General features: G+C 39.7%; 1 protein-coding gene across 3 annotated transcripts; it reads left to right on the forward strand.

Moving 5' to 3' along the window:
- Nucleotides 1–16,727: 16,727 nt before the first annotated feature.
- LOC309879727 (transient receptor potential cation channel subfamily V member 6-like) lies at nucleotides 16,728–49,781 on the forward strand. 3 transcript variants are annotated; one of them, XM_082763831.1, is made up of 16 exons: nucleotides 16,728–17,321; nucleotides 31,175–31,272; nucleotides 31,699–31,821; nucleotides 32,784–32,924; nucleotides 33,445–33,543; nucleotides 33,757–33,932; nucleotides 34,781–34,927; nucleotides 40,327–40,539; nucleotides 40,838–40,924; nucleotides 42,079–42,155; nucleotides 42,469–42,634; nucleotides 42,898–42,964; nucleotides 43,570–43,838; nucleotides 44,886–44,992; nucleotides 46,517–46,775; nucleotides 48,673–49,781. In XM_082763831.1, the coding sequence occupies exons 1-16, from the start codon at nucleotides 17,191–17,193 to the stop codon at nucleotides 48,673–48,675; spliced, it is 2,163 nt and encodes a 720-aa protein (XP_082619957.1). In that variant the 5' UTR covers nucleotides 16,728–17,190; the 3' UTR covers nucleotides 48,676–49,781. The 3 variants fall into 3 exon arrangements, with proteins under 3 accessions (XP_082619957.1, XP_082619956.1, XP_082619958.1); XM_082763830.1 differs by having other exon boundaries at nucleotides 46,517–49,781; XM_082763832.1 differs by having other exon boundaries at nucleotides 40,327–40,365; nucleotides 46,517–49,781.
- The last annotated feature ends 22,308 nt before the right edge of the window (nucleotides 49,782–72,089 follow it).

Here is a 72,089-nt window from a genome sequence, read left to right on the forward strand (position 1 = left end):
ACACACAGTGTTGTCTGTCTTAGTGGATCTCTGCTTGACATGCTCCAGATGACCATCCTCTCTTCTGTACTGGGAGCCCCAGCACTGGACATATGATGTGGTATGAAACCTAACCCAACTGAAATGGATGGGAATAACAGTTCTATTGATAGACTGGCTAAGGTCTTGCTAATGCAGCCTAGTATGTGGTTGACCTTCACTGTTGCAAGGGCACACTGCTGGCTTATGTTCAACTTTCTTCCCACATGAACTCTCAGGTTCTTTTCTGCAGAGATACTCTCCAAATAATCTTTCCTGTAGCCTGTACCAACAAGTAGAGCTTTTTTTTTTTTTTTTTTTTTTTTTTTTCCACCAGGTGTTAGTTGAACTCCATGAGTATCCTGTTGGCTTGTAACTTCATCTTACCAAGGACCCTCTGAGTGTCAGCCCTGTTATTCAGCATTTCAACCACTCTCCGTGATTTTGTAATCTGTAAAATTACTGAAGGTACCCTTTGTACTTTGAATGCATTCATAAGAAAACCATTAAATATTTGAGCAAACTTTCATCAATCCAGTAGAGAGCAGTCAGTCTCTGCGTATTAACACATGCAGGACAGAGGAATGTCAAAGCATACATACCACCTCTATGTCAGCTCTCATTATGTTGCAAAGATAAGTATTTTAAATACTAGTGCACCCACTACAGGGACTGTTGGGAATACCTAAAGTAAAACATGCACTTATGTTTGTTATTCAGTTGTTGGATGTTATGTTGAGCCTTGAGCTTGTGTTTAATGATAGTTGATGTACAGTAAACATAGCTCTGTACTGGGACAGATGGACTGAACAGGGAGAAATGAGGTGCCTACTGAGTCATCTCCTAATGTCATTTTATGGTATCAAATTTGTACTGCTTTGTTAAATTGCAATGTTTGAGTCATATCACCTATACTCTTCTCAGAGCAGGAGAGATATTTTTGTTGATCATTCAAGAAAAAATGTTATTTTGGATCATCTAAACAAAAAGTAAATCCTTAGTTAAGAGGAGTTTAAGGAAAATGTAAACACATTTAATTGTTTGGTCCATGACCACTGACAATAGGAAGCTTCACATGAGCCTCTGCCTGCAATGTGTCATGAATCATGCTTGTAAAGGGAAAAGTAACTTTTTATTTCAAGTTCTATTCACAGAAACCTTCAGAAAAACAGAATGTTTGTTCGAAATTTTTGTTTGTTTGTTTGTTTGTTTTTCTTTTCTAAAATTCTGTCCTATTCAGAGTTATATAAGTGAATGGAACTTCTTTCCTCTTAAGAGCTCAATTACTGATCACTACCAAGATATATTTCAAAGTGCTTCAGGACAATCTTCATAATAGAAAAATTCAACTGTTCCTGGTGGAAAAACAAACAAACAAACAAAAAATCCAGAGACAACAATTCAGCCCAGGCAGTGCCTAGAGTATGTGCATGTACCTGAAGATTTAACTTTTGAGAATAACTTCTGTTCTGTACTCATTTTTTAATCAGTGCAGACCTATTTCAGAGAACAGCTTTCTCATATTCTTCATTTTCTGGGGAGGAGAGCATAATGTTAAATTGTGGTGATTCATCTTGGTCTTAATTATGTGTCTGTAGTGACTATTTTTCTGTTATAGAGTAAAATTTTCAACTACATAGGAAAAGAAAAACAAACAAACAACAAAAACAACAACAAAAACAATGCAAATACAAGACTTTACAATACAATACTACAAACACAAGTTTTTTTGATGTCACGGTATATCAAGTTCAAAACTTGTTAGCTAATGAAGTCTAATTGGATAACATGAACATGAAGAAAACCTCAGTATATTACAAAAAGTGCAAAAGAATGACAATGAAATAAAACCTTCTGATCCAGCACAGTGCTAAAGAAGTTAAAAGATCTCAAGCTTTTCATTGTGACAAGGCACACAGAGAAACTGCAGCTAAAGACTCTGAAAGTTCTTGCTGTTATCATGCACTCATAGACCGTTTTCTTCATAAGACAAATTCTGCATTATTAAATAGGGTAAAACTGAGAGAATCCATGGAAAAACAAAATTAGAAACAAACAAACAAAAAATCTCAACCAGCAACTTTTTCAGTGGACGGGGGAAATAACTAGTTAATAGCTAATTTTAAAAATATGTTATCTTAGTTTTAGTAGCTACTTGAATGTATTAAATAGAAAATAACTAGTTCTGTTCTACAGGAGGCCTGTCACTTTTTTTCTCAGTGTTGTCAAAATTTCATTAAAAATTTATCTCATTGCCTTCTTGAATCAATTCTACTTTGTGTACAGCAGCCTTCATTATCTACTTTTTTTTTTTTTTTTTCTACTCTGACTGCTTGGAATCAAGCTCTGATATATTCACTTAATCAAAGGCCTTCCAATGATTAATGCAATAAACCACTGCTCCTTTGTCATTTCTCTACTATGCAAATTCTGTATTTGCTTAAATTCTATAAGCAGCCTTTCAGGTACTATAAGAGGACGCTACAATTTTTCAATTTCTTTTTTACTCTGTTGTTGAAAGCAACAAGTTCACATAGGCAGATATATTTATTTCTACTCTAAGAATCCTTCTGGAATAGTGAGTTGACCAAGATAATTTTGCAGAACAACCAGTCAGATCTGGCCTCTTCTGGTGGTCTCTTACTACTGCCAAAGTTTTCAGGAGAAGTCAAGACTTCACTGGGACAATGTTCAATACTACAATTTCAATACTAATAAGTGCAGTGGTTTTTTTATAGGACATCTCTCAAATTGTGAAGGAAATCTAAGGGAGCAGCAAGGGCTGGTCACACAGTAAGGGGCAGGGAGCTAAGCATTATCACACGCCAAGAAGTACAGGGGTCTCATGACTCAGGGTCCAGCCCCACAGTACCTTTGTGAAGTGAGCAGACCTGATGATAGTATCCAGGTTCAAGTCCAGATCATCAAGTAATTTTGTGGTGATGATGCACTTCTTAGATAAAGCTATAAAGTTAGTCCATTGATCAGAATGATGTCTAGTGATGGTAACCAAGGTCCACTTATCATTTGGAAGGCCCATGGTGACAAAGCAAGTTTGAGGTCAAGTTGGAAATCTGACTAATTGGTCCAGATAATTGGAACCCATGGTCAAACATTAACATAACTGTGACGGTGGGAATGATAAACTCCCAACCAACCCTGAATGTGTGTGGGATTTGCAATGCCACGTGGACCCATACAAGTCCATGGGTCTGGATGGGATTCATCCCAGGGTGCTTAGAGATCTGTCTGACTTAACTGCAGGGTCTCTCTCAATTATTTTTCAAAGTTCTTGGAAATCTGGAGATTCCAGATGACTGGAAGATGGAAAATGTTGCACCAATTTTCAAGTAGGGCAAGAAAGAAGACCCTGGCAATTACAAGCCTGTCAGTCTCATCTCAGTGCCAGGTAAAATTATGGAGAAGATTATCCTTGAAGTTATTGAAGCACACCTGGGGGACAATGCAGTCATTGGTCCCAGACAACATGAGTTCACGAGCGGTAGGTCTTGTTTGACTAACCTGATTTCCTTTTATGATAAGATCTCCCATCTAGTCAATCAAGGGAAATCAGCTGATGTGATCTTTTGGGATTTCAGTAAAGCTTTTGACACCATTTCCCATAGGATCCCCCATAGGATCCTACTGGACAAAATGTCCAGCATATAGCTAAACAAAAACTTAACATGATGGGTGAACAATTGTCTGAGGGGTAGAGCTCAAAGTGTTGTGGTAAATGGTTCAGCATCAGGCTGGTGGCCAGTCACCAGTGGGGTACCCCAAGGCTCCATTTTAGGGCCAGTTATCTTCAATGTTTTTATAAATGTATGGATGTAGGGCTAGATGGTGTTTTGAGCAAATTTGCTGATGATATTAAACTTGGAGGAATTGTTTACTCTGTTGAGGGTGGAAAGGCCTCTCAGAGAGATCTGGACAGATTGGAGAGCTGGGCAATCACCATCCGCATGAAGTTTAACAAGAGGAAGTGCTGGGTCCTGCATATGGGACAGGGCAGCCCTGGCTATATGTACAGACCGGGTAATAAGATGCTGGAATGCAGCCCTGCAGAGAGAGATCTGGGGGCTGTGGTTGATAGCAAGCTGAATATGAGCCAGCAGTGTGACCTGGCAACCAGGAGGGCCAACTGTATCCTGGGGTGCATCAAGCACAGCATTGCTAGTCGATCGAGGGAAGTGATTGTCCCACTCTACTCTGAGCTGGTGCAGCCTCACCTCGAGTACTGTATGCAGTTCTGGGCACCACAGTACAAAAAGGATGTGAAACTGTTGGAGAGTGTCCAGAAATTGGCTACAAAGATGGTGAAGGGCCTAGAGGGGAAGACGTATGAGGAGCGGCTGAGGTCACTTAATCTGTTCAGCCTGGAAAAGAGAAGGCTGAGGGGAGACCTCACTGTGGTCTACAGCTTCCTCACTAGGGAGAGTGGAGGGGCAGGCACTGATCTATTCTTTTTAGTGACCAGCGATAGGACCTGAGGGAAAGGTGTCAAGCTGTGATAGGGGAGGTTCAGGCTGGATATCAGGAAGAGGTTCTTCACTGAGAAGGTTGTCACACACCGGAACAGGATCCCCAGGGATGTAGTCACTGCACCAAGCCTGTTGGAGTTTAAGAAGCTTTTGCTCTTAAGCATATAGTCTGAATTTTTTGTGCTCTTAAGTCATATCATCTGAATTTTTGGGTAGACCTGTATGGTGTCAGGAGTTGGACTCGACGATCCTTATGGGCCCCTTCCAACTCAGGATATTCTATGATTCTGTGATAACTGTAGATAAACTAAAAATGTATACTTCTATAGCATAGCTCAGGCAGAAACTGAAGGCCTGAGACAGAGCTTAAATAGAGCTCTTCTGCCCATGGGCAGGGCATGTGTGTTCACCTGTGAAGTACCTGGGTAAGACAGGTTAAAGCCATCAAAGCCTATTAGGGCACTCAGGGACCTGACAGTAGCCTTCCATCCTAGCAATGTGTGTACTCTCACCTTATGGGGATCTGAAGTTAGAAAGAAAATTCTGTAGAGTGAAAGTAGAATAAAAATAAGCAAAATATTTTGACTCTGCCCTCAGATTTCACAAATCACAGGATGTTTGTACCATACAGTGTGACCTGTGATGTATAGATGAATGAGTCTACTAAGCCATCAGCAAGCATTGGTTCTTACTGACAAAATTTTAATAGGGCCCAGATTTCCCATGTTAGCTAGGACCAGAGCTGAACCCATGCCGTCAAGAGCTACCTTTAAAACTGTCATTTCTCTATCAAAAACTCATACTAGGGAGATTGCTAATGATGCTTTGGAACACAGAGTAACTCAGAGGTGTGTGTGCTCCAAGTATTGTGTCCTCTGCTGTCACCCAAAATAAAACACTCACCATTTCAGTTTAATTCTCTGTCTGCTATCCTGACAGAGTAGAAAAACTATTACAGGCTAATAAACAAAATGTGCAGGATGTATTCACATAGTGGGTTTATGTGACAAGGTTTTGGTAACAGGAACCATAGGGGTGTCTTCTGAGAGAAAAATTCAGAAGCTGCCCCTTGTTAGATAGGGGCCATCTCTGCTGGCCAGTGCTGTATCAATAAGTGAAGTTGTTTGTGTCTCTCTGAGAGCATATTTAAGAAAGAAAAAAAAAATGCTGTGAAAGAGCAGCTGGGAGAGAAAGGAGTGAGAAGCAGCCTTGCAGATGCGAAGACCAGTGAAGAAGGAGGGGGAGGAGGTGCTTCAGGCACTGGAGCCAAAGTTCCCCTGTGGCCTGTGGAGAGGACCATGGTGAAGCGGGTTGTCCCCCTGCAGCCCACAGTGTACCATGGTGGATCAGGTTTCCATGCTGCTGCCCGTGAAGGAGCCCATGTTGGAGCAGGTGGACCTGCACTGATGGAGGTTGCAGCCTGTGGAGGACCCCTGCCGGAGCAGATTCTGGGCTGGAGCTGCAGCCTGTTGAGAGGAGCCCACACATGAGCAGGTGACCTGGCAGGAGCTGCTGCCCGTGGGGGACCCATGTTGGAGCAGTTTGCCCCTGATGGATGGACCCCATGGTACGAACCCAGTTCTTGAAGAGCTGTTTCCTGTGGGAAGCCCATGCAGGATCAGTTCAGGAAGGACTGCATCCTGTGGGAGGGACCCCATGTTGGAGCAGGGGAAGAGAGTGACTGAGAAGGAGCAGTGGAAATAAAGTGCTATTGACTGACCGCAGCCCCCATTACCCATTCTCTTGCACCATTTGGGGGGAGGAGGTGGAAAAGAGTGTAAGGGGGGGAAGGTGTTTTTTGCTTTCTTTCATTTGTTTCTCACTTCTCTAGCTTGCTAGTAATAAGCAATACATTTTACTGTCTCCCTACTCTGAGTCTATTTTGCCTGTCACCATAATTGTTGAGCAATCTCCCCATCCTTATCTCAATTCTTGAGCTCTTTGTATCATATTTTCTCCCCCTTTCACTTTAAGGAGGGGGAGTGAGAGAGCAGCTGTGGTGGAGCTCAGCTGCCCACGTAAGTAAAACCACCATAATCCATTTATCAGACATCTCTGAGATTTTTCCAAGGCTGATATGAGCAATGAAATAAGGAGTCAGAGTATTTAGGCCATCTTAATTCAACATTGTAGAATTTGAACAGCAAACAGCTATCACGCTAGCTTCTTAGAATCATAGGAAGCCCAAGGTTGAAAGGCATCTTGAAAAATAGTCTTGTCCAAGCTTTTGTAGAAAAAGGGAGCCTAGTTGAGATAATCACATTCTGTACAACAGCATCTTGAAGACCTCCACTGACAGGGATTCTAACACATCCCTGGGGAGGCTGTTCTAGTGATTCATTGTTCTCACTGTAAAAAAATTTCTTTCTTATAACAAGATGAAGCCTATGCTACTGCAGCTTGTACACCCTGCCCCTTGTCTTCTCCATGTTGTGCCTTGTGAGGAGAGAACCTCTTTAAGTACTGCAATATTATAGCCAGGACCCCCGTGAGCCCTCTCCAGGGTGAAAAGACCTTCAGGCTATTCTCATAAAGCAAGTTCCCCAGCCATTTTTTTGTCTTTGAGGCCTTCTCTTGTACCCTTTTGAGTTTCTATGTGTCTTTTTTGAATTGTGGGGACTAGAACTGGACACAGTACTTCATGTGTGGCCTCACAAGCACTCAGTAGAGTGGGATGATCTTGTTTTTATTTCTGCTAGTAATGCCACTGTGGATGCAGTCCAGGATCTGATCTGCCTCGTTGCTGCAGTGGTGCACTGCTGACTCACATTCAGCTTGCTGTCCACCAGGACCTCCAGGTCTCTTTCAGCAAGTCTGCTCCCCATTCACACAGATCCTAACATGTATTGGGCTGTATGGCTGCATCTTCCTCTGTGCATGACCTTGCACTTGTCTTTGTTAAACATCTTACAGTTTTTGATTGCTCACTCCTCCAGCCTATATAGGTCTCTCTGTAAGATGGCTCTCCTTTCTGATGTAACCACCTCACCATTTGGTATTACCAGCAGACTTGCTGAGAGTGTCTTCAATCTCATCATCTAGATCATTCATGAAGATGTTAAACATCATAGGGCCCGGTATGATCCCTGGGGAAGCACACTTGTGAAAGGTTGCCAGCCTGAGTAAAAAACACAGATCACCACCCTTTGAGTGCAGCCTGTCAGCTGATTTCCCACCCATTTCACAGACCACCTATCTAATCTGTACCTTTTCAATTTTTCCAGGAAAAGGTTGTGGGAAACAGTGTTGAATGTTTTGCTATCTGCTGCTCTCTCTGTGTCAATAGAAAATACTGTATTGTCATAGAAGGTGATCAGGTTAGTAAGGTACGATATGACTTCGGTAGATCTGTGTTGGCTTTTTCTAATCTCCTGCTTCATTTGGCTTTTAATACTTTCTAGGAGGACTTGTTCCATTATTTTCCCACCGACTGAAGACCAATGTGCCTGTCGTTTTCTGGGTCTTTTTTTGGGGGCCCTTCTTGTAAATGTGTATGATCTTTGCCCTCCTCCAGTCATCAGAGATATCTGGGCCAATAGATTTATGTGTGTTAAGACCTTGCAAAAGGCTTCTGACCAGCCTTCCCTCTGCAACTGGTAGGTCAAAACATGTGTTGTCATTGCCACTAGATCGTGGTCTGGCATCCAGCTACTCTGGTAAAGACAGAGGTAAAGAAGGTAGTGAGACTTCTGCCTTGTCAACATTATTAGTAACAAGTTTCCCTGCCTTGTTCATCAATGGGCCTATATCTTCCCCATTCTCCTGCTTACTGCTCACATACACGAAGAACCCTTTTGTTCTTGATGTTTTTGATCAATTTCAGTGCTAGCTGAGCTTTAGCCTTCCTGACCACATCTCTGCATGCCCTAAGAAGTTTCTTATTTCTTCCAAACTGCAAAAATGTTGCTAGCCACAGAGCTGGGGTTAACATTCCTTTGGATACATCCCAGATACATGCTTTGAAGCTCCTGTGTATCTTTAGGAACAACAAGATCTTCTATTAAAAAATCAGGGTCTACCAATTCCAAAGTTTGCACAGGGAACTTCATAGTTACTGAATTAAAGACAGGTATTCCTGTGGCATGCATGACCACAAGGTAAAACTAATTAGTGAGGTCTTCTTTTAAGATAATGCTTTCTCCCACTCAGTTATGGGCTCCTACTGGCTGCTAATAAATGGTTTAAAGATTCCTAGCAACACCTTTGAGCTGTCTTAAAATCTTTGAGGAAATCCAGGTGAGAATACTTTCATGGCCTGATTTCCATATCTTATAACTTTAAAATCCTACTGTTTCAATTTTTGTTAGTATACAGTTGAGGCCAGATTCCATGTTCTTTCCTACTTTTTCTACATTTATTTTTTTTTTTAATGTTAGAACCCACTCCCAGTTTCCTACTTGTGGGACTAGGTTGTCTGCTTCATATTCACTAATTTCATATTTTCCTAAAGAACATACTTCTGCTTTTATTGAGTGCCTGACTCTCTGAGGCACTCCCCCTCTACAAGAGCCATGGGGATTTTTCTCTTACCTAAACTGACAGTAAGCTTCCCAACTCTCCAACAGAAAGTTTTTTATCTTGTTCAAAGCACAACAGTTAGAAAAACTTCCTGACCACTTACCAGAGCTTCCCCAGTGAGGTGGAATCCTACTTACCCACTCATTCAAGGTTACTTTTATCTCAGGTAGGAACTGAAGGCCCAAGACAGAAGTTAAATGGGACTCCTATGTCCATGGGCAGTGTGTGTGTGCTTGATTGTGAAGCAAGTTTCTTTGGTGACCCTATTTCAGCAAGAATTCTCCTATAACTGCCAATATAGCTGCACCAGAGGTCTTCAGTTCTTACTTTTTTCTCTTGTCTTTTTTTCTGGAAATCACAGAATCATAGAACAGTTTGGGTTGGAAAGGACCTTTAAAGATTATCTAGTCCAACCCTCAAGTACTATGGAGTGTTCTGTAAATGTTGGTGTGGTCCGTCTTACAGAATCTAGTGCCATTTTTGTGGCTGCACCAGGAGTTTCTATAACAGTAGAGAGAACTATTGATGATACTTTGTCCAACTCACCAAGACTTTTGGAATGTATCCTTCAAAGTAGTTTGTACCTCTGCTGCCATTCTCCACCACAAGTAGTTGGCCTTGCTTCCACTACCCCAAGTCAAGAAGTACAATTTAAGTCTCTTCTTAACCAGGCTTACTAACCACACATCTACACACAACACACACACACTATTCATTAAGATAATTCAGCTTACTGTTGAATTAAAAGCAAGCTTGCCTCCAGGATTTTTCAGTCTTTCAGGCCAGGAGAAAGATTACCAGAATTATACATCAAGGCTGGTTGTGTGATATATAGTAGATCCTTAAAGGACACCAATGCCCTGATATGGTTTATAATGCATTGTTAATTATTTCTATTTCTAACTTATCTGCAATTTGATGATGGTAAAGTAATTCATATTTACATAGTAGTTTAGATCTTGTGAAGATAAGAGTTTCTCAAGAAAGGAGATAACGGTACTACTATGTTTCTCCTGCAATATATAGTCATTTTCCTCTGTTGTTTAGCTTTGATTTACATAGATATGGATCAACATTCAGTTGCGTGATATGAAACTGTACATAATACTGTACATTTGCATACACTCCTCTAAAACTTTGTTTTGCTTTGCTACTCAAGTAAGATGCTGTAACTTGAATGACTGGAAATATCACAGTCCATCAGGATTCCCTAACATATCTGTAATACGCTAAGCAGTTGCTGGCTAGTTGTTATTACAGCCTTTTCAGATAGAAGATTATCCATGGTATACATGGAATACCTGCACTACTACTTACTGCTGGCCTCACGAGTTGCAGGATCACAGAATCACAGAATTGCAGCGGTTGGAAGTGACCTCGAGAGATCATTGGGTCCAACCCCTCTGCCAAAGCAGGTTCCCCAGAGCAGGTAGGCATCCAGTTGGGTCTTAAGTATCTCAAGAGAAGGAGACTCCACAGCCTCCCTGGACCACCTGTTCCAGTGTTCTCTGCCCCTCACTGTGAAGAAGTTCTTTCGCATGTTGGTGCAGAACATCCTGTGCTCCATTTCATGGCCATTGCCCCTTGTCCTGTCCCCACAGACCACTGAAAAGAGTTTGGCCAAAACCCTCTGTCTCCCACACCTCAGGTATTTATAAACATTTATAAGATCCCCTCTCAGTCTTCTTTTCTCCAGGCTGAACAGACCCAGGTCTCTCAGCCTTTCCTCATAGGAGAGATGTTACAAGCCCTGTATCATCTTTGTGGCCCTCTGCTGGACTCTTTCCAGGAGATCCCTGTCTTTTTTGTACTGGGGAGCCCAAAACTGGACATAGTACTCCAGGTGAGGCCTGACCAGGGCAGAATAGAGGGGGAGGAGGATCGCATTTCTTGACCTGCTGGCCATGTTCCTTTTAATGCACGCCAGAATCCCGTTGTCCTTTTTGGCCAGCAGGGCACACTACTGGCTCATGGCCAACCTGTCATCCACCAGGACCCCCAGGTCCTTCTCTGCAGAGCTCCTTTTCAGCAGGTCATCCCCCAGCCTGTACTGATACATGCAGTTGTTCCTTCTCAGGTGCAAGACTCTACACTTGCTTTTGTTAAACCTTATCTAGTTTCCTCCTGCCCAGCTCTCCAGCCTGTCCAGGTCTCACTGAATGGCAGCACAGCCTTCTGCCATTTTGGTCACTCCTCCCAGCTTTGTATCATCGGTGTACTTGCTGAGGGCAGACACTATTCCCTCATCAAGGTCATCGATGAAGTTGTGAACAAGACCAGACCCAACACTGGGAAACACCGCTAGTCACAGGTCTCCAGACAGACTCTGTGCTACCAATCACCATCCAGTGAACTCAGCCAGTCAGCCAGTTCTCAACCCACCTTGCTGTCCACTCATCTATCCCACACTTTCTCAGCTTTGCTAGTAGGATGTCATGGGAGACAGTATCGAAAGCCTTGCTAAAGTCAAGGTAGATGACATCCACCGCTCTCTCCCATCTACCCAGCTGGTGATGCCATCATAGAAGGCAACGAGATTGGTCAAGCGTGGCTTCCCCTTGGTGAATCCATGCTGACTACTCCTCATAACCTTCTTCTTTTCCAATTGCTTGGAGATGGCATCCAGAACAAGCTGTTCCAACACCTTTTCAGGGACAGGGGTGAGACTGACTGGCCTGTAGTTTCCTGGATCCTCCTTCTTGCCCTTCTTGAAGACCGGAGTGACATTGGCTATACTCCAGTCTTCATGCATCTCTCCTGTTCTCCAAGACCTTTCAAGAAGATAGAGAGTGGTTTGGCGATAACCTCTGCTAGCTCCCTCTGCACACGTGGATGCATCCCTTTGGGGCCCATGGATTTGTGTGTGTTGATACCACTCAGAAGCTCCCAAACCACGCCCTCCTCAAACAAAGGGGCTCTCCATTTCCCAGACTATTTCTCCTCCCTCCAGGGTCCAGAAGTCCAGTGGGAGGGAGGGGGTAGTCTTTGAAGCAAAGACTGAAGCAAAGAAGGCATTCAGTATCTCAACCTTCTCAGCGTCCCCCATTACCAGGATACCCACCTCATTCAGCAGGGGACCCACATTATCCTCAGTCTTCCTTTTTCTGTTTACATACTTAAACAAAACAAAACAACTTTTAATTATACTTTATCTCCTTTGCTAGCTTCATCTCCATGTGGGTTTTAGCCTTGTCACATCCCTGCAGGCCCTGACAATACTCCTCCCAAGGGGACAGGCCCTTTTTTCACATTTCATAGACCTTCCTCTCCCTTTTGATCTTGTTGATGAGCTCCTTGCTTATCCATACAGGTCTCCCGCCCCACTTCCCTGATTTCCTACTCAGGGATGCACCAATCCTGATTTAGTACACCCCCACAACAGTGTCTCCCATGCCAGCCCACCCTTTAATTCTCACCCACAAGCTTTCCACTCATCCTTCACCCTCCCCTAGGTGGAGCTGGGTATGCTGTAATTGCTCTCTCACATAAAGGGCAACTCCTCCCCCTTGCTTCCCCAGTTTGCCTTTCCTAAAGAGGACATAGACTTCCATGGCAGCATTCCAGTCATGCGAGCTGTCCCACCATGTCTCCGTGAGCAATGAGATCGTGGCCCTGTGACTGTACACAGATCTCCAGCTCAATTGTTGGAGTCCAATCCAGTTCTTGGCTTTGTGTCCTGGGTTCTGTGCTGTACACAGGAACTGTTACTTTTCATTGCTTTTTTATATATTTATGCTTCTGTCATTCTTTTCCCTTGCAACACATATCTGAGAGCTTTTCTTAGGTGCTACTGTTTCAGACAAAGAATTACAATACAAGCAGAAATGTACAGAGGGATGTTGAAAGACAATATAGCTGTAGGCTGCACTTCCACTCTTGGTCTTAAGAAGGTAGCCTAGATGTTATTATGCAGATACATGCACTTTGTTTTGCCAGTGTTGAAACAATAAATTTTCTCTTGTGATTTTTGAAGTGGGAATTTTTTTTTTAGAACAAACTTTTGTTAGAGGTAAGGTGAAAGATGTTTGTGAATTGGAACAAAAAATAGAACATTTTATTTTTAAGGTTTATGCATACTTATAAGTCAGAAAGAATATATGGAACAAGACAGAAAGAAATGTGCATTGGAAGAATAAGAGCATCTGAAATGACCTTGCACTTGTGGTTCTGAAGGTGTCCCTAAGACAGCAAACCAGACAAATATTTGTGCTGAAATTTGTCCAAGCAGAAAGTCTGGGACAAAGTTTATCTATAGACAACATGGGTTGGCTAGACCAGTCAAGACAACTTGGCTTCTCAATGTCTGTAATGTGCTCTAATCATGCTACTTAAGTTGTTTATCAGATGCTTAACATGGATTTGGGTGGCAAATATGGAAGGAAATTTCAGGTCATCATAAGCAATATAAAAGTTGATTTTTCTTTTCTTTTCTTTTCTTTTCTTTTCTTTTCTTTTCTTTTCTTTTCTTTCTTTTCTTTTCTTTTCTTTTCTTTTCTTTTCTTTTCTTTTCTTTTCTTTTCTTTTCTTTTCTTTTCTTTTCTTTTCTTTTCTTTTCTTTTTTCTCTTCTCTTCTCTTCTCTTCTCTTCTCTTCTCTTCTCTTCTCTTCTCTTCTCTTCTCTTCTCTTCTCTTCTCTTCTCTTCTCTTCTCTTCTCTTCTCTTCTCTTCTCTTCTCTTCTCTTCTCTTCCTTTCTCTTCTCTTCCTTTCTCTTCCTTTCTCTTTTCTGTCACTTTGTTTAAGTTTTCCTGATACTATGTATTAATTACATGCATTTCTGTGCTTAACAGAAACATTTAAAATCTTTCCAAAAGATATAAATGAAGGATTTTACCATGTGCAGCTAATATTGTTATTCCCTTAGGATGAACAGTGTTCTTTGTTTTTATGATGCCTTTTATAATCTCTGTTTCCTAATAGTCATGGTTCACATTCTTGTGGATTTTGTGAAAGATTAGGATTAGATATATATTTGTAGTAACTTTAAAATACCACACAACTCTTATAGTTTTCCCACTCTAAGGAAACTGTAAGTGAAAACCAGAGAAAGAGAAAAAAGAACACACACCTATCCTGATTTATCACCAGACAAACACATTGTATTAAATCCTACATATCTTCAGCACTCAAAATTTCCAGGAGGTTTAACAGGAGTTTTGTGAGAACATGGAATATAAGGGTCAAGGCCATTCTGAAGGAAAGGAATCCATGCCATGTACTCTGCAAATCATGCCAGTCTCTACATTAGTGCTGAAATTACTTTTATAATAGGCTAGGTAATAGACACTTTGATTTATATCTTAAACAAACAAGGAACTGAAGAGGTGTGCAGAACAGAGGAAAAAAATGGAGACTATGTAGAAATTATTCCTGTAGTCTTTTCAGGCATGCTGATAGAAAAGGCTAACTTTAGATCTATGGTCACCAGAAATCAGTTCATTCGTATTTGGCTATTCAGATTTATGCTGTCATTGTTGAAAATATAGTATGATCTAAAAACAAAAAAAGCATGAAGCGGTGCTTGTGGCAACATGACAATACCCAGTGGTCAAAGCAAGGTTCTTGTTTTCTTGTATTTGTAGCAAGTATGTTAGAAAATGGGAGTTCCCTGGATGTGGTAAAAGTATTTCCATGTATTGGCTTACTTAAACAGTCTATAGCTCTAGAAAAGATAACACATGCTAACCATGCCATATGTAATTCTGACATATCCCCTAGAACCACAGAGTGTCTGAACTGTACAGAACCAGCATTATTTCATTGTTGCTACTTTGTTCCTAATTTTGTGTGTTTAGAGTGTTTAGACACTGTGGTGTAAGAAACACATTTATTCAGATTGTGTTTGCATTTGTGTGTGTTTGCGTTTTTTCATGCTTAATTGCTACTCATGGCCTATAGAAAAGCAGAGAAAGTGTATATATGAGATTTTCACATCAACTCGCATATTCTTTTGGTAGGGCTAAGCTGAAATCAGGACATTCCAGTAATCAGAAGTATCAAACAGGAACAGTTCAAGTCAGAATCAAGAGAAGTCAAGACACTAGGAAAAGGCATGACAGACATCCAGGATAAAGACCCATTTTGCAGTTGGAGCTTGAAGCAAGGAACACCTATAGAACAATGTAGAGCTAGAATGATGTCAGGAGCTAAAGGGAGGCCTTGAGAATTAGAGTCACAGTATGACTCAGGAGCAATGGAAAGGAATACCAAGAGTTATAACCTAGCTCTTGGTTTGAGAAACCATGTAGACAAAAACTGTATAGGCTTATACAGACCCATACAGTGGTATGGGAAACCACATACACAAAAAATGTACAGACTTGTAATACACCCCTCAAATACTACACCTTATCAGGTCCCTAGTTTTTATTTATTAAAAAAGAATAATAAATAAAAAAAATTACAGCTTAGCAGTACTTAAGAGGTATGGCCATGACCTACTAGAAAGTCTTAGGCCCAGTATTCTTCCATATTTCAGCTATCTTCCAGCTCTGCATTCTCCTAACTTTGGAAATGACTTGTATCATGAATTATAAAAAGCACTATTTTGCGGTATTAAAATTTTGTATTCATATTGGTGGGTAAAAGAGAACTGTTGAGTCAGATTTACAACAGCCTGAAGCATGTGAGCTGTAATGAGCTCTGCCTCTCCCCTATCATGACAACTTAGGGAGTCCACCAGAGACACTGGTTTGCAATTGTTTGAATTACATTGACTGCTGCAACTGTTACCTTCATGACTAGTTGAGATCTGTGTTCTCTACTGGCTAGATGAACGTTATTTACATCTTTTATCTTAGAGAAGCTATCTAGGTGACAGCAGTACTGCTGGCCACAAGAGGGAATAATGTGTGACTGCTTGCCTGCCCTGCTCATAGCAGTCTTCCAGGGTTTTTACCCTGCAAGGAGAGACAATAGAAAATGTTCTGTGCTTGGGAGAACAACCCAGGAAAATAGAGATTGTGTTTGTTTTACCACAGCACTTAACTTAGTTATTCAGTATCTAAATATCTTGCTCAACTTTGAGTGGAGTTGCTCCCTGCCCACACCCCCCTCCTATAGTTTGCTCCCTCCCCCCCCCAATGCCAAGAATGCTAGAAGGGATGTATTAGTGATATTGTTTAAAAAACAAAGTAACAAAAAACATTTTGCTTACAACATCTGGCTGGTATTGTGCTTTGACCTCTTGATATAGCAAGGAATTCATTTTTCCCATAATGACAATTTAACCTGACACATTCTCCTAAAACTGGATAATTCAATGAATCTTACATTTTTGGATGAAATTCCTCAAGTTTGCATTGAAGCATTGTTCTTTTTCATTGTGGTGACTTCTGTTTCTACAAACAAGATATATCATGAGCTTGCAAAAGTTTAGATGTAAAATCTGGCATGGTAATAAATAAACCAAGAGTTCTGAAGAGATGACTGTTTCTCCTCGAATAATAGCATGGAGAAACAATGAGAGATTGTAGAAAATCAAAGGAAAATGAAATATGAAACATTTATACATTAATCTATATAAACTGTCCTTCCAACTTGTGAAGTGATGTGATTTTGTTTGACACAGAGAAGGTGGAGTCTGTAATGACTATGTCTTTAATGGGATTTGCAGACAGCTGGGATGAGAGGTGTGTCCTCCTCTATACCGCCTTCCCAGTACACAGTATCTTTTAGGGCAGGTTCCCACATGTTCACTCGGCTAAAAGGTGTTTTGCCTTACACGTTTAGCTGTTTATTTTGAGATTGCTTTCCAGAGGAATTCAGAGGTACATAAGGAGAGTGATTACTTCTGAATTCTTGCCTTTGGAAAAACAATAATAGTAGAAGCATGGGACTTCAGTGCTATACTGATTTCCTCAGTGCTGTGTAGGGTCTTTGTGAGGTGTAGGCTGCTGGTGAGCTATTACTAAATCAGACACACCTTTGGGTTGGGCTATTTTGGAAACTAAATACTTGATCAGGCTTGAGGTCTGGTCTGCTAGGGAGAAGTGATTTTATTTTGTGTTTTTACATGTACTTTGATGAGCCGATGCAGTTGAAGGACAGTGTCCTCTGTGTAACAGATCAAAGGCAGACAAGTGGTGCCCTGTAGGAAGCCTCACCTGACTGTTTTCATAGTGAGGATTGCTGGCTTTCAGACAACTAGGCAAGAAAGAAAAAGTGACATCCAATGGGGGTACCTTTATTTGGTGATAGCAAGCCCTTCTATTACCGGATCTGGAATGGACTAAGTCAGAAGCTGCAAGGCAAAAAATCCTGGGATAAACATCTGGATGAAATCTACTTACTCCAGCAGAAAAGGTACAGTGTATTGTAGCATTCTCACCTTCCCTTTCTTCTGCTGCTCTCTCCCTGTAGCTCATTCTTACTCTCTTCCCTTAGGCATTTCTGCCAGTAAATAAGCTTTAAAAAACCTTGGAGCACTGTTCTTTATCAGACTTCTTCTTTCAAAGTGGAATGTTTCTGGAGTTCCAATCTTATCTGCTTTCACAAGTGGATTTACTAGATCTCCATTGAATTACCCTGAGTGCAGGGCTTCACCCACAAATTAATAACATGTGTTTTTTACTTTCCTTCTTCACTGGTAAAGCTCACATGCAGTGTTTTTTGTTTTGTTTTGCTTTAACTGAGAGTGTGTGTGGCATTTATACTTCAGTCAGCTTTGTTTGAAATTATGGCTTTTTGCAGGGATTCTGCTTTCTGTCTCTCTGAAGGTTGCCCTTACTGTTTGATAGAATGGGTGCAATATTGTTCCACAATCTGATGGTCATTCAGTTCCTCAGTTTGACTGCTATTTCTCATTCCTTCAACCAGGTGTCATTACCTACATCTCACAGAGAGAATTCTCTTAGACTGTACGGTTATCAAGAAGATTGCTTGTGTTTTCACATGTAAATACTGGATCAAGGCTGTTTGTTACTGTTGTGTAAGGTTGCTCCCTCCACAGGCAGGGATGCAGGAGCATTCACAGAAATCCAGCTGTATCTGTTTTTTGTTGTTCCTTGTTATTTCTGCATGCACAAAGTCTGCAGTATTCAAACAACAAAAATTGTTTCCAGTCTTTTGTTTTTCTTTCCCCTGAAACTTAGAAAAATGAGCTCAAGAGACAGAGTTCTATCTGTGTGTATGCATGTATGCACATATGTATACACACACACACGCATAGAAATAAGTAGGCTAATTTTATTACAGCAATAGCTGTACCTATCTGTCTTTAGGGAAAGAAATTCCACATCATCATTTAACTTCTGACAAAATAACAAAGGCCTGTGATGTTTTATTTCAAAGCAGTGAGACATAAATACACTTAAAATGGAAGGGAGGGTGGGAACAATATTTTCTCCATAGAACTCTGAAGTGTTTAACTTTGTATACATTTATGAATAACATCATAAGTAACTGAAAAATACATTCTCAGACTCTGTAATCTCCAAGTGAACAGATACAAGATAAAAGTCTAAAGACATTAATATTTTTATATTTATAACATTATCTTCACAATTTTATATAACAGAGATGTGGGAGACCTCTGGAGGTTTCTAATCTAACTACCTACTCAAAGCTGGTTTATTGCCAACACTAAATCGCACCACTTTGGCTTTGTGTGTGTCTTGAAAGCCTTCCAGGACAGAGATTTTTTAGGAATCTGTTAAAGTGTTGTAGTATTCTGTCTGCTAAAGGGTTTCTTTGTTTGTTTCTTTGTTTGTTTGGTTTTTGTTTATTTGTTTTTTCTTCCTAGTGTTCAGTCTGAACTTCTGAAATCATCATTTGATGTTGTAGCCAAACCAAATGGTTTACCAATTAGCTATTACCAAGAAGGGTTTGGCCCCTTCCTCTTTGTCACTCCTATTCACGTAGGCTGATATTGGATTGCCATTCAACCTTCTCTTTGCCTAACGAGCCCAGCTCCCTCAACCTTTTCTCATAAGTTGTATGCTGCAGGCCCATGAATATCTTGTGCATTGCTTCTGACAGCGAAAAACAGAAAAATCATAAATTTCTTATCAATTATTAGGGTGAAACCCCAGTGGTCCCCAAAACAACATTTATGTGTTTCTTTCTAAAAATCTATGTAAAAACACGTGTACTTCATATGATTTCACTGTCCATGAAATGAGGCTTGCATGGAAACACATTTTTTCCCTCCAATTTTAGGTGTATGTGTTTCCCAAAAGTAACATGGTGCCAATATGTGATTTTTTATTTTTTTTTTTTCCTTAGGAGGGACAGGACCATTTCTTCCCCTTGTCTTACTCTTTCCTTTCTATATTTCTGTTTCATCCTAGGCAGCCATGTTTTTGTCCCCAGAGATACTCAGATTTTGAGAAAGCAAAAAGGAGCATTTTGCAAAGGACTAGAATCACTTTTATTGCTTTCATATTCTTAATTATGTACAGGTAGAAAGACACAAAAAGAAAACTTCCTGTAGTGATTTATGTATGGATCTACTCATAGAAAACCTGTGTTTATATGGAAACACTGCTGTAAACAAAGACTGTTTTTACTTCATCTTGTCATTTTCTTCTGGGGAACTGCAGTGTTGTGACATCAGCTTGAATTCACCTAAATGTTAATGGCACTAACACAAGGAATACACACTGGAATAAGCAGCAATTACATTCCATTTTTATCATACTGAAAGCCAGTGGCAAATATGGTACTACTTTTCTACTGTGTTCTGAATTCATAATTCTGCGTGTCATGATTCTGCACTAGAAGAAGAATGCTTTTTACTGTCTCACAACTAATACTGATAAAACCTGGAAGCTAACTGTTTTGGTAGTTCTCACCTTCACTGGTGTTGCTGTTTATTCTCCTTCATCATGTGTATTAGTTCATTGAATCTTACTGGAATTTGATCTCAGCATTATCCACAGTGAGGTATTTTTTTTTTTGGCTTAATCCTGCACTGTATAACATTTCCCAAAGTGACATCCAAGTTCAGGAAATGTGATACAAACTCCTTCTAATAGAGAGGACTTTAGAGGTTATTATGTCTTACTCTACTGGTCTTCTCCAATTCAAGAATCTCCTTAACGAGCTTGTAGCTCAGTGAGGCATCCTGAAGATGGAGGTCACAGCTCATATGTGTATTCTAGAATTTGGAATTAAACTATTGGATTTGAATAGCCTGGAGCATATGAACATTATGAATATTAAAACAACAATAACAATGAAGAACCAACATGGTTCATAATCATGGATTGAATAAAGAGAGAAAAATTTTTGAAAATGCAGGCCTGATAAAGGTGAAGAGGAGTCACGCGCCTGTCACAGCTTAACACATCTCCCAGAAACTATAAGAGTCTTTGGTTGGATGGCTTTTGTTTTGTTTGTTTTTATCTGGCTTTCAGTGTAAAATGTTCTAAGTAAATATGAACAGAATCTTCCTAGCGTGTAATTTTTTAAACTCCACAGTATAAGAATTACACTGTTTATCAAAAATAATCAAGCGATAAATTAAAGCAATTGAATACATGGACCCATACTATTAAGTTTTATTTTTCTTTCTGCTATTGCCTGCCTCTGTAATTTGGATTGATGTATCATCTATTTCATGTGTGTTTCCCAGCTGTTTCTCAGGGATTACTGGTATCACCTGACTTTCCTGGGATGCTGTGAGACTTAATTATTCTAATAACAATAAAACATTTAATTTGTGTGATACATTTCAACAGAATTATCAAAGCCCTTTTACACATCAGTTAATTATAGAAATCTGTGCTATGAGAAACAATGTATTAAAGGAGCTTGGACCAATTCACATAACTTGCAAGGAGCTAGCTTTGCATAACTGGCAGAAGTCACTCCAACCATGCTGAAATGAAAGCTTTATAATCCCTTTAGTTGCCAAATCTTTTTGTGGTTGTTCAGTCTCACAGGTGCTTTAGTAAAGTGCTTTGACTCCTGTGAAAACAAACATGGCACAAATAAAAGTTAGGTCAGTTTAATGCTGTTGAATTGGTTTGCTTAAGAGTTGTATGGAGACACAGAAAGCCTTCATCTTCTAGACAAATCTTTGCCAGGTGGGTTGTGCATAAGAGATGTTTTTTCTTTTCTTTTTTCTTTAGTCTAAACAACATTACTGAGTTTTCAGCGCACAAATTAACATACAACTCTCCTGTCTTAAAATCCACAATGCCTGTCAATATTAATTGGTTCCTTTGCTTCAAAAGATGTCTTCACAGTGAAAAGAAGATTCCAGTTCTACCTGTAATACTGTTCAGTAACAGTTCTGAGTAGTCAAGATGCAAAGAGCAGTCTGTTGAAAAAATTTTGCTTCTACATGTAAAATTAAGTCAAAGGCATGATTTTTTTTTTTTTTCTTATACTATTACACCTTCATCCTGATGGAATTTTTGAGTCTAATAATGGAAAACAAAACACTTCAATTGCGTTGGTGTAAAGGTCCTCCAGAACTCTCAATATACAAACAAGTGCGCATTTGGCATGAGTGCCTAAGATATGGCTTAGACTCATTGATTTTTGGAAGTTATTTACCTATAAAAAGAACAAATTAAAAAATAGATAGAGAAAAGCAGTTAGACACAGGGTGAGGAACACAACTGAAATAAAAGAAAAATGTTCCTGAAGAAGGTTGGAAGTTCTGATGCAGGGAGAGGTTGTGTTTCAGATAACTTTTTGTTTTGTTTTGTTTTGCTTTTAAAATAAATAACTTAGTGATAATAAAAAGTAACCTCTGATGAACTATTAATCCAATTCTAGCAAGAGAGTATTTTTGGGGTGCTCACAGACACAGATTTAAAAAAAAAAAAAAAAAGAAAAAAAAGAAAAAAGAAAGATAGGAGATAGCCTTGCTGGAACTGACTGAACAAGATTGTTACTCAGTGAAGAAGACAGCTTAAATATTTTTTTTTTTTTTTTTTTTTTTTTTTTTTTTTTTGTTCCTAGTGACATTACTAGTTAGTAACCCATTTCATTTATTTCTTTTTATTTTACTGACAGCTGAAAGGGCTTCAACATAGATGCACAAGAGTTTAAAATTTGCTGTCCCTGCTTCTGTATTGCTTATCCAAGCCCCTATCATCTGTCTCTTGTTCACTTTGTACTGTTACTTTATATCTCAGTCTTTAGCATCCAGTTAGATTGATCCTCTTTCTGGCAATCCACTGCTCTTGTAATGACGTGCATATATTCACAAAAACATGCAGCAGAAGGGAGTGTGAAGATGAATTTTCTTTGGCCATGCCATAATGAAGTGTTTAGCGTGGACAATCTGAACATGACAGGGGAAGTTGAAATAATATCCTGCAGATGAATTTATAGCCAAGTTACAAAGAACTGCTTTAGAATCTCTGTAGCTGACATAGGTGTAGGGATAACGCATGAAGCTAGCAGATGTCAATCTTAAACTGTAGCAAACAATAGGAAATCTCCATAATGGGAATGACTTAAGCAGTAGAATCTGAGAAGGGAAGAAAGGAGGAGAAATAAATGCTTCATTACACCTCAAGTGAGCCCAGTTTTGAAAAAGGCAGTTTCAGATTGCGGGTTTTCCAAAGAGTTCACATATTTAGTATAATTCTTTAATTTTTCAAACGATAACCCTATGAATCTAAATTCCTATTTTTACAGTAGAGATAAGATTTATGGAGTTCTTGTATTCCTCTTAAATGCAATTAGCAGGATGCACTCTAAAAGAAGTACTTAGGAAGCCATTAATCCAGAAGGATACATGTTGCCATCAGAAAGTGTTTGTGAAATCTTTAATCTCATTTAAAACTATTTTACATGACTCTCTCAGTCAGCAGATGACCTACATTCTATCTTCCCTTTGTTTCACAATGGATTTTTGGGTGTTCCTGATTTTGGCCTTACCTATATTGAAAAACAACTCACAGCTTCCTGAGCATCTCACTATCTATTAAGAAAATTGACTTATAGTAATCATAGAATACTTAGGGTTGGAAAAGACTTTTAAAGATCAGTTAGCTCCATCCCACCTTCCATGGGCAGAGACATCTTCTACTAGATTAGGTTGCTCAAACCCCTATCCAACCAGACTTTGACCACTTCCAGGGATCAGGCATCCACTACTTTTCTGAACAACCTGTTCCACTGTCTCAACACCAACACTCACCAAGTGTCTCAAGACAGCTACAGCTTGGCTCAGTAAGAGGAACCTGTGTGTGCTTCCAGACAGCTACTATTGTAGCGTATAAGGCAACATCAGCACTACTTGGTGTTACATATCTAAAGTAAATGGATAATGTAAGAGCTTAGTGTCCCTTGATTCCATAGTTGATTAAAGGAATGATTTAGAACAGCAGATTCACTTAGATGTGCTGAATTATCTTCTCTCTAAATATGTGTCTAAATATGCCTCTGAATCATCTTTGAAATCTGTCTGGTGGCATAATGGTACTTTATAGAATCTAAGCATGTACTGTCAAAAACTCTGTTAAGAGACCAAGTTATTTATTTATTTATTTATTTATTTATTTATTTCCTGCTGCTTTAACACAGAAACTAGAGTTGTAATATGTAAAATTCATGCTGTTCATAATGGATCAGGAATAAAATTGGCCAAATATGCAGAACTGCAGAACTGTTTTTTTAAGCAGTTCAATATATTCAAATGTTTGAAGGTTCTAGGTTCATTTGTATTTTTTTGTGTTTTTTTTTTTTTTTTTTTTTAAATCGGCATCATCTATTTGTCAACATTTATATGCTCAGCACATTGCTGTAATTCATTAAACTTATTAAAAACGAGTTGACAGTTATGATAGTATGTTTTAAATGAGAGTAAAATACTTCTCCAATTAGAGGTCTGAAAACTAAATGATAGTAGAAGCATATGGTATAAACATATGTCATGGACTTTTGAGGCATCACAGGCAGTGTGCTATGACATTTACCAACAATCCTGGGTTCATCACCAGCTTGCTATTTGGCCTGTGATCTCCAATTCTCTGACCCCAGTTGGAGATCCCTACAAGTAGGGAGTTTTGACAATTTTCCCCTAGATTTCTGAAAGCTGAGTACATTGTTTATTAGGTGTCAACCTCTTAGCAGGCTTCTAATTTAACTAGTTGTTTACATGGGCTTTGGAGAGTTTTTTGAGAAAGGTATTGTGTTTGCGTCCTCCCACATTGTCTCTTGCCCAATCTTTCCTCCTCTCTGAGGTCATTTGAGGGATAAATGCCTACCCAGTAAAGCATCAACAAATTAATTGTAGTGTTGTTTATACTATGGAAAACCCCACCTTCTTCCCACTTCCTGCCTCTGAAAGTTAAGTTCTCCAGGAAAACAGTCTTCCTCAGCCAAAATACTGGCAGAGGTGACGAGTTTGCTTTAGTGACATTGAAATTTATAACATTTGCTCAAAGTGTTACTTTATTTTGTCCCTATTTGCCTGATCCTGGATGTCATGTTCTCGTCATATAATTAGCAGCTAACGCAACTAATGCATGAGTAAGCTAAATAAGTAATACTTCTCAGAGCAGCAAGGCCAAGAATTTGAAGGACACCAAAAAAATATGTCAGAATGACTCCATGGTTTGTTCAGTTTGGTTCTTTATATTCTGAATTTCTTAACTTCTATTCTTTAGAAGTTAAGAATTCTTCTATTCTATTTCTTCTTAACTTCTACTGTTTTTCTAGCCTAGTTTCTACTGATTTAGAAAATAGGATGCTATTGGTAATAGGAAATGTTACTTTTATTGTACTTTATTGAATTTGTTCTGACTTTACCTATAGCCTGTACCCATTAGTTCACAGTTATTCATATGATTCCTATTTATCTGTGGATTTCTGATACTTCTTTTTGTTTTGCTTTTGTCTCAGTGTTTCAGTCTCCTTCTGCTGTAAAGCTGTGCTGAATTCAAATATTTCAGGTGGATTAAATTCAGAAAAAACTGCATATCAAAGAATTATTTCTGCTTCAAGAGTCTATAGTATTGCATTTAAAAGAATAATCTAAAGCAAGAAATATATATCCATAAGCCACAGAATTTATGTTGCTTGTTTTTCTATGACTTTGTTATTAAATTATCCTAATAAGCACAAGTTCTGATAAAACATCTTATGCCATAGGCCTCTCTCTCTCTCTCTGATGTGGGCTTTCTTGTGGCTTACAATAGAGTTATATTCATAATGTATTCTAATGTCAGTGTAATCAACTAAAGCAAAACGCATATTGTATTTGCTCTGTAAACTACATGTCCATAAACTACAGCTAAGTAATACCAGAATGCAAGGAAGAAATTGGTGGCATCACAAGGAGAAAGCATTGAATATTTCTTCAAGTTTATGGGTTTATGGTTTGACCAATGTAGTTGTCCCACCTTTTTTTTTATTATTATTATTATTATTATTTTTTTTTTCACGTGTGTGTCCTAGTATGTAGTCCGCTGTAGGTTGTTATTATACTGTGGTAAAAGAACATAATGTGGCTGGTAGGAAAAAGAGGGCTGAAGTTAGACTTATTCCACTTCACACATTACATCACCTGAGCCATGCTAGGTGATTAAGAATAAATTAAAAATCTGTACTTTGAGATAGCAGAAACAAGATCACAGAATCACAGAATTGTAGGGGTTGGAAGGGATGTCAAGAGATCATTGGGTCCAACCCCCCTGCCAAAGCAGGTTCTTTAGAGCAGGCTGGCCAGGTAGGTGTTCAGACAGGCCTTGAATATCTCCAGAGGAGACTCCACAACCTCCTTGGGCATCCTGTTCCAGTGGTCCATCACCCTTACCGTGAAGAAGTTCTTTTGCATGTTGGTGCAGAACATCCTGTGCTCCATCTTGTGGCCATTGCCCCTTGCCCTGTCCCCACAGACCACTGAAAAGAGTTTGGCCAAAACCCTCTGTCTCCCACACCTCAGGTATTTAAAAACATTGATAAGATCCTCCCTCAGTCTTCTTTTCTCCAGGCTGAACAGACCCAGGTCTCTCAGCCTTTCCTCATAGGGGAGATGCTCCAGGCATCCAGGTATCATCTTTGTGGCCCTCTGCTGGACTCTTTCCAGGAGATCTCTGTCTTTCTTGTACTGGGGAGCCCAGAATTGGACACAGTACTCCAGGTGAGACCTGATCAGGGCAGAGTAGATGGGGAGGATCACCTCCCTTGACCTGCTGGCCACGCTCCTTTTAATGCACGCCAGGATCCCATTAGCCCTCTTGGCCATGAGGGCACAGCGCTGACTCGTGGTCAAGCTGTCGTCCACCAGGACCCCCAGGTCCTTCTCTGCAGAGCTCCTTTTCAGCAGGTCATCCCCCAGCCTGTACTGATACTTCGGGTTGTTCCTTCCCAGGTGCAGGATTCTACACTTGCTCTTATTCAATCTCATTTGGTTTCTTCCTGCTCAAATATACCACGTGTTCAGTGAACAAAGAAAAGTGCAATTCAACTACTGTACTGGGTCTGGCTGGGATGTTAACTTTCCCTGCAGCAGCCCATACAGTTCTGTGCTCTGCACTTATAGCTAGAACGGCAGTGTTATCACACCAGTGTTGTGTCTGTTGCTGAGCAGTGCTGGCACAACATCAGCACTCTCTCTAACCCTCTTAGGGGGTGCACAAAAAAGTGAGAAAGGAAACATCACCAGGGCAAGATAAAAGCACAAAACTTATATCTGAACACAGATCTAAAGCTGGACTTAACCCATTTGGAGAGAGCATTCTCTTGCTATTTCATACTTAAAACTCATGAGACATAGCCTGTTTCTTTTGGATTTGGGGGTCTTTCATTCCCTTAAATCTTTAACTCTTGAACTTCAGCTACTTATTTTTTTTTCATTTAAAAGAAACAAAAAGAAAAATATCAAATGAATCTATCCTGGACAGCTCTTATGAATGCTCTTTGTCTTCTATGTCAGCTCTTTGTCTTCTATGACAAAGTGACGCGCTGGGTGGATGAGGGAAAGGCTGTGGATGTGGTCTACCTTGACTTCAGCAAGGCTTTTGACACCGTCTCCCACAGCATTCTCCTCAAGAAACTGGCTGCCCTAGGCTTGGACTGGCGCACGCTTCGTTGGGTTAGAAACTGGCTGGATAGCTGGGCCCAAAGAGTCGTGGTGAATGGAGCCAAGTCCAGTTGGAGGCCAGTCACTAGTGGCGTCCCCCAGGGCTCGGTGCTGGGGCCGGTCCTCTTTAATATCTTCATCGATGATCTGGACGAGGGCATCGAGTGCACCCTCAGTAAGTTTGCAGATGACACCAAGCTATGCGCATGTGTCGATCTGCTTGAGGGTAGGAAGGATCTGCAGGAGGATCTGGATAGGCTGCACCGATGGGCTGAGGTCAACTGCTTGAAGTTCAACAAGGCCAAGTGCCAGGTCCTTCACCTGGGGTTCAATAACCCCAAGCAGAGCTACAGGCTGGGAGATGAGTGGTTGGAGAGCTGCCAGGCAGAGAAGGACCTGGGAGTGATGGTGGATAGTCGGCTGAATATGAGCCAGCAGTGTGCTCAGGTGGCCAAGAAGGCCAACGGCATCCTGGCTTATATCAGAAACAGTGTGACCAGCAGGGCTAGGGAGGTGATTGTCCCCCTGTACTCAGCTCTGGTGAGGCCGCAAATCGAGTACTGTGTTCAGTTTTGGGCCCCTCACTACAAGAAGGACATCGAGGTGCTTGAGCGGGTGCAGAGAAGGGCGACGAAGCTGGTGAGGGGCCTGGAGAACAAGTCCTACAAGGAGCGGCTGAGGGAGCTGGGCTTGTTCAGCCTGGAGAAGAGGAGGCTCAGGGGTGACCTTATCGCTCTCTATAGGTACCTCAAGGGAGGCTGTAGCGAGGTGGGGGTTGGTCTGTTCTCCCACGTGCCTGGTGACAGGACGAGGGGGAATGAGCTTAAGTTGAGCCAGGGGAGTTTTAGGTTAGATGTTAGGAAGAACTTCTTCACTGAAAGGGTTGTGAGGCATTGGAACAGGCTGGCCAGGGAAGTGGTGGAGTCACCATCCCTGGAAGTCTTCAAAAGACGTTTAGATGTAGAGCTTAGGGATATGGTTTAGTGGGGACTGCTAGCGTTAGGTCAGAGGTTGGACTTGATGATCTTGAGGTCTCTTCCAACCTAGAAATTCTGTGATTCTGTGATTCTGTAATGAAAAGATTAATCTGAATATATTGTAGGATAGCAGAGATAATAACCCCAAATTATTAGTTCATTTGTTCTTGTGTGTGTGTGTGTGTGTGTGCGTGTGTGTAATTTTTAGTTGCAACTCATCATTTTGAAAACAGTCAAAGCTTATTTGGTCAATGACTAAGCACACATGGCAAGTAACTAGTACAGCAACAATTTAATTAAAAACAATTTTTCCATTCTTCTCGGAAGGCAGTAAATAAGAAAACTGTAAATAAGTTTTTATTTATGAAATATTTTGTATGATACTTTGGCTAACTTATAGGAAGAGATGGAACCCGTTGTTCAAGTTTTCCATACCATTTTAATTTTTCCCCCTGCAAATACCTCTCTTATTTATTATCTAGAAAACATTTGGTCTCTTTTGGTTCAGGGTTTTCCTAACTCCTCTGGGAAACTGGATGCTGCTTCTTTTTTTCCTGAAAATGAAGCAGGTCTGTGACCCAGCTCTGTCACAATGTTAACTCCTCCATCCTCCCCAGAAGAAACCAAAACCAAGACATCAGCAATATAAGTTGTACTCAAGTACACTCAATATTGTGCCAAGGGTCTTTCTTCAAGCATCTCAAGATTAGACTTTCCTGCTTTTTGTCCTTATACTTTGGGATAACAGGGCACATTAAAATCCTAAGTGGCAGGTTTGAAGGGTGTTCCTCATCACCTATAGAACCGGTTTATTCTTTGTAATTTAAAAGCATAAGTATGGTCTGTGTTAATGAGTGCAATAACCCCATTCAGGATCTGTGAGGCCTGGGGATGAAAGCCAGTTGCTCCATTCATATGTGTCTTAGAAGAGACTTAACAGCTCCTTCAGCTGGAGTTTGCAGATAAGTTATGCTGAATTATTCACCAATCATTCACCGTGATTATTCTTTTACTCTTTTGCTTGTTTTACAGATTTTTTTTGTACTTCATTTGCTAATTAGACATTGCCACAAAATCTGAGGCCGCTGGCCCTTCTCAGCCTGCTACCAAGGGTAGCATGGGCAAACAGGGCAACACAGGTGGTAATACGTAAAAGGAAGTGTAAATATGAGTGGCATATATGGCAGAGGACTGAGTTTGTTCAGTTTCCCAAGCAAGTGTAAAGCTCTGCAACAGCTGTATTTTATCTATGAAGAAGCAGAATTCAGCACATCTAGAATCACGTCATGCATGAGGTTTATCTTGCCTAACTTACTTGTCTAAGCCACTATAGACTACATAGTCAGTCTCACTAACTACAGTGCATTATAGGTACACTTCTATCCACTGATTGTACTGAGTACCCAGATGACCAGCTCAGGTTGATCACCTAAGTTTTAGACAAATTAAGTAGACTGAAAGAATGCCTGTCCAAGGCATTCAAACCTGATGCACTGGACATATTTAAAAACAACAACGACAACAAAAACACATAAGGTATTTACGTATTTAAAATGTATTTATGATTTGGAGATGTGGTTTTCAAGTTTAAAGATTCCTGTTTTGCCATTTTTACACTAGTAGTTGAGGGCAGGTAGCTTACAGACATCATGTCAGAACAGAAGCTGAAGAAGCATTGAATATTGCAAGGGCTACACTAAATTAAAAGAGTTGATTGTCTACTGCTGTGATTTCTAGAATATTACAGAATGGTTGAGGTTGGAAAGGACCTCTGGAGGTCACCTAGTTCCAATCCCCTTGCTCAGGCAGGATCACTTATAGCAGGTTGACCAGGACCATATCCAGATAGCTTTTGATTACCCCCCAAAATGGAGATTCTACAGCCTGTCTGGGCCATCTGGGCCACCTGTGCCTGTACTCAGTTGCCCTCACAGTAAAGAACTGTTTTCCTGAAGTTCAGACAGAACCTCCTGTGTTTCAGTTTGTGTCTATGGCCTCTTGTCCTGTCACCAGGCTGCACTGAAAAGAGCCTGGCTCCCATCCTCTTTATATCCTAGCTTCAGATATTCATGCACTTTGAGATTTCTCCTGAGCCTTCTCTTCTAGGCTAAACAGTCCTAGCTCTCTCAGCCTTTCCTCATATGAGAGATACTTCATTCCCTTAATCATGTTCATTGTCCTTTGCTGAACTCTCTCTAGGAGCTGCATATGTCTTTCATACTGAGGAGTGCAAAACTTGACACAGTACTCTAGGTGTTGCCTCACCAATACTGAATAGAGGAGGAGGAGAAGCACCTCCCTCAATCTGCTGTTTGCATCAACAGACCTACTTGAATTTTGGTGACTGTACTTGTAAATTCTTAATCAACACCAAAGGAACTACTAAAATAATCCAGTCTGGTGGAAGTGCCAAAGGCATTCTTCAACTATAAATGAATAGTTTGGTCTGGAACATGTCTGATTACATGCTCTTTTCTAGCATTGGCATACATTTTAGTTCCTGTTAATTTCCTTGATTTTCTCAACATCAGAGAAAAAATAGTATAACTAAGCTTTTCAATTTTCCTCATAACTTTGTTTGATGAGTAACTATTTCAGATCTTCTTCCATGAATTGTCCCGTAGGAAACCTTATTAAGACACACAGGGAATGCTTATTTGTACTTCTTCTTTTCTATTAATTATGGGAGAAGTTCAGATGCAGATTTTTTTAAAATCATTTAAAACATTATTATTTTCAAAACTTTTATTTATTTATTTGCCTACTTGTTTTTCTTCTGGGTCTTGATATAACTAGCTTACTGGCAGGAAGAGTATCATATGACCTGTCATTCCGTATCTTCTGGGCCTCAAAATGTGGGCTATATAAACCAGAAACATTTCAGACTTAGTTACGCATTTCTCCTAGCTTTCCCTCTGCTGCCACCGTATGGTTGAGCATCAGTAAGATAGGAGATAATGAACTAACTACCTGCCTGCTTGCTTGCTTGTTTTACCCCTGCATTTGTTTGCTTTTGTTGGTTCCTTTTTTTTTTTTTTTTTTTTTTTAAATTCAAAAATACCTCAAATGGTGCATTACTTGTCTTTTAGGGAAATTTTTGAAAGTTCATACTCTCTCAAGAAATGTTCTGTAGACAGGCACCATGTGTTTCTCTGTGTTCCTTAGCAGCCACTTTTACTTGACTGCAGGATCTGTGAGTCCCCGCTCCTCCAGGCTGCCAAGGAGAACAACATCCCAGCCATTAGGAAACTTCTCATTGATGGAACATGTGATATCTACCAGAGAGGTAATGCAATTATTTGCTCTAAATTGTTTTCTGGGCAAAGCAAGAGACTGCTACAATGAGCATAGTAGTAAGTTAGTTTGTTACAATATTTGCATTGGCAGAATCAATTGGCTTTAAATGTATGTCAGCAGCCTTGCAATAAAGTGAGTTCTCTAACTCCTGTCATCAAATCCTAAATGGTTGGTGAAGTTCAGAGTTTTACAGCTTGAACAGGCCTTTTTTTACATTTTACTTGATGTGTGAGTCTGCTGCTGCTTGCACTTATGTGGCCATTACCATGTATGATGAGGTGGCACCTGGCAGTACTCAAAGGAGAACTTAGCATTCCCGTAACTCTCCACCCCAATATTTCCATATCTTATTTTGTCCCATCTAGCTTATGTCTAAATGTCTATATGACTCATGTGCTTCCCTTACTGTTTCTAGGTGCAACAGGGGAGACTGCCCTTCATGTAGCTGCCTTGTATAATAGCGTGGAGGCTGCAGTGGCTCTAATGGAAGCAGCTCCAGAGCTTGTCAATGAGAAGATGACATCAGAGCTCTATGAAGGTAGTATCTCAAGGAATGAGAATGGGAAAAGGTTCCCTGCATGGGGAGGGAGGAAGTATTAGCTGTTTCCATTTCGGAAACTGGCTTATACCATGCTTTGTTCAATATATTACTGAAGTGTTACATTGCAAAACCAATATACAAATGATTCCTGACACTTTGTGGAAGGTGGGACTATATTAAAACTAGCATGCAAATGCACAACTCACAAACCCTTAAATACAGGTGGGCCTGTTGGCTACAATGGGATGGCAAAAATATGTAGAGTTTTGCTTTCTGCTATAGACACATCTAGTCAAGTTGGAAATTTCAGGTTGGAAATTAAGAGAAATTTCTTCTCAGAAAGAGTGGTTAGGCATTGGAACAGGTTGCCCAAGGAGCTGGTAGAGTCACCGTCCCTGGGGGTGTTTAAGGAAAGGTTGAGGCCATTTCCCCTTGTCTTAACACTTAGTGTTTAGAAGAAGAGCCTGATCCCCACCTCACTGCAGCCTGCCATAAGCTACAATAAGGTCTCCCCTGAGCCTTCTTTCCTCCAAGCTAAACAGTCCCAGCTCCCTCACCCACTACTCATAAGACTTCTTCTCTCAAGAGTTTCATTGCCCATCCTCGGACATACTCCAGCAACTCAATGTCCTTCATATGGTGAGAAAAGAACTCTGAAATGACAAAAAACAGTTATTTCACTGACAAATAATGGGGATTAAAAACAAATGTGGTTGCTGTTACTGACTGCATCCTGCATATTTTTGGCAGTTTGTAAAATCATTTTTCATTAATTCATAAAAAAGATTTAAGTAGAACAAGACTACTGGATGTCTCCAGTCTGCAGGACTAACTTCAACAGGGCTAACTTCAAAGCAAAATCATATTCCCCTTATGGATGCAATCCAAATAAACTCGGATTTACTATGTGTTAAATGCTGCTTTCTTAGAAGGCAAGGTTTTATTTCTGTGTTTTACAGGGCAGACAGCTCTCCACATTGCAGCAGTGAACCAGAACATCACTTTGGTGAAAGCTTTACTCAAGAGAGGGGCCAATATCTGCACAGCCCAGGCCACTGGGCACTTCTTCAGACGCAGCTCCCAGAACCTTCTCTATTTTGGTATATCCTTATCTTCTTGTCTTGTTGCTGTGGGAGGCAACCAACAGAGTGATGAGGGAATATGGGAGAGACTTGCCTTGCTCCACATCTAAACTGCATAGGTGGAGGCTTCTGTCTTCAGGGGTCATCATTCATGCACTTTTTAGCTGATAGTAAAGCTCCATCTAAGTATGTAAATACTACTTAAATACAAGTACCTAAATCATATACATTTTACATATTTGCACGTATACAAAAATTATATATCACTTAAAAATATAATGTAATTTCTTTGTAGCAGCATCTACTGTAACACACTTGTCATCCTTTTTATGGACATACTCTTCTGAAAAGAATACTCTCCCCTTTCAATGTTGTGTGAGACAGGTGCTTTCTGAGTAGGATGAGGAGTGATGCAGGAACTACAGATTGCTTTTATACCCTCTGGCTTTGTGACATGAATAGATTTTCCTCAGAATGCTCCAACTTCAGTTGCCTGCTAGGGTCTTAATATTGATCTCCCCTATTCCTTTCTTTGCAGGAGAACATGTTTTGTCTTTTGCTGCCTGTGTGGGAAATGAGGAGATTGTGCAGTTGCTCATTGAAAATGGAGCCGACATTAGAGCTCAGGATTACCTGGGTACGTGCCTAGTGAATTACATACAGTGGATCTGGACACTTTAAATCAGATCCTATCATCTATGTACACACATATTTTTCTCTCATTACAAACAGATATGGGATGAGGGTTGTGAGGAAAATGAAAGCCATTGTTAATAGCATCAGTCTATTGCCAGTCTTTTCACAGGTTTGGGCTATTTAATGTATTTTATCTGTTCTGCTTCCTTCACAGGTAACACTGTTCTTCACATCTTGGTTCTCCAGCCTAATAAGACATTTGCCTGCCACATGTACAGCCTGATACTTTCCTATGACAGGAACAAGGAAGGACCAGGATCACTTGAATTGATTCCTAACAATGAGGGGCTTACTCCATTCAAACTGGCTGGAGTTGAGGGCAACACTGTGGTGAGTTTGTATGATGCAGTTGCTTCTATTATAAAGATTTTATTCAGAAACGGAGAACTTAAAATAATATTACACAGAGTACAGGAGTTTCTGCATACTGTTAGTGGGTAGAAGATACAAAACAAGTCCTTTTATTTATTTATTTATTTATTTCCCCTGGAAATCTTATGTAAGACCAGATAACCTGTATAAGAAATTTCTTCATCCTAATGAAATAAACTAATGGTTATATAATAGATCTTTTGATCTAAGTTTTGAAGCATTTCAGTTAAATAACTATTAACAGAAATATCCACCTCCAGCCATATTTTAAAAGTCTGACTGAAGTTGTTTTTGTTGTCAATATTTTGTTACCCTAAATGTAATGCAAAGAGAAGTTCTCCAGATATCTACAGACACTTATTTGGAGATAAGATCTCAATATTAAATATAAACTCTCATCTTTCCCTTTAACAAAAAGATGAAGATGGTCAGTGTTGCTTCTGTAGATCCACAAAAGACAGTATCCCTTTCCATACCTCTTTCCTGACAACCTGTAGAAAAGTATAAAAGGATTTATTTTTTTTTCCTAATCAACACATGAAATCTATACTTTGGAGACATTAATGTGTCAAATAACTTCAGCAGTTTGAACATGAGCTGATAATCAAATGGGAGACTGAAGTTCTTCCCTTTCCTAACCTGCTGGAAGGTATAATTGTCTCAGAGAGCTGTAAGAACCACAATAACAAAGTTCAAGGAAAATATTTTGTAATATATAGCTTTTACACACTTCAGTGTATATGCAATAAGAACAAATACTTACTGGAAATCTTCTGATATCTTCACCCCACTTCTTATCTCCCCAGATGTTTCAATACCTCATGCAAAAGCGGAAGCACAATCTCTGGTCCTTTGGACCCTTGACCACTGTGTTATATGATCTCACAGAGATTGACTCCTGGGCTGAAGATCAGTCCTTTCTTGAGCTCATTGTCTCAACCAAGAAGAGAGAGGTACTGTGGGCACAAAATGCTTTCTATGTGCATACCATGGTGATTATAAAACGAGAAGAATGAGTTTGAAGACTCATACTCTTCCATATTCTCCCAAGCACCAAGTGATGACACAAGGGGAAAACAAGCCTCAAATTGCTCCAGGGGAGGTGTAGGTTGAAAATTAGAAGAAATTTCTTTACTGAAAGGGTTGTGTGGCATTGGAACAGGCTGCCCAGGGAAGTGGTTGAGTCACCATCCCTGGAGGTCTTCAAGAAACATGTAGATGTAGAACTTAGTAGCATGGTTTATTAGTGGACTTGTCAGTACTATGTCAAAGGCTGGACTAGATGATTTAAAGAGGTCTTTTCCAACCTGAATGATTCTATGATTCTTTGATCCACAGGGCAAGGACTTTGTACTGTATATTTCAGGCAATATATGAAATATAGCAGCTTTTTAATTATGTGCTTATATTTCAAGTTTTAACTTTTTTTTTTTTTTTTTTTTTTTTTTTTTTTTTTTCTGAGATGTGGAGCTTGCAGATGATTGAAAGAATTTCATATTAGCAAGCTACAGGAAATGTGATTCAGTGAAGGTTCTCTCTCTTTTCCCAGCCTTAAAGATATAAATAACAAGTAGCTCTAGAGTAGCTCTAGCAAGTAGTTTCTGTAGCAGTGATACTGATTAACTCTCACAACATTCCTGTGAGGCAAACTATGTTCAAAAATCCTAAATTGGAACACATTTTAAAAACGCTCATTATTGTTTTCTTCATTTAATGGCATTGCTTATCCAGGTTATGACACAAAACAAAGTGGGCATTTTATCTCTGCTGAATCAGAGATGAATCAGAAGACACTTGAGCTATTAAATAAATGTTTTAGTGCAATGCTCTCAATCATATATTATCTCACTTTATAAAAAATTAAGTTAAACTTCTGTAACAAAAGTTTCAGCTATTGGAAAGCTTTGTACTATGAGGAGGAAGTTCATGAAATTCTCATTTGTTTATGTTTAAAAATCCTCTGAGCTACTATGTATGGTGATACATATGGAAATTCAGAGGAAAGCAGTCCATGTCATAAAACAAAACAACTTTAGAAGTCATCCAGAAGGCTAAGCCATAACCCTAAAAAAAAAAAAAAAAAAAAAAACAAAGAATATTGTGCATCTGTTTTTTTTTTTTTTTTTTTTTTTTTTTTTTTTTTTTTTTCCAGAACACATAGTAAATGCAGATCCAACATTCTCAGTTTCAGAGGGTAAGGTGTCCCCAGAAACCATCAGACTTCTTTGTTTTCCAAAATGCTCTTAAACATGAGTAGCTGCAATTTTTGCATGTATAGCTTGGAATTCTTTTCTGTATTTTGTATACCTTTGGCCCAAAATATTTCCCATCTTCTCTGGACTTCTTGACTTATATCTCCTTCTTGCTCATTGCAGCAGTCCTCTAAATGGTACAAGAAGAAGTAGGTCTAGAAGAATTTAGTTGTATGGATCAATTTCATTAGCATAAGTCCTACTTATGCTCTAAGTGTCAATCTTTTATCAGAAATTTAAGATTTGATATAGATGATTCGATTAAGTACCACCCAGTTCATAATTCAGAAACCTAAAATGTTATAATTTTATATAAGCTATGAAGCTTTAGACAAGTACTAATCACATTTGAAAAAGAAGTTCTTATTTTTTTATCCTAAATAATCTGAGAAAAAAAATACCCGTATTACTGTACTAATGGGAATAGTCTGCTTTCCTTAGTTCTTTGTTTGCATACATATCAAAAACATTTTTTAAGTTTATCAGAAACTTTAGCTGTTAGTCTTTTGTTTTATCTTCAAGGATCTGTCAGAAATGGGGTATTTTTCAGTGAATTATATATATGTCTTTGTCTTCTTTCTACAGAAAAGTCCTTGTTGACTATTTGGTTCTCAGCTAGCAAACTCAACAAGGATTACTGGAAAAGTAGCTTACTGTTCTTGCAAACCCTACATTCCCTACATACGTTCTATAAGAATAGCCAGTCAAATTCTTCCCTTTTCATAGGCAGACAAACTGCAAATGAAATAACACTGGTTGTCTTGAAGTAGACTGAGCCCCTTGACTTACAAAGCAAAGTTTCATCCTTCATAATGTTCTGATTTTGACTGGGATAAAGTGAATTTTCTTCACTGTAGCTGGTATGGTACTGTGTTTTGAATTTACGGTGAAAATAATGTTGTTAACACACCAATGTTTTAGTTGTTGCTGAGCAATGCTTGCACTAAGTCAAGGACTCTTTGACTTATACTGCCTTGCTGGTGAGGAGGCTGGCGGTGTACAAGAAACTGGAAGGGAAAGCAACCAGAACAGCTGACCCAAATTGACTAAAGGTATATTTCATACCACATGATGTCACACTAAACAATAAAACTGGGAGAGGGGGTTACTCTTGCTCAGGCACTGGCTGGGCATCAGTCAGCTGTTGGTGAGCGAGTGCATTGTTTTACATCACTTGTGTTCTGTATGCTTTACTTTTCTTTTACTTATTTTTCCCCTTTTCTGTTAAGCTGTCTTTATCCCAAACCATGAATTTATTTATTTGTTTGTTTATTTATTTATTTATTTATTTATTTATTCTAAATCTGCTCCCCATCAGTCCCTGGGGAGCAAACAGCTGTGTGGCATTTAGCTGTCTGCCAGACTAAATCGCAACACAAACATACCAGCTGTAGTCCTGTTTCTAGTTCTTGAATATTTCCATCAGTGTTGAGATCAACAGAAAATAAACACAACGGGAAGACGGATGAAGGACTGCAGGTTAGCACTTCAGTTATAGGAAACCAGTATAAATACAAATTCAGCTCAGATATACTAATATCTTGCAGATTGGGAAGGTACCCTAAGCAGCTGTAATGAGGTGACAGAAGAATACATTTTCTGGGGTTGCAGGCTCCAATAGACAAAATGCCTTTCTTTAACTTGAAAATAATACAGCTTAAAATTGAATGAAAAATAATAATTTCTTTTGAAAATATTTAAGGCAACTTATTTTATTATATAAAGTAGAGATCTGGCTCTTCAACTACTGCAGATTTTGGAGGCCATAAAAATGATAACCTGAACCGTCATCATCCATCCACTCTGCAAATAACATTTGCCACTTCTCTTATACTTATTTCCTTTCAGTGGGACTCTATGTAATTTATGGCTACTAAAGAATCATAGAGCTTTTTTTTTTCTTTCTTTTTTTTTTTTTTTTTTTTAAATGACCCTAATATTATCTCTTCCATTTTATTCATGTCAGTATAGTGCTCTTGTCAGTACAATGTAGAATGTGTTCCAGTAGCGTATTGCATACAAAAATATAACTTGATTTCCCACTTGGTTCATTCATTCTTCACAGAGTAGTTTTCTAAACAGAACATCTAGTTTTGGATGAGCTTTTGAGTGATTTTTTTTTTTTTTTTTTTTTTTTTTTTTACACAGTATTATGTGTTCACACTGGAAAAATTAAGGTAAAGAAACACAGTTAGCCTAGATTCATCCCATCTTGAATATATGCGTTTATATATATAAATATATATACATGTACATATGCTCAGGAGACATATTTTTCCCATGTAAAATTCTTCAGTCTTAAGTCTTTTTTTAACCTAGAGCATTTGAAGAAAGATTGACACACCATTCCTGGGAAGAATGATATTTCCTTAACAATGAGGCCACAATTTCATCTTGTCTTAGGGAAACAGTTATAAAAAGTGGAGTAACTTTGATCTTTCCATGTTTAATAATTGCTAGTGTAGCAAATCAATGGATTCATCCAGAGGTGTAAGTTAGCAATGCTTAACAGAGAAAAATGGTGATTTTTTTTTTTTTTTAATAACATCTCCCTGTATTTTCTTTGCCCTTTATATGTATGTGTGTAAACATACCAGATCAACCATGGGGGCACTTCAGAAAATTTCTGGATTCTTCCTGTTAGTTTTGTAAATTGTATAGTAGGAGATTTTTCACTCCAGTGTTTATAACTCCACTCCTCTAACTTTTTGTAGAAGCTTTTATTTTTCTAAATTTTCTCAGCTGCACAGTATGTACGAAAATATATAGATCTTTGACAGAAGCACAACTGTAAACTATGTAATAGTGCCATTTTTCCTATTGTGTAAGATGCTCTCTGAAGCTTCTATTTACTCCTGGAAGTACACAGTCTTCTAAATATACCAGAGCTGCACCACTGATACTTTAAAAAGAAAGGCCAAAACTTTGAATATGATATAAACAGTCTAAAGGAAGTAAGCTGAAAGAGACTGTAGGGTTTGTGTGTTTGTGTGTGTGTTTTGTTGTGTGTTTTTTAACAGTAGTCCCACTGGGGATATACTTCAGTTTTTATCATCGTAGTTGAATGATGAAAACTTGAAAATCCAGGCCATTAATAGTCTGTATTCAGACAAAAATAAATGAACCTTCAAAATCTTTCTGAAGTCCCCTTAGTTGCCTAGGTAATGTCAGAGATTTTTAAAATGTCAGAGTTTTTAAAAGAGCATTAATGATCTATAGGACCTTTTGATGTTTCCTAGAGATACAGAATTTCCACAATTTCAAGTTGATAGATTTAGCTGTTGGAACATAAAATAAAATAAAATAAAAAATAAATCCAATTCAGAGAAAAACATCTAAGTGAATTGTACAAGATGCTTAGAAGCTTCTTTTCCATAGCTGGAAATAGAATTTAAAATATTCTATTTTCAATTCTGTGTTGTAATAATGTTGTATATTTTAAACAGAGGAGAGCCTGGTGTGAATTGCATTGTGCTGTCTTGCTTAACACAAAATATTTTTCAAAAAGTATTCCAGTTACAGTGAAAGATAATGCATTGAAATATACATGTATATTCAAATACATCTTCACAGGTTTTGTAAACTTTCTGACACTGTAAAGTTAGCCCAACCGTTCTGTATTTGTATCTTATTCTCTATGGATATCCTTGTAAAAGGTAATGGGATCTTTCATAAAGGTCGCTATCAAATTCTATTTTAAATAATACCTTTTAATTTCTATAACACAGATTCATATATCCACATTCATGGACCTAGATCATAGGTCTGTCTCAAGTGTTTATGTGGAACCAGGTCTACAGATATGGAAAATGTATTCAAGTCTAACATACTTTTCTTGTTATTTCCATTGGTGCTCAAAATCTGTTCTCTGAAAGATATACTTTTTTACATTTCCAAAATTCTGCTGGTAAACTGAAGAAATACAAACTCACTTGAGCGTTCCCATTTTTTGGGAAATAAAAAAAAAAAAAGTAAATGGCTTCCTAAATCTGAATAGCGTAGGTAAGAACAACTTGTTAACATACACCCTGGAAACTGTGAATGTTGCTCATAAACAAATACCCTCACAGTGAATAATTCCTTCTTTGTATCTTTCTCAGGCACGCCAGATCTTAGACCTAACACCTGTGAAGGAGCTGGTGAGCCTGAAGTGGAATATGTATGGACGGCCCTATTTCTGTTTCCTGGCTTTATTCTATGTCCTCTACATGGTCTGCTTCACTATGTGCTGTGTCTACCGGCCACTGAAAGCCCGAACAGGCAACAAAACAAGCAGTAGAGACAATACAATCTATGTCCAGAAAATGCTGCAGGTACTGTGTCAGTAGTAGTCAGGGCCCCACAGGCAGCATTGGGCAATTCCAATAATCACCTACTTAACTGGAAAGTCGAAGTATTCCCCAGTCCCCAGCTTTTGCAGCTGTTCTCCTTTTCTCTTGCCATCAGCTGACCTTCATCGATGAGGAACTCTGGGTATGGTCTGTTCTCTGTTGTTTGGCCTGGGATGGTTCCTGTGGTCTTGTAAGGCTTAGTCACATTTCTTACACTAACATTAGGCCTTCTTTTCCTGCCATCTATTTTAATTTCTTCTCACTCCTTTTTTCCTTTCAGGAATCATATATAACATATGAGGATGAGTTGAGGTTGGTGGGGGAGCTGATCACAGTGATTGGAGCTGTAGTAATTTTGATCCTTGAGGTAAGAGAAACAGTGAGCTCTGCAGTTTTGAACTTAATCTAGGCAGATTTTACCTACTGGACAAACAGGAGTTTGTCCTCAAAACTTGGTAAGGATTATTCAATAAGTCTAAATGCTTCAATATACATCTATGGCAGTTGACACTGTCAACAAAATCTATTAGGTGAAACAGATGGTGAGAGATTACTAGTAAAACTCCAGGTACAGAAGGAGTAATTAGATGGACTGGTTGCTATCAGATACTATCTGCAGGGTAATGCCAGAGATCCCATTAGCATCATCTGCAGTTCCAGATGAATCCCAGCTGTTACATGAGATTCTTAGAGACTTTTTGTACTTACGTATTTGGGGATGCTGGGTAAAGTGATTCCTGTGGTTACATAGGAAAGTCTATATTTAACTGGAGATCAGTGACTACTTGAGCCTATAAAAGGAGCCTTACTCAAACAGGGTTCTGCAGAGGCCATGTCTAGGTAATCTTACCATGATTTTCAGAATTGTGATTTTAAAATTAAAAAAGAGATGAAGTTTTTAAAATGAAGCATATGACAAACACATAATTTTATTAGAATATGAAACTGTTATATAGAGAAAGCTCAAATGATGATCTCAGGGAGAACTGAAATAAAATGGAGTTTACAAACCCCATTGAAAAAGGAAAAGAGAACGATTTCTCTCTGCTCATATATGTTCCAGAAGGACAGGTACTTATTTCCATGCTTGGACAGGACTCTATGGCTCCCCTACAAGTAACACAGTGAGTCTGAAAAATACCAAGCTCCTCTGAGTTTACAAGTTTTTTTTTTTTTTTGTTTGTTTTTTTTTTTTTTTGTCTTTTCTGAGGCTCAGCAGATCTGGTCTCTTCTCAGTAGTCCACAAGAACTTCGAGATCACAGCATGGTGATCTTCATAGCAAAGTCTCTCAATCTGCCCAAGCATTCTCAGGTTTTCCAAGAAAAGAGCAGTATCTGCCTTATTCAGAAGGGCATCTGATTAATTCATTCTGTTTTTAAAGTAAATTTTCAGTCAAACTGTGAAGCAGTAAACAAAGCAGATACCGCTGGCTCCAAGACCCTTTTAAAATTGATGGTTACCATTATGTTTAATAGTATAACAGAATCTAAGTCCTAAAGTCAATAGGATGTCATTCTTAGATCCCAGATATCCTTAGAGTTGGAGCAGCGAAATACTTTGGACAAACCATCCTAGGAGGGCCTTTCCACATAATTGTGTAAGTACACCACCTTTTAAGTTCAATAAACTTACTGTTTCTCATTCCCTCCTGCACCTCCTACCTCCACTCCTCCAGTCTTCTGCCAGATGAGCAACCTTCTCCATTCTCTTAAAGTATTGTTTCTCTTGATTTCTTTCTCTTACTGTGTATAAGAAGCCAGGTGAGTGTACAGGTAGATTTGAGCATGCCGACTGGTTTCTGCTTATGAACTTATAGCTGTATGTGCCTGTCTTGGAATTTTTGGCAAGAAAAGATAAGCAAGGGTAAAAATTATTTACCGAAATATTTTCACTCTCCTCTTCCTTTGCAGTATCACATATGCTTGTATGATTCTGGTAACCATGGTAATGCGTCTCACCAGCACTACTGGTGAGGTGGTGCCCATGTCCTTTGCCCTGGTACTAGGATGGTGCAATGTCATGTACTTCGCACGAGGCTTCCAGATGCTTGGACCCTTTACCATCATGATCCAAAAGGTATAAGAAACAAATATGTACTCATTGTGTACATCTTAGCACCTCTCTGCAGACAGGGAGATCTGAAAGAATATTTTTTCTCCCTCTGGACTTGCATTAATGCCAATTGTAAAGTCTGCATGAAGCATTTGGGAGTTTTGCTTCTCTGTAGTGGAGAAGCTTCCTTTAATACACTTATGGTCTTTGGAAATGGTTTACATGGGATTGCATGGTAACTTGGTGAAACAGCTGAGCCTTATGGCGGCTCTATCTTTGCTCTACAGATGATATTTGGAGATCTTATGCGCTTTTGTTGGCTCATGGCTGTGGTGATACTAGGCTTTGCATCAGGTGAGTCTACAAAAGGAAAACAGTGTTATGTTACCCTCACAAATTCTTTGATAAGAATTAAGTGCAGTGGATTTTGGATTATTCTCTGGTCACCCCCTTAGTTATCTGGCAAAGGTGGTGATGATGTATAGTTCCTGTTTCTTTGAGTACGGTCTCTTTCCCAACACTGATTTCTGTTTGGTTTTCAACTCTTGCTCTTTCCAGGATAGTATAAATTAGGACAACCCAGATAAATCCACATATATGTAAGTCAAAGTTTAAAAACACATTGCATTTGTGGTGTTTATGTTTGGAAAATGGGATTAACATACATAGCTTTCTTCTATCCATGAAGAAGAAAAGATTGATATTTTTAAGGCATTTTGAGAGCAGATAAATAGAGTAATTCAGAGTAATTTTTAAATGGTGACCAGTGATTCTAGTCAGGGATTTGCCATTGTTATGCTGCATAGTGTGCACTTACATAGAAATATATGTAGCTCTTTCCCAGAACACCTAGTGTTGTCAGTTTTTGTTATAGGACCCTGTTGTTGCTCTTGGAATGTTATTCACATTTTAAAACTATATCCTTATTTTTTTTTTTTTTTCTCCTTGGTCTACTTTAGCTTTTTACATCATCTTCCAGACAGAGAACCCTGAAAACCTTGGGCAATTCTATAACTATCCCATGTCCTTGTTCACCACCTTTGAGCTGTTTCTCACTATAATTGATGGCCCTGCAAACTATGATGTGGACCTGCCTTTTATGTACAGTGTCGTATATTTTTCCTTTGCCATCATTGCCACCCTCCTTATGCTCAACTTGCTAATTGCCATGATGGGTGACACCCACTGGAGAGTGGCCCATGAGCGGGATGAACTCTGGAGAGCCCAGGTAATCTAGGTAGGGGGGTTTCTCTGAATAAAAATGGGGAAAATTTGTCCAGAAAAAATGTGCTAGACAGTGCAATTACTTACTTTACTGTCCCTGCAAAGAGAGAGGTAATTTAAAACCTTTCCCAGGTCTTCACTTTGTTTGCGGACTTCTCATGTCTCAATAAGCCATGTCCCTTTAATTCTATCTAACAGCTTCTGTACATCAGCCCCCAAATGTCTTCCATCCCTTTTATCAGTATGAACTTTCTGAGTGCAAGACCACTCGTCTGCAGATATTCCCATGTGAAGCTACCTTCCAGTATATTTCTGTTATAGTAATATTTGTACCTTGTTTTACATAACAGAAAAAACCTCATCCAGCCTTTCTTGTCCATCTTGTGTCTCCCTATCTGTTTCTTCACTAAGCATGGAATCAATCTCTTCTTAAATTGAATTGATGTTGCCTCTTTCTTACAAATCACATTCCCATGTAACTGAGAGTTAAATAATATAGAGATTGACTGGGAGAGAAATACAATGAAGGCTAATGATTACAGGTAGGTAGGTTATGTCTTTAGATCCATTAAGAGAAGTTGGTCTGACTTGCTGAAGAGGCTAAGGATAATGCTGCCTTTTGATGAATTAAACCAGATCAAGTATATAGCTGCTCAAGAGGAAAACCATTTCCTACTATTTTTATGAAAGAAAACACAAGTCAAAGAGTTAACTGTAGTTGAGTGTTAAGGGTACTAGGTTCTGAAAATGGTTAAGGCTGATATAAACATTTTACTCTTATCTAGGTTGCAAATTAATTATCCTACATGTTGCCACAAAGTGTAAAAGCAAACAAGTTTAACAATGTTTGAAAAGCACCATTGTTTCCTCAAATCATGGCACAGTTAGATCTAAAATTGTGAATTGTCCTATAATAAAGAGTACTGGTTCTCTGTTTTTCCTTCATCTGCTCAGTACTCATAAAGCTGATAATTTAAAAAGAGAGAGTGATTTTTTTTTTCCTTTTTAAGTCATCTTAGTTATTGTTTTGTTTGTTTTGTTATTTTTAAAGGTTGTTGCTACTACTGTCATGCTGGAACGGAAATTGCCACGGTGTCTCTGGCCTCGCTCCGGGATCTGTGGCCGGGAATATGGGCTAGGGGACCGATGGTATCTCAGGTGAGTTTTCTTCTAGTGCACATAAGGATCCCAGAAGAAGCATTCAGTGCATGGATACTAAAAAAGAGCCATTCCAAGTGCCTGGAGAGGAGTGTTTATAGTCCTTTTCTTCTAGAATACAGATCCCAGTCCATTTTATGTCTATTGGAGACAAGCAGTGTTCCCCTCAGAAAGTTCTGTTGTGCAATTCCTTGCATGAATTAGTGCTATCCAATAATCCCTGTAGACATACTTCAGAAACTGCATGTCATCAGGCCTGATTTTTTTTTCAAACTCTTTATAATGATTACAACAAAACAGTACTGTTATGCTTTGGTTATCTGTCCTTATTCATTGGATGCATGAAACAGCAGAGGCAGAAGCAATCAATTTGGTGTTCAGCAGAAATGAACTGCAATTCAGATGACTGAAAAATAGGACAAGAATAATTAAAGATAAGCTTTCTTTCTGGTGTGAACCTGGTAACTATAATATACTTAGCAAGGACTGCATCTGGTGACAAAGTCTCGGGTCCGGATTTCCATTTAAGCCCTGAAATAACAGGCAAACTGTCTATAATCTAAATAACAAAAGATTGTTCATCATTTCTGATTTTACTCAACATTTCTACCAGCTTGAGAAAAGAATAAACATTGGTCATGCATCCTTTCCCAGGGCTTCATCTTTTGCTGATAAAGCCAGAAGGGGGAGTGGTGGCTGTATGAAACAGGACTTTCTTCAGGTTTCAGCAGAGTAGTGAGCCTTGTGGATTTTCAGGTTTACTGGGCAGAACAGAGAAATCTGGTGTTAACAATAAAGGCTTTAATTGCAAGGTGCAGAATATCACTTTGCAAGAGCAATATACCAGCAGCAATTCTTCATGCGATGCAAAAAGAAAGGAGTGTTAGTATGATCTACATGTAGTTCTGTCAAATTACATGCATGGTCTTTGTATATGGTATATATATTACATGTAAGTATATTGTATTCACATGTCCCCATGTATATAGGGACAGTATGTCCAAGTTATAAGTAAAGCAGAGAAGGGTTGGTGGAAGTGGAACAGATAAATCAAAGTTCAGTAAAGGATAAATGACATCCTGAGCTTAACAAGTATCAAAGAAGGAAAGACAATGACAAAGGAAATAGATTAATATATTTGTATAAAAAAAGGATCTGGAGATGGAGTCAAGTGGTCAGTTGCTTACAGCTGTCAAAATGGAAAAGGCAAATCATGACTAGGTAACAAAGTAAAGGACAGAAAATAAAAATGGATAAGAGTACTGAATTCAGTGTCACGAATGAAAGCCTAGAAAGGAGATTATTGTGCTGGTAATAACTGAGACGGTGAGGGTAATTTTATGAAAGCACATGTTAAAGAGAGAAGAAAACTAAAAGAGCTATGCCTATTAATCATTTTCCTGTTTCTGTGTAGATGTTTTTGGGGTGGCTGGGTCTGTAAGCATATATCTGGAAGAGGCCTGCCTCATCATTTTGTTGGCACAATTGTACTTAACTCTGTTTATGTTTTTTATCCTCTCACAGAGTAGAAGACAGGGTTGATCCCAACAAACACAAGATGATGCGGTACACAGAAGCGTTTAAGGCTCATGATAGGGATAACTGTGACAAAGGTCCAGAAAAAATGGAAATCGACAGTAACGTCTTGTACAAGAAGGAACTGCCTGCTCTGTCATTGTCACGGAGCACATCAAGGATGAATTCTCACAGTGGCTGGGAAATCCTGAGGCGCAACACCTTCCACTCAATTCATGGAGAGGTCAATCATGCCATGGAGGAAGAGGTATATGATGTCTAAACCTCTCTTTTTTTTTTGTTCCTTTTTTAAAAATTGTTTTTATTTTTCCATTCCACAACATAAATCTCATTTGCCACAGCAGTTGTCTCCTCCAGCTGTTCATACACACTCAAGCATGCTACAAATTCAACAGCCATGAAGAACTCTGCTTGTGCATTGTGAATAGTTCATGGTGACTATGCTATGATATACAAATGCAGTCTTTTCTCTTCTACCTTTTAGGTGTCCCTGTTGTTGCACTAATATTTGCACCAAGGTGGTGGGCTTGTTGATCTAGGGCCTGTGGTTGTTTGCAATTCTTTGTAATAACCTAGAGAAATGAGCAATAGAAGCCAGCACTGGGATTTCAACTATTTACAAAGAGACAAACAGTAAGACCTCTCCCAGAGTATAACATTTAGTATAATCTCTCCCTCCAGTCTTACAATATCCCTCACAATATCCCAGAGCTCTCATTGCAAATACACCTGACTGAAGTACTGTTTTATGATTTAGTACAGAAATGGAAAACAAAACTACAGATGTTTTTTTGTTACTAATCTCAAGAATGAAGGTAGTTTCTGACACTGTGATGATTAGAAGGCCTGTAACTATTCAATCGGCCTACTATTCAGGCCTGCACAGATTTTGCCTTCTGAAGAATGGCAAACTCTTCAGAGAGCTGCATTCTAGCTGCATTTTCAACATTGCTATCGTAGTAGGACTCCTCTGGTTTATGATTTTCATTTTTTATTTTATTTTATTTATTTTTTTTTTTTTCAACATAGGAATGCACTTTAAGCTGTGTTTTTTTTTTTTTTTTTTTTTTTTTAAGAAAGAAGTGATTTCTGTTCTTGGAAGGATCCTGAAAGATCTGAAGTGGGATTTTGTTTCCTATTGAGCAGATATAATGAGATGATCTCTGAAGGTCCCTACCAACTGAACTATTCTATTCTATCCTGTTCTAGACCTGGTTAGGTGCCTTTCAGCAGTGTGTTATCAAGCCCCAAAGTGAGCTGAAGCTTGCTTTTCCTTTCCTTGGAAGAGTAGGGTTCTGGACCATAGTGCTTTGACTTACTACTGAGCCACTGAATTCAGTCGTAGTAGTGAATTACAATATATCAGTGAATGAAATGAAGAAGAAATTTTGGATAGACAGATAAGAGCTATTGTGAAAGGAGTTCAGAAACTGGTGTTCTCACACACACATGAGAAGCCTCAAACTATCTAATACATATCTAGGTCATCCATACAAGCATGATGATGTTTCAGTCTGTCAGTATGTCATCTGCCTAGGGCCACTTTAAGAAAAATAGAGAAATGCTCGGAGAAGTGGACTATCATTCCTGGGGTTTTAGCTTTTTTATGAGTGTAGAGTTTCATTCCAATAGCAGAAGTGAGTGAAAAGCAGCAGATGGTCTTAACATTTCCTTTCTGACTGTACCAATGACAGAATGTTTGTTTTTTAAGAAACCCTGGATTGTAATCTAGCACTAGGCTTTGAGTCAAACCACCTTGTGATAAGCAAAGCAGACAACAAAAAAGCTGAATCCAGTGGATTTCTGATTGTTCTGCAATATCACTGCAAACACCTCCCACATCTCCTCTATTGCAGGTGTTGTAATAAGTGTCATGATCTTTGCAATTATGTGTATTTATTTAAATGTTGTCTTTCTATTTCTTGAATGTGTAGTTATATGAGACTGTCTCTCTGTACTTCAGCTGCATACCTTCTGAGCTGATACATTTTGTTGAATTGAAAGTTTTTTTTTTACTTAAGTGTTGTCAGCCCTTCCCTAAATATTTGGGGTTTGCACTGATGGTCTATGGATATGGAAACAATGTGGAGCATTAAGCAAAAATATGAATTGTTGCTCTAATTTTAGATAAATTTTCTTTCCAGTGAATGGGAAATAACAGGAAGGAAAGAACTGATGGCTTCCCCTCTACTCTCACAGTCTTTTCACTAGCTTGAAAAACTACAGAAATACATTTAAGATGGAGCTGACTGGCCATTTCTGCACAAGGACTCCTCTTTGTCATTATTTAACAATATAATAATAATAATAATAAACTAGTTTGACATATACACTGTATAAACCCTGGCTCTGAGAATGCATTTGTGTTCTTCTTCATCACTTTAAACAGTAATGAAAATTTTGACCATAGAACTCATAACAATATATTGACTTTGCAGGAGGCAAAACAGAACTCAGTTAACAGTGCTAGGCTTTTATAGACTTCTGTATTTGCCTTCCATAAGGAGAAAAAAAATCCCATATTTTTAAGGTAGTGCCTTTTTAAAAATTGCAGTCTGTAAGCATTAGATTTCAACATTTTTGCATAGAAACCATGCACAAAACAGCATTAAATCCGTGTAATTTATTTACCATATTTGGACTTGCTTTATGTCAATAAGTGTAGAGAAAATATGGTAATTCTTGTTGTGTTTTAGAGATCAATTTAGACCAATTCTATTCAAGCTCAGAGCTGAACAACAGCTATTGGAAAAAAAATTCAGGTGGTAAAGGTCAGCAGAAATAATGAAGATAAATATATTAAATTTAATTTATAAATGTAGAATATCTACCCTTTTCTATTAGGGCATATACACACTTGCTGGGCCTATATGAATGTCAGGAGGCACCAGAAAAACATTGCATTGCTGGCTCAATGCAATCTATCTCAGACAGGGAAACAACAATGACTGTAGTAACACAAAAGGTAAAGCACTTTTGCTTTAATATTCTGCATGAATGCTCCTTCAGGATTTGATCCAGTGTTTTTCATTTTGTGATGTAGATATAAACTAAAACTCCAAAGCAGTATTGCTCCTTCTTGCTGTTGAAAGGTATCTCCCTTCTCCCTCTTGACAACATTGCAATGATTTCAAAACAAACATTCCTACCCTCCTTGAAACTGTTAACCTCAATCTATCTTCCAAACTACTGAAGTAACTTCTGAGTTTATGATAATGTATCAAGAATGAATGTTCTGATCCAGCTGCATGTATTAAAATGACAAGTATTTTGCTGAAAATAAAAAATTTAAATACATGGACTGTCTTGTCTACTACTTTGTGTCTAAAATAAATATCATGGGATATATATATATATATATATATATTTAATAGCAGTCACAGACATCAACTGACATAATATTTGGATCATCATGTTTGGGTCCAAGTTAAATTTTTGGATTAAATCCCTTTTTCCACAGCAATCTGCTTTGGAAATTCCATTATACAAAATCTGTGCAAAAGTTTTCACTGCAGCGAAAACTGCAGTACAAGCTCTCTTTGAAGAAGCCATGTCTTTACATTGGTGTAATGATGTATATCAGAGGGTGGTGAGGCAATAGTCCTCAAACGTATAGTGAGGGGGAGGCATAGTCCTTGCTATAGCTGCTTACAGTAAAAAATTGTTAACAAATTGAAACATATTAGATATGAGTAGAATTGTTAACAAATTGAAACCGTAGTTTAATCAGGTTTGTGTTTGCACTTTTTTTTTTTCTCATTTGCAATACCTAGCTTTACTTGCAGTAATATGTACTATGTTTCAGATTTTAATAATAAATACAATAACAAAACCATCCTTATCCATGTCTTAATAAACAAGAAAATAAGAAATAAACAAGTTAAAACAAGAAAACAAGAAATAAACAAGTTAAAACTACATGTTACATTTTTTTTGGAAACTTTTCCAAATGAGAATAAACTAATTTAGCAAATACCTGGTTCATATAAGATTGTGATAATACTTACAGCCATTTACTATTGATTTTAAGAATTAGGTTATTTTTATTTCTGTAATGCTAGCATTTTAATCAAAGTCTCCGTTGTGCACAAAGAACTCTTTGGCAAGAGTTTTGAGCCTGCCTTGAGAAAGCTTGCAATGAAATTTGAGAGAAGAAACCTGTGATGATGTAAGCAAGAATTTCTGAGATGAGCGTTATGATCAGCCTCTGGTCTTGCTACTCTTTTGTAATGGGTTGAAAATTGCAAACTGTGTAAGTTCTGCTGCTATTTTTCCCCTGCTGCAATAGAAGCATCTGTCTGCATACATGAAAAACTTGTTCTTAAGACTCATTAACAAAATACAATCTCAGTTAATTCTTTGCAAAGAAGAGGGACTTTAACCAACTAACATATCTCAGAAAGATGTGGAACTGGGAAATGAAATATTACATTGTTTCTCAAGCTCAACCTGTCTATAATATCAGAATGAATGATTTAAAAAAGAAAAACAAAAACATTCTGAGATCTCTAAGCTGATCTATGAGTTTTCATATAATATACTAATAAATTAAAGCTACCAGGTGGACAATATTTGCAACATGTCCTAATTAACTATATTACTGATAAAATAAAGCTGGAGTGACAGCCACCTGGCAAAATCATTCTGTGCATTAATTGTAGCCCCACTTCTATGTGGGAGAAGGAAGGAAAGTTGAAGAAAGTGTAGTAGTTCCTAGACTTTCCAAGGGGGCAGCTGGGAAAATAAAGCATCAACCAGATGAAAAAAGCTACACATTCTTTGTCAGAAACATTGATTTCTGTAGCATCTTGAAAAAGAAATTATCAAACTGCCCAGTTACTTAAATGCAGAATATCGAAAGCTTTGCTTGAGATGAATGAAGAATCTGCTGTAGATGTGGATTAAGGCTTTCTATAAACACATCCAGTTATAAATGTATTAGTTACTCTCTCCTCACTGTTTCTGGCTATGTTCATTTAGAAAAATATAAATTTTTATATCATAGGCAAATATGAGATACGATTCTGCATCAAAAACAATTTCATGGCAAAGGCTATGGATTAGAATAAACAATTGTGCCTTTCAGGAAATAATAGTAAATTACAGAGAGTTCTTTCCTAGTGTAATTCTCATTTCTGTTGTAAATTCTTCTCTGGCTTTTCCTACTATGTGTCCGATACATAATAGAAAATTCAACAACTTGCCATGAAAACCACTGAAAACCAGTTAGAGAGTAAACTGTTTTTTTAAATTGGTAAATTATCTCATTTCTGACCTTCAGAAATGATCATGACTACGAATGACAAGCCTATTATAAGATAAGGAGTGGCAGGTTTGCTTTGTTTTTCCCTACTGCTGTGGAAAATAATCAGTTGTGTCTTCTCACAAATCTAGTCTTTTTAGAATTATGCACAGTGAGGACTACAACAGATGTAGTTTAGTTTGTCTCTTTTTTTTTTTTTTTTTTTTTTTTTTTTTTTTTGAGTTAGATTCCCTTGCTTATTATTTTAAGCCTATATGTACTATTTTGTATAGCTTTTGTGTAGGGATCGGTGCATAAGTGAAGGTAACCCATAGACAAATACAGTTCTAGACTTCTGAGAACTGTATGTTATTTCAGGAGAAGCCTGTGACTATAGATTAAATTGATGAGTGTAAAGGTATGTGGAAGAAGAATACCTGCTCCTTTAAGGGTAGCTGGTTAAGGGCCTTTTCCAAGGCAGCAAGGGATAGTAAGAGAGGCAGGAAATTATGAGAACCAAGACTGGTCTATCACGCTAATTTACAAGAGCAGGTGAGAATATAGGAATGTTCATACCAACAGGGTTACCTGACTGAGGACTTCCAAGGTGGGAGACAGTCACAAGAAACAAGCCTTCCAGTCACAGTAGTTGATGGTCTAACAAGCTACAGGTGCCACTTCCAGGAAGGATGGAACTTGCAAATGTTGAGATTGCTCACAAAGGTGCCCTGGATTTGAAGGGTGCTGAAGTTATAGAACTCTGAAAAGCCCTTAGAGGGAAAAGGGGGGAAGGACATGGTGGTGATTCCAGAGGTAAGAGGTAGCAGGAGGAACAAAGAGGGGGTACAGGTAGAAAAGGGTACAAGAGAGATGGTGTGTGTAAAAAAAGACTGATCAGTATCCTTCTCTGCCTGAGCCCTGTGCCTTATCACCAGTCTGTCCTACCTTCTTATGTCTCTCATTAAATTGTTTTCCTAACTATCTCTCTGCGTATTTGTACTCTTTCCCATGTGTACATGAGCTGAAAGGATTAAGTGCCAGCTACTGGTAAGACCTGGATGTGAATGACTGAACCTCAGTGCCAGCTACTGGGGCCAGGTCAGGGAACAAACACCCTGCTGGCCTGTGGTGCCAGCTACTGGAGTGAGTGTGGGGGGTCTCAGCACCAGTCGCTGTGGAACCTGTGTGTATGTGAGTGGAATTGTTGCTAGCTACTGGAGTCAGACTAAGTGTGTAGGCACCCATGGACTGTGGTGCTAGCTACTGGAGCAAATGAAGGTCATAACATCAGTCATTAGAAGGACCCTGGTTGTCTGGATCTGAAAGGGGTCCTACAGACTTTGAGTCTGGAGTGCCAGCTACTGTGGGGATTGGTGTGACTGAAGTGAATGCCAGCTACAGGAGTCAGACTAGCAGAGTAAGTGCCACTGGCATATGGTGTCACTGAAGCGAGTAGCAGGGTCTCAGTGCCAGCTACTGGAATGATCCTATTTCAGCCACTGGGATGGGAGCAGCGTGTGTTCCCAGACCAGCTCCTGAGGGGAAATGTCATAAGTAAGGTGAGTGAGGGGCTCTACATTGGTGGCTGGACTAAGGCATGGGTCACAGACTGGATGCCTAGTGATAATTCCTGGCAGGGAGATGAGTGTCTGTATCTTCCACAGCCCTGGTGTATATGGTTTGTATGTATATATATATATATATATATATATATATATATATATATATGCGTGCTAGCAAATTTCAAGCTGGACTAGCTGGTGAGTAGCAAAGGCCTGGGGTCTGGGCCAGAGTATCAGCAGGGCCAGAGGTGCTCCTTGCTTGTATGCCCAGGGGGACTTGCAAAAGTGGTGTGCATGAGTGCTAAGTGTATGCTTGTTTGCAGCATACTTTATCTCACTTAACATTGAGATCAAGAGGCAGATATAAGATTACGAGAAGACCCAAGGGTATGTATATGAGAAATAGCTCAGAAAAAATTAGACTCTTTTTTGATTGTTTTTTGTTTTGTTTTGTTTTCTTTTTAGTTTCAGAATAATTCTTTTCTATGAAAGCTCTTTTTCTAACAGTCTACGCACATTGGTTTTATTATCAAGTTCTATATGATGAAAAAAGCAGCTTGTAAGTCATACAATAAAACTAGCAAACATCAGGATAATATATTTTCCTGTCAGGAAGTGCCCTCAGTGCTAATAAATTGTCAAAAGGTAATTTTGGATAAAAATGGAGAGTTTTAAAAGACAAGCATGCAGATTATTCAATACTTAAAAAATTATCTGGAAGTATATAGGGAAGGAACTGCTGGAGTATTAAAGAAAAAGACTAAAATATTGAAATAAAAAAAAAAAAAACTTCACTCACAATGAATAAAATGAAGATATAAAGAGGTTAAAATATTAAGACATTCACATGTAGAACTATTTTTTTCTGAATAGATCAGCAAAAGGGCTATCAGAACTACTAATCACTGACAACACTGATGTGTGTTGTGAATTAAAGCTAATTAGCTATTATCAATATTGTCTGACCAGACAATAGGAAAGCTAGTCTCACATAAGTAGATACATACAAGCTAATAATAACAATAACTTCAGAATTTAACTAATTCCATGTATGTGGGTCTTTAAATCTTCATAAAAAAATGTAATTTTTAATTTTTTTTTTTTTTTTAAGAAAAGATCTTCTCTTTAGTTATGTAGAAAATCACTTTTCATTATTTATTTCTATCCAAGTTTAAATCGGTCACTTGTTTTGTATTGCAAGGAGGTAGTTCTGACACAATATCATTTGGTTTGTACAGATTTTTCTGTTAATAGGAGAAGCACCATTGTGACTGCATTTGTATTTTTCTTAGGGAGTGCTCCTCAAGCTCTTCTAGCACCCACTTCACTGACTACAGGCATTGGAAAGTCCTTGAAATGCTCTTCAAAACACTCTGAAAAGTACATCTAATGATGTTTGCTTTACCTAAGCAGTTTTCAAGACCACAGATCAGATACTCATGTAGAAAAAATGTTGAACAAAGCCATAATTGCAACTCATGTTTGGAATGGCAAAGTGTTTGTAAAAATGTCTGTAAAAAACTTTTATAAATATCTAGTCTTTGCCCTTCACAGAGAAAGGGAAGAAAACATCCAAGCTTGCTGTGAAAAGGTGGTGGCTAAAGATCTTAGCACATCCTAATAACCTGGACTGACCACATGCCTTCTTTGAGTTTGGATTCCACCAGACCATGCATCTGGTGAAACTTATGCTGTAAGTGCATATGGGTTCGCCATATGCAAGCTGGTGAGCCACTCCTTCCATCAGCCCCTCCCTAGTGAGATTAATGTTTGTTAAAGGTCACCTGCTTTTGAATTGTGATTGACATCCAGGTGTGTGTGCAGCCTGCCCAGAGCCAGTGTTGGTTGTTAGCACAATGCCATGAAGGTGACCTTTTGCACTTTGACATTTATGATCCATTCCTGATCCTATCATATGTGGACTATCATGTGGTCTTGCCAATGGGAGTTGGTGAGGCACATCCCAAATCTTGGGACATAGGAGGAATAAGCTTGCCAGTGTCCTCAGATATCTCAGCTACACCCCCATTGTATTACATTAGAGCAAGTAAGTCTCTACCACTTCCACAGTCAAAGGAACTGTCCCCAGAAGACAAAGCGAGGTAATATTACCAAGATATAGTCTTAATAAATAACCCATATCTGAAACAATTAGGTTGTGTTTCTTATCTGATGTAACAAGACGTGTTGAAGCAGCATGCAGCTTGTTTATCTCTGCAGAAGTTGCATAGATTGAGCTCTGGTGAAATTATGAGCAGCTGTGATCTCTTTTCATTGAAAAAACAGTGGAGACTTAGAATTGTAGTTCAAACCTCTTCTTGCATCTTCATAATATCTACTCAAAATTATTCTTGTAATTTTATTATCTTCCAGTTCAAGTGCAAGACAAATAATTATATTCTACTTTTTACCTTTGAAATTTTTGATTTTGTCACATTTAGTTCAAGTTCTGGCATTTGCTATGTAAGTCATCATTGTCTACAGCTAGAACTTTACAGTATGATTCTTCAAAAATCTAGTCAGAACTCACAGTTTATAAGCAATTTAAACAAATGTTTGGAAAACTTTCAGCCTATGATGCAAATTTCCCATGGATTTAGTGTGAAAATTGCTTCAGGAATTGGGTAGCTGTGATACCTTTTTTCCTTTTCTGACTATAGCAGTATTATCAAAGTCCTTCTCTAATAAGAGAGTAAAAAGCCTTTAAGGAGGTTCAAACCTCCATTTCTTATAGAAGCAAAGTGACCCTATGCACCCAGTACCCCTTGCTCCTGAGCCCTGGCAATAAGGTTACTATAACCAATGATAAGACAAATTCTCATAATATGTAACTAGGATGTTACTGTATATCCATGCCCCCTTCTCTCTCCCTGCTTCTGGTCCCAGGGTGTGGGGACACCTGTTGTCAGGGTGATGAGGGTATTGACATTATCAAGACCCAAGTGCTGGGTTGCCAGGATATGGACAGCTGTCCTGGAACAGGGAAGCATAACAGCACAGGGAGTATGGTCTATAAAGTCAAACAGATACAAGTCCCGAGTGTGACTTACACCAGAACTGCTGCTGAATGGCAAAACCTGTGATCCCATGGTGCCCAGGAATGCCTTTGTTAAGTGAGGCAAAAAAGAATGACAAGAGCGAGTGCAGCTGCCTCCTCCAGCCGCTCCAGCCAGGACTGCTCCTGTATGGTTGCTGGGGCCCAGCCTAGTGAAAGGAAACCAGGGTCTCTACCCAGGCTGTGGGACGTGGCTGCTGCTTTCACAGAATCACAGAATTTCTAGGTTGGAAGAGACCTCAAGATCATCAAATCCAACCTCTGACCTAACACTAACAGGCCCCACTAAACCATATCCCTAGGCTCTACATCTCAACGTCTTTTAAAGACTTCCAGGGATGGCGACTCCACCACTTCCCTGGCCAGCCTGTTCCAATGTCTAACAACCTTTTCGGTAAAGAAGTTCTTCCTAAGATCCAACCTAAAGCTCCCCCGGCTCAACTTAAGCCCATTCCCCCTCGTCCTGTCACCAGGCACGTGGGAGAACAGACCAACCCCCACCTCACTACAGCCTCCTTTAAGGTACCTGTAGAGAGCGATAAGGTTGCCCCTGAGCCTCCTCTTCTCCAGGCCGAATAAGCCCAGCTCCCTCAGCCGCTCCTTGTAGGACTTGTTCTCCAGGCCCCACGCCAGCTTGGTTGCCCTTCTCTGGACCCACTCAAGCACCTCGATGTCCTTCTTGTAGCGAGGGGTCCAAAACTGAACACAGTACTCGAGGTGTGGCCTCACCAGAGCTGAGTACAGGGGGACGATCACCTCCCTAGCCCTGCTGGTCACGCTGTTTCTTATGCAAGCCAGGATGCTGTTGGCCTTCTTGGCCACCTGAGCACACTGCTGGCTCATATTCAGCCCACTATCAACCATCACTCCCAGGTCCTTCTCTGCCTGGCAGCTCTCCAACCACTCATCTCCCAGCCTGTAGCTCTGCTTGGGGTTATTGAACCCCAGGTGAAGGACCTGGCACTTGGCCTTGTTAAACTTCAAGCAGTTGACCTCAGCCCATCGGTCCAGCCTATCCAGATCCTCCTGCAGATCCTGCCTACCCTCGAGCAGACCAACACACTCACCTAACTTGGTGTCATCTGCAAACTTGCTGAGGGTGCACTCAATGCCCTCGTCCAGATCATCGATGAAGATATTAAAGAGGACTCGCCCCAGCACCAAGCCCTGGGGAATGCCACTAGTGACTGGCCTCCAACTGGACTTGACTCCATTTACCATGACTCTTTGGGCCCGGCTATCCAGCCAGTTTCTAACCCAACGAAGCATGCGCCAGTCCAAGTCAAGAGCAGCCAGTTTCTTGAGGACAATGCTGTGGGCGACGGTGTCAAAAGCCTTGCTGAAGTCAAGGTAGACCACATCCACAGCCTTTCCCTCATCCACCCAGCACGTCACTTTGTCATAGAAGGAGATCAGGTTCGTCAAGCAGGACCTGCCTTTCCTATTTGAAGGTTCAGCTGGTAGCAAAGCTGAGCACATATCATAGAATCATAGAATGGCTTGCATTAGAAGGGACCTTAAAGATCATCTAACTCCAACCCCCCTGCCATAGAGAGGGATGAATCCTGGAGACACACAGAGAGAGACAGGACACTGACCTGATTGGCCGCAAAAGTTGCCCCAGCCAAGGGTTGCCTTTTAACAGCAGCAGGACTCAAGCAAAACAGACTGAGACAGCTGAGACACCTTCTTTCTCTCTAGCTGGTAGGGGTACAAGTTCACTACTGAAGGCACACATATATCACTCTATATGTTCAGAAACATGCACACATTTTCAGATATTCAAGTAGCTGGCACAGACCTTCTGTCTGCCCTGTACCCCCCTGGATCCTATGAGCACTACCATGGCCCCTCTATACACCCTGCACACCCGCTCAGATCCTGGGCCCTCTTACTCACTTAATTCTTTCCCTACTCACCAGCTAGTCCAGCTTGAATTTCAATGTAAACACACATTTGCATCTCATTCCTCATTCACAAGTCATCCTGGCTATAACAGCATGAACGCACCACCTGTCCGATACACCAGCCCATACCCGAGCCCTCTGCTACCCACCAGCTCACTTACCACATATATCTTGATAATAAAAACAATATGCATAGGATGTTAGAAAATGAGCTTTCATAGGAAAGCGAATATACCTGTAGAACCCATGCACAACAGGACTGTGGATATCACAGAATCACAGAACTATAGGGGTTGGAAGGGACCTTGAAAGATCATCAGGTCCAATGCCCCTGCCAAAGCAGGTTCCTCAGAACAGGCTGCCCAGGTAGGCATCCAGACAGGCCTTGAGTATCTTCAGAGAAGGAGACTCCACAACATCCCTAGCCAGCCTGTTCCAATGCTCCGTCACCCTCACCCTGAAGAAGTTCTTTCGCATGTCAGTGCAGAACTTCCTGTGCTCTAACTTGCAGCCTATCCCCACAAACGACTGAGAAGAGGTTGGCTACATCATTCTGTTCCCCACCCCTCAGATATTTATATACATTGACGAGATGCCCTCTCAGTCTTCTCTTCTCCAGGCTGAACAGACCCAGGTCTCTCAGCCTTTCTTCACAGGGAAGATGCTCCAGACCCTGTATCATCTTTGTGGCCCTCCACTGGACTCTTTCCAGGAGATTCCTGTCTTTCTTGTATCAGGGAGCCCAGAACTGGGCATAGAACTCCAGGTGAGGCCTGATCAGGGCAGAGTAGAGGGGGGGGATCACCTCCCTTGACCTGATGGCCAGGCTCCTTTTAATGCACGCCAGGATCCCATTAGCCCTCTTGGCCACAAGGGCACAGTGCTGGCTCATGGTCAGCCTGTCGTCCACCAGGACCCCCAGGTCCTTCTCTGCAGAGCTCCTCTCCAGCAGGTTGTCCCCCAGCCTGTACTGATACTTCGGGTTGTTCCTTTCCAGGTGCAGGACTCTACACTTGCTCTTATTCAATCTCATTTGGTTTCCTCCTGCCCATCTCTCCAGCTGGTCCAGGTCTCACTGAATGGCAGCACAGCCTTCTGGCGTGTCAGCCACTCCTCCCAGCTTTGTGTCATCAGCGTACTTGCAGAGGGCAGATACTATTCCCTCATCAAGGTCGTCATTGAAGATGTTGAAAAAGACAAGACCCAGCACCGACCCCTGGGGAACACCACTAGTCACAGGTCTCCAGACAGACTCTACTCTGCCGATCACTACCCTCTGAGCTTGGCCAGTCAGCCAGTTCTCAACCCACCTTGCTGTCCACTCATCTATCCCACACTTTCTCAGCTTTGCTAGTAGGATGTCATGGGAGACAGTATCGAAAGCCTTGCTAAAGTCAAGGTAGATGACATCCACTGCTCTCTCCCATCTACCCAGCCGGTGATGCCATCATAGAAGGCAACGAGATTGCTCAAGCGTGGCTTCCCCTTGGTGAATCCATGTTGACTACTCCTCATAACCTTCTTCTCTTCCAATTGCTTGGAGATGGCATCCAGAACAAGCTGCTCCAATACCTTTCCAGGGACAGAGGTGAGACTGACTGGCCTGTAGTTTCCTGGATCCTCCTTCTTGCCCTTCTTGAAGACCGGAGTGACACTGGCTATCCTCCAGTCTTCATGGAGAACAGTCTCTCCTGTTCTCCAGGACCTTTCCAAGATGATAGAGAGCGGTTCAGTGATCACATCTGCCAGCCCCCTTAGCACACATGGATGCATCCCATCGGGACCAATGGATTTGTGTGTGTTGAGCCCACTCAGACGCTCCCAAACCACTCTCACGTCCACCAGGGGGGAGCCCTCCATTTCCCAGACCCTTTGTCCTATTGCCAGGGGTGAGGAGTCCCAGGGGAGTGTCCTTGAAGCAAAGAAAGCATTCAGTATCTCTGCCTTCTCAGTGTCCACCGTGACCAGGACACCCCCCTCATTCAGCAAGGGACCCACCTTATCCCTAGTCTTCCTCTTGCTGTTTACATGCTTGAAAAATCCCTTCTTATCCGTTATCTCTTTTGCAAGCCTCATCTCTAGGTGGGCTTTAGCCTTCCTCGTTGCATCCCTGCAGGCCCTGATAACACGTCTATACTCCTCCCAAGAGGACAGGCCCTTTTTCTACATTTCATAGACCTTCCTCTTCCTTTTGATCTTATTGATGAGCTCCTTGCTCATCCACGCGGGTTTCTGGCCCCCTTTCCCCGATTTCCTATTCTTTGGGATGCATCGATCCTGAGCATGGAAGAAGTGCTGCTTAAATGAAGCCCAGCTCTCACAAGCACCCTTGCTTTCTAGCAACCTATCCCATGACATACAGCCAAGCAGGTCCTGGAAGAGGTCAAAGTTGGCTCTTTGAAAGTCCAGGCTAGCAATCCTGCTTTTAGCCTTACTTCATTTGCCTAGTCCCATCTGGAACTCCACCATCTCATGGTCGCTGCATCCCAAGCTGCCCCCAACCTTCACATCCCTAACAAGCCCATCCCTGTTGGTAAGAAGGAGGTCCAGGAGCACCCCCCGCCTCATCAGCTCCTCCACCACCTGCATCAGAAAATTGTCCTCAATGCATTGTAGGAACCATTTGGACTGCTTGTGCCTGGCTGAGTTGCTTACCCAGCAGATGTCTGGGTAATTGAAGTCCCCCATGAGGACCAGCACTCATGATTGTGGGGCTACTAGCAGCTGCTCATAGAAGGCCTCCTCCTGATCTGGAGAGTTGTAGTAGACCCCCACCACCATGTCTCCCACACCAGCTCACCCCTTAATTCTTACCCACAAGCTCTCCGCTTGTCCTTCACCCTCCCCCAGCTGGAGCTGGGTACACTCTAATTGCTCCCTCACATAAAGGGCAACCCCACCCCCTCGATTCCCCAGCCTGTCTTTCCTAAAGAGGACAAAGCCCTCAATGACAGCATTCCAGTCATGCAAGCTGTCCCACCATGTCTCAGTGATTGCAACGAGATCGTGGCCCTGCGACCGAACACAGATCTTGAGCTCATCGTGTTTGTTTCCCATGCTCCGTGCATTGGTGTACAGGCACTTTAGGGAAGCAGCAGGTGCAGTTACCCCTGGGGGGATGCAAGAAGATACTGGATGGGGAATCAGGAATGCTACCTTCTCTGAAGAGCCCTCAGACAATCCTATGGGAGAGCTCAGAAGTTTTTCCCTGTCTTCAACAGTGACAGTAGTGACGAGTTCCCCCAGCCCTTCTCTGTCACCTTTAGTTCCCTTCCCTTCCCCCATCAAACCTAGTTTAAAGCCCTGGTAATCAGCCCAGAGAGCTTGCTTCCCAACACACTTGCACCGCACTTGCTCAGTTGGTGTCTGTCTGTAGCCAACATACCCGGCCTCTCAAAGGATGGCCCAAGATCAAAATACTCAAATCCCTGGTCCAGACACCACCCCCTCAGCCAGTCATTTACCTGCCCTGTTCTGCTCCTTCCATCTGCATCCCAGTCACCCAGCAGGGGGACAGAGGAGAACACTACCTGCACTCCCAATCCCCTCAACAACCTCCCCAGGGATACGAAGTCCTTTTTAATGTTCTTCATTTTTCTAATAGCAGCTTCCCGGGATCCAACCTGAATGACTACGAGAGGATAGTAGTCCTCCGGTTTAATGAGTCATGGCAGAGCCTTCCTAACGTCTCTGACATGTGCCCCAGGAAGACAGCACACTTCTCTGGCTAGGTTATTTGGGTGGCAGATAGGAGCCTCAGTGCCCCTCAGCAAGGAGTCCCCAATCACCAGGACTCTCTGCTCTTTTTTTGTGGCACAGGTTACAGTGTGGTGCTCCATCTGGACCTGATCCTTATGTTTTGCACTTCCCCCAATCTTGACTCTCTTCTCGGGGTTGAGAAGAGTGCTGATAACATTCTGATGTTTTAATTGTTGCAGAGTAGTGCTTACACTAAGCCAAGGACTTTTCAGCTTCTCTCTCTGTCCTGCCAGCGGGCAGGCTCGGGGTGCAGCAGGAGCTGGGAGGGGACAGACCCAGGACAGCTGACCCAAACTGGCTAAATGGGTATTCCGTACCATCTGATGTCATACTGAACAATATATAGGAGTGGCTAGCTGGGGGGGGAGGGGGCGGAGGCAGCTGCTCAGGGATAAACTGGGCATCGGTCAGTGGATGGTGAGCAATTACATTGTGCATCACTTGTTTCGTGCACATCATTAGTAGTAGTAGTAGTACTACTATTATTATTACATGTATTATTATTATTGTTATTGTTATTATTATTATTATTTTCCTGTCTTAATAAACTGTCTTAATCTCAACTCACAGGCTTCACTTTCCTGTTTCTCTCCCCCATCTCAGAGAGGGAGAGTAGAGGGTGAGCGAACAGCTGTGTGGTGTTTAGCTGCTGGCCGGGTTAAACCACAACAGCCTTCTGCACCCAAAAAATTTTAGAAGTCTCAGAGTAGTCAAAATTACTTATGTTGCATACTAGTTAGCTCAACATCTGCAAAACACATTTGAGAAGCAGCTGCATGCCCTTGCCAAACATCAGCTTAATCAATGAGTTGGTGATATCTTACTATTTTGGTATCACATTACTTAGTACATATCAAACATTGTCTATCCAAAGCTTTATTTTGCTGAACTGGCAGATGTTTTTTATTGTTGTATTTTCTTCCAAAATAATATCATAGTCATGGTCAAGATCATCATCCTACGCAGCTAAGAACTCCAAAAGATAAAATAAAAGTCATCCTTCACTAAGCTAAAAATCACAGCTGCCCGTCAGGCAGGTACTTCTGGGATGGCATTGCTTAACATCTCCCATATTATTCCATGAGTACAAATCTCTGTAAAATGTGATTCATACCACCACTACCTATTTTTCTTCCAGCTATAGATGTCAGATGCAGAATTGCTCTAATTCTTATATAGTAGAGTTTTGTCATTCTGGTCATTTGCAGCTCTGCCTGGGGGGGATGAAGTGTGAATCAAGAGACTATGGGTGAGGATTAAAGGGCAGGCCAGCAGGGGTGACATTGTGGTGGGTGTTTACAGGCCACTGTAAACTGGATCAGGAACAGAAAGTGCATGAGGCCTTCTACAGGCACCTGCACGTTGCCTTCCATTTGCAGGCCCTGCTTCTTACTGGGGACTTCAGCCACCCTGATATTTGCTGGGAAGACAACACAGCTCAGAACAAACAGTATAGGAGGTTACTGCAGAACATTGTGGATAACTTGTTGACGAAGGTGGTAGGTGAGCCAAGGAGGAGAAGCGTGCTGCTGGAAGAAAGAAGAAAGCATACATGATGTGGAAGAAGGGACAGACCACTTGGGTAGAATATAGGAACACTGTCCTATACAGTGTTCCTATACAGTGAGGAAGGCCAAGGCCTGGTTAGAATTAAATTTAGCAAGACACATCAAGGACAACAAGAAGGACTTCTTCAAATACATCAGGCGCAAAGAGTTCTCACCTAAAGTTAGCTATCTCATGATAAAATCCTAATTGAGAGATAATTCTTGCTAGTGTTAGTGTTAAGAGGTAGTACCATATCCCACTTAGGCTTAAATTTTCCTTGTTAACTCCAGTGCAGACTGTAACATCCACAAGACTACATCCTTTCTTCCCCCTACACACTGCAATAGTTCTTAACTTCAGAACAGCAAATTCATTATGTAGTTATTGATATTCTTTCTGTGCCTTGCATGATAACTCTTAGCCTTTCCTAGTATCACTTGCCTACAGAGAAATTACAGATGTCAGGGTCTTAAAAGCTGTTTCCCGTAAAGGTATTTGAAATTATCATTGAAGATTGGGATCTAATTTGTCAGACTAAGATTAATTAAATTTTTGTTCCCGTTTTGCATACGATGAAGTTGAGATACAGAGGTGAACTGCCCAGTGGAATAGTATCAAATAGTTGATAGCACAGCTGTAATGTTAAACTTTATTAATGTTAAACTTTAGTATAATATCTGAACTGCTATAATAAATATAGTACATTGTGTAGTAAGTAAAAAAGTGATCTTTTCCTCAATTCAACCCCCCCCCCCCCCATATACACAATACATATTGTGTGGAACCAAATCAAATTTTTTTTTTCAGTTGCACTTGTTGGATTGGTGCTAAAGACACATAAAAATTTGAGCACTTAAATCCAAACTCTGATATTAACTGGAAGTTTAGCATAATTATCTTACAGTTCTGAGATGCACAGCTGTGAGGGGGAACGTATTTTAGATGACCAAGAATAGTACTATATAGAGATCACAGAATCACACATAGGTCATTTCATTTCACCAGTATTTTTCAGCTTGATTTTATTTCCATCATGACTTCCCTCTCACTCCAAACATTGAAATTCTCATTAAAAAGTATGCCTTCTCACTCAGTCAAATCGATTCATTAGGCTGCTGCAAAACAGAATTTTCTAGGATGAGAAATAGATGTCAGAAAAATGCTCTACAATACGGAGGAAAAGAGCTAACTGAAACACTGTAAGGACAAAAGCCTGTCTGAATTCAAATAATTAGAACATTTTTTGAAAACACTAGAAAGATATTTTAATATTCTTTATTTTTTTCCCTTCCAACTTTAGGAAAATCAGTCAAACAAATAGTCACCTAAGCATTTGCTACATAAAATTCCTGTTTGGATAAAAAATGCTTCAGCACCATCACACTCTGTAGGAGTTCAACTTTAGTATATGCACCAATGTGCTGTTTACACTATGACATCCAAACCTGTTCATATCCTTTAAGTTTGTTGTTTGTTTTGTTGGCTGTTGAACTGTGTGGAAAACAAATTTTATCTATCTGTTGTCTGATTTGACTATTCTGAGTAAAGATAATAGGCCAGCTCTTTCTAAGCACCCAAATGTCTGATAGGGAGTGAGAGAGAATTTGTCCTAAGAGGACAGTATAGAATTTTACCCCTTCTAAGCCTTTTTCCTGTCAAAAATCAAGTCCTTTATATTTAACCTCTTTTTAAAAGACTACACCTTGAAAAATTGCTGTTTGCCTGGTATCTTTAATATGTGTTCCTGAGAACAAAGGTATTACTGCTGTCCATAAGGGGAAAGCTGGTCACAGTGATCAACAGACGTTATATGTAAAGTAAGTTTGTTGGTGTTCTTATCTAGCCTGTACCCACTTGTGAGACCCTCACGTGAGAAAGATGATAGCCAACTATATAGAGTGAGTTACTTTTGTTCTCCACACCTTTAAAGCCATTCATCTGTTTGCATGAAGACAGATCACTCATCCTGAGTGTCCTTCATGCTAGGACGAAACAAAGGTTTATGTTCTCAGTCACTAAGGTTCTCACACTTGTGCATGTAGCCCCCCAACCCCTTGTAATTCCTTTTAGAGGAAAGCAGCAGTTTTAAAGCCAGCAGGGTGATGAGAATCTCTCAGTTCACTAGGGTCTATCTTCACACAACTCAGCAGACAGGCTGTACCCAGAGACCTAGCTCAAGCCAGCCTGACAAACCTGCAACAGATAACAATCATTCCAACCCATGCTTCATTGATCCTAACAAACTTTCTTTGATTTTTTGTCATGATTAGAGAATGAAGCTGCCTCCTATGGTTTATGGTGATGGCTAGATGACACTGTGGCTTATTTATGTCTATTTAACAAGAGACCTGTTACCTAACTCATCCTTACACTTCAGTTTTCATGCTGTTTTGGTTAAATAACATAAAGAAGAAGAAATAATTGTCTGATTCCTGGGCCTTCACTTTTTTTTTTCCCCTAATATCATGAAATTTTCATTCAGGGATGGCAAATACCTGTTAAGATTTTTTTTTTTTTTTTTTTTTTTTTTTTTTTTTGCTGATATACTTTTGGTTTAATGACTCACTCAGGAGAAAAGACTAGCTTAGGATAACCAAAAGGCATGGATAGCTGTTCTCTAGGGACTGGGTTTCAAGCATACACCTGTGAGGTTGCCTGTCATGAAAAGAAATACATAAAGTTTGCCTGAAAAATAAAGCTGAAGACCTTCAAGCAAACCTTAACCATTCAGGATGCTGTCACAATCATTCTTCTTGTCACAATCATTCTAATGAGAAACAAAACATACCTGAAAGAAAAAAAAAAAAAAAAAAAAAGGAAAAAAAAGAAAGCAAGCAATCTTCTCACAGTCTTTGATATTCTCTTAAATTTCTCTACTGTTTCTCTTAAAATCTGTTCTTCAAAATACTGAAAGTCCCAAGTGGAATATAAGCAGAATACATCAGACTTCACATATCTTTTGAACAAAGCCCTTTCTTTTTAAATCAGGAAGCACTTTGGAAGAGAAGGTGGTGGTGTCTGTCACTCAGCAACTCTGCTGCAGGTTGTCTCTGGAGTGCAGCCAAGTCACCTTCTTTAGCCAAATGTTGCAACTCTCTGCCACTCCCATATTGACCTTTTCCACAGAAGCATCAGCTTCCCTCTCAGATTGTTTATTCCAGGTGGAACAAGGAAAGTGCCATTTAGAGACATACATCAGAAGGAGAAAGATGGAAGTGGCACAGAACCATGGAGATGGCCCTGCCTGAGGATCATGGGTTGCTTCTCTGGCTCTGGAGTTCTCTTTTGCACAACTTGCAGGGTGAAAGAACCCAGGCCAGGTTCCTGGATGAAATCAACCTATTGCAGGGAAAAAAATAAAAATAAAAATAAAAAATTATGGCCAGTATTTCCATACTTTCCTGTCTTTTATTTCAGTTTTTGTTGTTGTTGTTGTTGTTTTTTGTTTGTTTGTTTGTTTTTTCCCTTCTTGTCTGTTGTCCTCACCTGGTGTTTAGCTGTTTTCTGCTGTAGGCTTGGATGCAGAGAATAATTGCTGTCTCCAGGCAGCCTGGAAACATTTCAACATTTCTTCATTTCATATATCATTGGTTATTTAAAAATTGGCATTCCAAAGAAAGTAAGGACAAACAAAAGGGCACTACAACAAAATAACACATATGATTTGACTTCAGCAGCTTGAAATTGTCAGGGAAAGCACAACAGACAGTAGTCGTCTTCTGACATCATTAATAGTCTGTGGTCTTGAGGTAGGCATCCTCTAACCTTTGGCCCAATTGCAACCAGAACTTTCATGTGTCACACCCATGATTATTTCATATCCTCTCTGCTATGTCTCTTCTCTGCTGAAACATTTGTGGAGAGGGACATATTTTTAAAATGCTTGTACTTTGTTCCGACTATGCATAAGAAGATTACAGGCTAGCATTAATCTTCTACCATGAACATATAAGGTCCAAGGGAAAAAAATAAATAAATCAGCCATTGTGAAATTATATAATCTCTTCAGTTAGGCTGAGTTTACGTGGTCACAGTAAACTGACATTATGTGCTTGGCTACCGCTGAAAGTAGAAATATTCCTCTCCCTCTTTTTTCAAAACTTTGCTCTCTAACACCTTGCTTGTGTAAGCACTAATGCTAATGTGACTCTGCTGTGAGTTGGAGGACAAAAAAATGATCTTGCTGAAGACTAGAAACCTGAAGAAAAGGTCTGTTTCCAGCTGGATGGGTTCTTGATGTGTTTGCTGTGTACTGAACAAGCATTAACACATGCAAAAGAAAGTAGGAGCAGAGAGAAGGGTGGTTCAAAATGGTTATGGAGCTGCAGCCCAAGACACTACATGCTAATGTCTCCCTCCTCAGACACTGATGAGGTGGAGGTTAGTCAGCTAGTCACTAAAGGGGTTCCACAGGGCTCCATTTTGGGACCAGCTATCTTTATTGTTTTCATAAATAACTTGGATGCAGGACTTGAAAGAATACTAAGTAGGCTTGCAGATGATACTAAATTGTGAGAAGCTGTTGACTCTTTTGACAGCAGAGAGGCCTTGCAGAAAGATCTTGACAGATTAGAAGGCTGGGCAATCATAAACAATATGAAGTTTAACAAAAGCAAGTGTCAGATTCTGTACCTGGGACAGGGCAACCCAAATATATGTTAAGACTATGGGACAAGAGGCTGGAAAGCAGCCCCACAGGAAGGCATCTGGGAATTTTGGTCAACATCAATTTGAACATGAGTCAACAGCATGATCTAGCAGCCAAAATGGTTCCTGGGGTGCTTCAAACACTGTATTGCAAGCTGGTCAAGGGACATTAGAAATGGTCCAAAGGAGTGCTATGAAGATGGGGAAGGGTCTTGGGGGGCAAGACATATGAGGAGTGACTGCAGTCATTTGGTTTGTTCAGACTGGAGAGGAGAAAATGAAGGGTAGGCCTCATCATGGTCTACAGCTTTCTAATGGGGGGGAGCGGAGGGACAGGTGTTGATCTCTTTTTTTCTGGTGACAGTGATAAGACCCGAAGAAATGGCTTGAAGCTGCAACAGGAGTGGTTCAGGCTGGGTATCTGGAAAAGGTTCTTTACCAAGAGGGTGGTCAGGCATTGGAACAGGCACCCCCAGGGAACTGGTCACAACAACAAGCCTGTTGGAGATCAAGAAGCATTTGGACAGTGCACTTAGACATATGGTCTAATTTTTGGTGGACCTGTGTGGAGCTAGGATTTGAACTTAGTGACCCTTGGATGCCCCAACCCTGGAGGTATTCAAACCCAGGTTGAATGAGGCCTTGGGCAACCTGCTCTAGTGTCACGAGGGTTGGAACTAGATGCTTCTCAAGGTCCCTTCCAACCCAAGCTATTCTATAATTTTATGGCTCTATGATCCTTGTGGGTCCCTTGCAACTCAAGATATTCTGTGATTCTATGATTCCACAATAGGCTGGCAAAGGTACTACCACTTCAAACCCTGGTATGCTTGCTGAATGGATAGCATTTTTTGAATTTTAACTGAGAAATACCTCAGTACTTCCTTGCAGGGAGCTATAAATGACAACAAACATTGTTACAAATGTTAAGGGGCCACAGCATCAATGCTACTTAAACGATATTTAGAACAGGTCATATTCAGCATGACCTGTTGCTCTGTAGGTCAAAATACAGTGAGAGAGAAAAACAAAAAACAAAAAACTTTTTGTCAGGGAAGAAAGCTTTCACAATGCAAGCATAGTAGCCATGGTGGACTCTTGTGAGGTATGTGAGTGAAACAGAGTATTGCACTGTGGATGATAATTACCAAATAGGTAAGTCATAGAACTGGCTTGATCAGTTATTTATGGTACTAAGTCTTAGAGTACACACACTGAAATTTGGTTTGCCTTAACCATGATGGCTTGCACCTAAAGAAATTCATGATCATGAAGTCAATGGACCTCAGCCTGAGAACTGAAGTATAAAGGGACAGTAATTATACAGTAACTAGAAGTAACTGCAAACCCATCCTATTCTATTACCTAACAATGTTAATCATCACCTATTTGAAGAATGGTTCAAAGAAAAAAAAAAAAAAAAAAAGTAAAAATTAATGGAATGTGTTTTAAAGCAGGAAAAATATGAGATAATAGACTATTTTAATTATTATTAACTTCTCTTTAAAATTTTAGACTATGTAAAAGTAGGAATAGCACAGCAATATTCTGAAGTTTAGGGCCAGAGGCAGCAGCAGGCTGAATGAGAGGAGTGAACAGTCACAGAATAGGTGGATAGGTAGGCAGGTGTGTGCAGTGTACATAGAGGGAAGATTTCCTAAAATAATGAAATGAATAGAGAATAATGACCCAGTCCTTCATATAATGGAAGAAATATGAGATGTTGCCAACTGAAAATAAGTGATTTTACATAGTGTAATTAACTTCTGGAACAGGATATAGTGAATTAAAAAGTGCAGCATGATCCCCCCTCACCCCCCCCCCCCAAAAAAAAAAAAAAAAAAAGAAAAAAGAAAAAAGAGTAGAGAATGTAGATAGGTAGATTGAATTCATAGTTAATATCATAAACCTATTGTTTACCTGTATACAGTCAGAGATGCAGGAGACTTGTTTAATGGCATTCTTAATGTGAAACAGTACCAGGAAAGGGACAATTAAATTTGGTGCACATTCTCCCATCCTCAATACTGTTACACTAGTTTACATGATGCCACCCTCAACATGTGCACTTAACTGCCTCATATATTTCATCGCTGTATCTGATCCTGATACTGGCCTTCAAAAAGCCTCTGGCATCTTTCTCCATCATACATATCATTGTCAATGTTATCTAACAGAACAATGAATTAGTCAGCTGTAATTGTGTCACAATATGGTGTTATCCTAGTTTAACACAATAAAAAAGGAAATTACTGTTCATTGTAAAGAAGTTTATGTTGCACAAGTGTCATGTAACCCTGATTTTTAAACGTGATTCATGAACTTGAATAAGTTGAAATAAGAACTTTCCTCTAGTAATTCATGTCTTCCAGTAGGTCAGTGTTGATTAAAAACTGACTATAGCATAGGGAATAACATATTATAAATCTTAGTTAAATTAAAAATTGGAATGAGTTGATCTTCTAAACATCTTAATTTCTTTATAAGCTGATATACCACTTGATTACGCATTTTTAAATGATTACATATCATTAGATTATGCATATATTTTTGGAAAATACATAGCATTTTTTGACAATATGTGCATTCCTGTTATAGGTAAGGCCACGGGCTATCAGTGGTGTGTTCATGTTTCATGTTAAATCAACTTTGTTTGGTCAGATAGTTAAAAGTGCCCAACTACCTAGCAGGAACTGGAATTTCATGTAGAACTGTCTGGGACATTCTTTTAGATGATTACATAGATAACATGCTGAGGAATGCAGCACTGCTAGCAGAGTATTAGCAACGTAGTCATTACTGTAAAAGAATGACTTTTTCTAACTGGTTTATCTAAAGGTTTATTATGTAACACAAACAGCCCAGAGCCATTGCATTTTTATGAGCTAATTCCTACTGTCAGTGACGCTGTCCAACCCCAATGACCTCAGCCAGCCTGTCCAAGTGGGCCCAAGAATGTATGACCTTTTGACCAATACTAATCTCCCTTCCATTGCCTCAGAGAACTACATAAATTGTTGAGTTTTTATGTTTAAATTCCAATTTGATTTTCTTATTAAATTGTATAAGGTAAATAGAAATATATAGTAAGTACAGTGAATTGAAATAAATAGTGGGGGGAGGGGGGAAATCTGTTTTGTCCTCTGCTGTGTATAAGTGGTGTCTTTAGCAGGTCTAATTTCCTAGCAAAAGTTGAGGGAGAGCTTTATGAGCACCACGTAGATAGTCTGCCGCAGTGATATGGAAAACATCTAATATTGTAATTCTAATATTCATTATCCTTGATTTAAAGTAGAGGTGTGTCTTTCCTTTCAGAACACTTCTTTCATTACTGAACTCTTGGATTTTTACAGATGCAATGGTTCTTCATCTTTTTACCATTTCCATATAATTAATACCCCCCCCCCAAAAAAAACAAAACAAAAACAAACAAACAAAAACAACTAAAAAAACAAAAACAAAACAAACAAACAAAAACAAAAACAAACAAGCAAACAAACAAACAAAAAAAACAGGAAGATTTTTCCACATGGATATTCTGAGAACAGTTAAAGATGGAATACCTAGGAGTCTGGCACAGCCTTTTCCTATGACTGTGATTTAAATCCTGCTTTATGTTATGTATTATATGGATTTAAATTCAGTGTTGCCAGAGTAGGTGAATGAATTGAAAGACATAATTGAGTACTGTTTTCTTTTTCTTTTAATTTTTGCAAATTATAGTTCTGTTTGTTTTTGTCTCAGTCTGAAAGGATAAGTGATTCATACCTTTCAGTTATAAGATAGTTGTAAAATTAGTTCCAAATTTCATTTTCCTTTAAATAAAATATTTGCCAGAAAT

This window comes from Aythya marila (assembly GCF_965140915.1).
Source record: "Aythya marila genome assembly, chromosome: 1".
Lineage (NCBI taxonomy): Eukaryota > Metazoa > Chordata > Aves > Anseriformes > Anatidae > Aythya > Aythya marila.

Coding starts and splice junctions, on each gene's coding strand:
- LOC309879727 (XM_082763830.1), top strand. CDS start 17,191: ATGGGGGTACCTTTATTTGGTGATAGCAAGCCCTTCTATTACCGGATC. Junction 31,822..32,783: donor GACATCAGAGCTCTATGAAG/GTAGTATCTCAA, acceptor TGTGTTTTACAG/GGCAGACAGCTCTCCACATT. Junction 43,839..44,885: donor ATGAACTCTGGAGAGCCCAG/GTAATCTAGGTA, acceptor TTATTTTTAAAG/GTTGTTGCTACTACTGTCAT.